This window comes from Primulina eburnea, chromosome 11, assembly GCF_022965805.1.
Source record: "Primulina eburnea isolate SZY01 chromosome 11, ASM2296580v1, whole genome shotgun sequence".
In the NCBI taxonomy this organism is placed as follows: domain Eukaryota; kingdom Viridiplantae; phylum Streptophyta; class Magnoliopsida; order Lamiales; family Gesneriaceae; genus Primulina; species Primulina eburnea.
The window spans coordinates 36,419,234-36,491,322 of NC_133111.1; the positions used below are offsets into that span (position 1 = coordinate 36,419,234).

The 72,089-nt window shown below is 35.8% G+C and overlaps 5 protein-coding genes across 10 annotated transcripts; 1 reads left to right on the forward strand and 4 right to left on the reverse strand.

Moving 5' to 3' along the window:
• Positions 1–5,328: 5,328 nt before the first annotated feature.
• On the reverse strand, positions 5,329–8,739 carry LOC140805678 (uncharacterized). 2 transcript variants are annotated; one of them, XM_073161935.1, is made up of 2 exons: positions 5,946–8,739; positions 5,329–5,861 (listed from the first exon to the last, which is right to left on the reverse strand). In XM_073161935.1, exons 1-2 carry the CDS (start codon positions 8,512–8,514, stop codon positions 5,440–5,442), a joined length of 2,991 nt encoding a protein of 996 aa, XP_073018036.1. In that variant the 5' UTR covers positions 8,515–8,739; the 3' UTR covers positions 5,329–5,439. The 2 variants fall into 2 exon arrangements, with proteins under 2 accessions (XP_073018036.1, XP_073018037.1); XM_073161936.1 differs by having other exon boundaries at positions 5,640–5,815.
• Positions 8,740–33,306: 24,567 nt separating this feature from the next.
• On the reverse strand, positions 33,307–36,796 carry LOC140805683 (uncharacterized). Its single transcript, XM_073161940.1, has 2 exons — positions 34,009–36,796; positions 33,307–33,924 (listed from the first exon to the last, which is right to left on the reverse strand). The coding sequence occupies exons 1-2, from the start codon at positions 36,578–36,580 to the stop codon at positions 33,503–33,505; spliced, it is 2,994 nt and encodes a 997-aa protein (XP_073018041.1). The 5' UTR covers positions 36,581–36,796; the 3' UTR covers positions 33,307–33,502.
• A 13,453-nt stretch (positions 36,797–50,249) lies between these two features.
• On the reverse strand, positions 50,250–53,899 carry LOC140805588 (uncharacterized). Its single transcript, XM_073161850.1, has 4 exons — positions 53,155–53,899; positions 52,212–53,010; positions 51,110–51,686; positions 50,250–50,846 (listed from the first exon to the last, which is right to left on the reverse strand). Exons 1-4 carry the CDS (start codon positions 53,897–53,899, stop codon positions 50,250–50,252), a joined length of 2,718 nt encoding a protein of 905 aa, XP_073017951.1.
• Positions 53,900–61,514: 7,615 nt separating this feature from the next.
• LOC140805687 (pentatricopeptide repeat-containing protein At1g80880, mitochondrial) lies at positions 61,515–64,192 on the forward strand. The gene is given in 7 exon segments (XM_073161945.1): positions 61,515–61,795; positions 61,798–61,940; positions 61,942–62,186; positions 62,652–62,946; positions 62,948–63,031; positions 63,033–63,278; positions 63,280–64,192. Coding segments are annotated over 7 exon segments (1,662 nt in total). The 5' UTR covers positions 61,515–61,575; the 3' UTR covers positions 63,709–64,192.
• Positions 64,193–64,871: 679 nt separating this feature from the next.
• LOC140805688 (magnesium transporter MRS2-1-like) lies at positions 64,872–69,392 on the reverse strand. 5 transcript variants are annotated; one of them, XM_073161947.1, is made up of 6 exons: positions 69,277–69,392; positions 67,746–68,349; positions 66,450–66,578; positions 66,028–66,366; positions 65,893–65,940; positions 64,872–65,531 (listed from the first exon to the last, which is right to left on the reverse strand). In XM_073161947.1, exons 1-6 carry the CDS (start codon positions 69,372–69,374, stop codon positions 65,301–65,303), a joined length of 1,449 nt encoding a protein of 482 aa, XP_073018048.1. In that variant the 5' UTR covers positions 69,375–69,392; the 3' UTR covers positions 64,872–65,300. The 5 variants fall into 5 exon arrangements, with proteins under 5 accessions (XP_073018048.1, XP_073018050.1, XP_073018051.1 ...); XM_073161949.1 differs by having other exon boundaries at positions 69,170–69,305; XM_073161950.1 differs by having other exon boundaries at positions 69,151–69,287.
• Between the last annotated feature and the right edge of the window lie 2,697 nt (positions 69,393–72,089).

Below are 72,089 nucleotides of genomic sequence, written 5' to 3' on the forward strand. Positions count from 1 at the left end.
AAAAGAAACATGTTAAAAAGTTTTGTGAAACTTTTAAGATGGAGAAATGCAATTCTACAATTACTCTCGTAGAGTGTGGTTTGAAGTTAACCAAATATTGTGAAGGAAAGAAGATTGACAACAAACTTCACAAAAAAAAATTTAGAAGCTTAATATATTTGACAGTAACAAGACCATATATTATGTAACCATTTGTCTCATAAGAATATACACAGAGAATCCTACATAAACGCATCTTTTAGCTGCCAAAAGGATTTCACGATACTTGCAATGAACACCCGAACTTGGTCTCTGCTATAAGAAAGGAGAACAAACAAATTTGATGGCTTTTTTGATAATGACTATGCAGGATATCGAAATGATAGAAAAAGAACTTAAGGATATGTTTTTCTCTTAGATTCAGTGGTTGTTCCATGGGCTTCGAAGAAACAATCAATTGTTACTTTATCAACAATTGAAGATGAATTTGTTGCAGCAATTTCATGTGCATGTCAAACTAAAAATTCTTGAAGAGTTTATATTCAAGAATCATGATCCTATTGTAATTTATTGTGATAATAGTTCCACCATAAAACATAGAAGAAGCAAGCACATTGATGTGAAATATCATTTTTAAGAGACCTTACAAAGAATAAAACAATTGATCTCATATATTGAAGATGCGAAAACCAAGTAGCTGACATATTTACCAAGTCTCTCAAACTCCCTGCATTTCAGAAACCAAGGAAGCTACTTGGTATTAGCACACCATAAACAAGTTTGAGCGATTATGCTCTTATTAAACCTATGTTGACCTTATCGGTTTATGGGAGGGATTATTGAATTGTTAAATATTTGTCCAACCCTTTAGTTATCTGCCTTGTAAAATGAAATATGTTTGTCATTTACATGAAATTGTTTCTTTGCATACTTGTTGTAATGCCCGGAAATTTAATCCTAGTAATCGGTAATTATTGAGTTATAATTTGATATGATTACGAAAGGATTAATCGGGACACGAAATAAGAGTTCATATGAATTGTGCAAGGCTTCGGGCAGAAGATGCGGCGCCCGGGCGGTAGTTTTTGACCGCCCGAGCGCCAAAGAATACTTGGAGGGCAGAACCCTTCGCGCTCGGGCGGTAATAATTAACCGCCCGAGCGCGAGACATGCAGAAAGGAAACGTGCCACTTGGTTCATCGTGGGCCGTGAGTAAATATATATATATATATTTATATATATATATATATATATATATATATATACACACACACACACACATTGTAATTCTCTCTTAAACGAGAAATTAGATTTGAGGGAAATCTTTGAATTTGATTTTAGATTTCAATCGTTCGAGCAATCCGTCCGTCTGAATTGTAATCCGACTTCAGTACTGTAATCCTATCGACGTAGACTACACTTTGACGTAAGTTTTGCTACGTTTTGACATGCTTTGAAATTATGCTATTGTCAGAATTTAATAGGATTCATATATGATGTTCTTGACATGTTAGACATCGTAGAATCGAAGTCAGATTGAGAAACGGACTGATTATGGAATGATTATGGATTTTTAGGGTATATTGAGTTATACCGGACAGATTTGAATTATGACGGGATTACGGATTGTATTGGATATGAGTTATAGATTGTAACTGTTATCTGGTAAATTGGTATTGACGGGGATATTGAAATTATACCGTTATACCGTTAATTTGAATTAAATCCAGATTGATCAGATTGTTATGATATTGACTGGTATATTGATATGGGATTATTGCTATTGTCAATACCAGACAGGCTTTGAGTTCAAGACTTGGACTGAGCCAGGAACCGACGATAGAAAGGTATAAGTCGATGTGGTATTGGGAGATGGACTTGAGTCGGTTTAGACTTGGGTTTCCCTAAATCACATACTTTACTTTATTGCTTTGATATTTGCATTGAGTTGATTGATATACTTGTTCTCTTGATTTTAGACAGCGGGTATTAGACGTGTAGTCTTATGACAGAAGTGCCGTTAGTGGTGGGATCACCACGGGCACATTGCACGATGTCATAAGATTGTGTATTGGCGGTTGTGCCAAAGACTGTCACTGGATGTTTGGCTATCGATGTGGATAGGATGGTGGCTTTTTCTATTACTGTTAATCAGTATTGTATCGATGTGGATAGATTAGTAGCTCTTCTATTACTGTTAATCGATGTCATATCGATGTGGGTAGAATTAGAGTTGCTTCTATTACTGTTAATCGGTACTATATTGATGTGGATAGAATAATAGCTTCCTCTATTACTGGTAATCGATACCGTATCGATGTGAATAGAACTGGAGTCTTTTCTATTACTGTTGATCGATACCATATCGGCGTGGATAGAACTGGAGTCTTTTCTATTACTGCTAGTCAATATATGCATGCCAGCTTCTGGAATCGAGATCCCTAGACTAGGATTGAGTCTAGTCTGAAGGATGTAGCTACGAGTATTGTCGACAGTTTGATATTGATTATGTTTCAGACTTTGTTACATATATCTGTTACCGGATTACATGCTTTATATTGTTTATATGATTGCATGTTTCGTTGATTTATACTGGGAGTATATTCTCACCGGTTTATCCGGCTGTTGTCTTGTCTGTATGTGTACTTGACAACAGGTGGGACAGGATCAGGGTCCAGGAGATGAAGAGAGAGATCGTGATTAGAGTGGTGGCACCGGACTTGGACTAGAGATAGGGTTGAACACTTGATAGTAGTTGTCAAACCCTAGTTTGAATAAATGTGTTGTAATACAGGACTTGTATTTTATATACTGATATGTATATATGTTTTAATTTCACTACGTTCCGCATTTTAAAAAAAAAAATTTAGACCCTGTTTTTAATTGATTAATTAGTCCCAATTATGATTAAGAACTTGATTAGCGTCCGGATCCCCACCTTGTATTAGTGGTTTATTGGTGAAATATTGTTGTTATTTTTATGGTTCTTTCCGTTGGTGTATTTGCTTATAAAAAGTTCATTGCTCAATAAAAAAATATATAGCAGAAAACAAAATTATTCTCTTCGTTTGATTTATATTTTCTTCTCTTACTTTCTTAATTTTCTATCATCACAGAGTCAGAACAACTAACCAAAAATTTTATGTTCATTTAACTTGAAGTTTAAAAAATGAAGTTCGAATCATTTTTTTGTTATAAAACATATACATTTATTTAACTTGAAGTTTAAAAAATTAAATTCGGACATTTTTTTGTTATAAAACTTAGAATATATATTGTAGGTTTTAAAATTTTAATAGTAGTCCTCTTTTCATTCGAAATAATGCATAATACAAAATTTGTAAAAATATTAATAATATTCGATTTTTTTTATTTGAAATTAGAATGCATAGTTATGTATCAATTGAAAAATGCATAGTAAAAAAATATGCAAAAAAAATTAATATTATTCGACTTTTTATTTGAAAGAATGTATAGTTATGTATCAATTAAATTAATTAATTAAACTAAATTATAAAACTATCAATCATTAAGTAATAGTGGGAAAAAGAAAGCATATTAATGTATCGATTAAATAAATTAGTTAATTCATTAAGTTTAAAAATTAAGTCTGAACCATTAACCATAAATTTATATATTAATTTAACTTTAAATTTGAAAAATTAAGTCCGAACTTTATTATAAAACATATAAAAGATGTTGTAGGTTTAAAAAATATTAATATAGTCCATTTTTTCACGTGAAAGAATGCATTTGTGGAAAACTATGCAAAAAAATTAATAGTATTCGACTTTTTATTTGAAAATGTATAGTTATGTATCAATTAAATTAATTAGTTAATTAAACTAAATTATAAAACTATCAATTATTAAGTAATAGTGAGAAAAAATAAATCATAGTAATGTATCAATTAATAAATTAGTTAATTAATGAAGTTTAAAAAATTAAGTCTGAACCATTAACCACAAATTTATATGTTCATTTAACTTTAAGTTTAAAACATTAAGTCCAAACCATTTTTTGTTATAAAACTAGAAAAGATGTAGGTTATAAAAAAAATTAATAATAGTCCTTTTTTTTTTTTGTGAAATGGCATAATTGATGTCATAAAAGCTTTGTGTAGAAAATTTGTGTGGCCAACAAAGTATTCACCCATTGCTTGGGATGTGCTTTGTAAGTCTCTGAAGGATGGTGGCATGAGTTTAAAAAACTTAAAGGCTTGGAACATGCCATTACTAACGAAAACACTTCGGAAATTCATTTGAAGAAAGATAGTTTGTGGATTAGTTGGGTACTTGGGTTAATCTACTATAGATGTGCTTTGTAAGTATATGAAGGATGGTGGCATGAGTTTAAAAAAATTAAAAGCTTGGAACAAGGCATTACTAACGAAAACACTTTGGTAAATTCATTTGAAGAAAGATAGTTTGTGGATTCGTTGGGTTAATCTACTTATAGTAAATTTGGAGATGTATAGTATTGAGGCTGGCACAAAGATGAATCGCCGTTGATCAAGCAGATCCTCTCCATTTGTGATGAGTTAGTGCGACGTCATAATTCAGTGGAGGATGCCATAGTCAGTATAGATAGTTGGTTACTTGGTTTGGAGGCAACCAAGGTCTTTCCCAAGCATATAACTTCTTCGTGCAAGGTATAGGGGGTATGGCCATGGAAACCACTTCCGAAGAAAACTTGCATTTTACCTAAACACCGATTTGTATTTTGGTTTCTAGCTCATGGGAAATTAATCACTCGTGATAGACTTCATTTTGTGCTTGATAAATCTTGTGTGCTATGTAACACAGCGGATGAATTGGTCCTCCATCTATACTTTGATTGTGTTATATCTAAAAGTATTTGGAAGAGTGTTCGCGATTGGCTGCACATGAAGAAAATGATGGGAACACCGATAACAATATTGAAGGTTTTTCGGACTATGTATAAAGGTAATTCCACACTTACCAAAATGCGTGTTGCGACACTTTTAGCTACTATTTATCATCTATGAAATCTGAGGAACAAAGTGATGTTTGACAGCAAGAAGCCACATGTTCAAAAAATAATAAAGAAAATCAAGATTAAGATTTACACTTGTATTTTGAAACGCTACCGAACTTTTGTTATATTGATGTAACTGTTGGTACCTTGTTACTTTTATTTGCCCTCTGGGATACCTAGTGTATTTGTACAATAACTCTTTTTTACCTCTTTAGTTAATGGTTAGTTCATTAAAAAAAATGGGAAAAAAATCATAGTAATTAAATAAATTAGCTAATTAAGTAATTAAATCAGAAAATCAAGAATAATCTAAATAATAAATAAAACATTAATTTTAAGTAATACCGAGAATAATGATAACCAAAAAAATTCACAAATCAAACACATATATGGACAGGTAGATAGATAATAGATATTCACATTGGACAAAGCCATAATCAAATGAAACTAAAACTACAAGTTTCATACAATGCTGTAATCACTATATGAGGAAGATGTTATTCCAAGTGAAGAGGAAAATGTAGCCGTAGTGTCTCCATTCAGGTAATTCTTGAGGCGATCCAAGTCATCTGCACAATCGAGCATTGTAGGCCGAGTCGAGGGCGACTCCAGCGTGCAGAGGATTCCCAGTTCAATCAGTTCACCTATGGCTACTTCCCACATTCTCTTCACCTCCGAGGATTGATCTCTTAATGTTCTTAGCAACGAAGAGTCGACCACGTTTTCGGTGTTTCTGTGGTAGTGATTCTTAACATATCTGTGCAGGCTCATCCCTCCAATGAACATGTCATCGGTAGGTCTCTTTCGAGTCACCATCTCAAGAACCAAGATTCCGAAACTGTAAACATCACCCTTGGTTGATGTATTCGATCCAAACCCGTATTCTAGAATGCAAAAATTAATATTAAAACACATAGGACATACTCATGGAGAGAATAAACATAGAAGGCCAGAAAAACGAGCTGTACCTGGTGCAATGTATCCGATCGAGCCACGTAATATATTGGCAGTGGAATTGCCTGTGCTCTCAACGCCCCCACCATTCTCTGCTTCGATAGTCATTACCAACCTTGCAATCCCGAAGTCGGAGACTAATGCTGTCATGTCGTCGTTGAGAAGAACGTTGCTTGGCTTAAGGTCACAGTGTATGACTTTAACTGGAGAATGGTGGTGCAGATAAGCCATCCCTTCGGCAATATCACTGCAAATGTTCACCCTTTGGATCAGGTTCAAATCTGAGGATCCTGTTCGTAGGCTGTTCTCTGTTTGCGGATATAGACAGCTATCTAAGCTTCCATTCGCCATATAAGGCAGGACTAGTGCCTTAAAATCAGGCAGGCTACAGGCTGTTATGATTCTTATCAGATTCCGGTGGCGTATCCTCTTCAGTACCTGGCATTCTCGGTTAAAACTCTTCGTGGAATTTCTGGTTTGTACGTGTAGAACCTTGACCGCTATTAGTGTTCCGTCAGGCAGCGTTCCTCTGTAGACGTGACCGAAGCTGCCAGAACCAATGAGTCTTTGATTATCAAATTCCCCCGTGGCCTCCGAAAGTTCTTTGTAAGTCATTCTCGGAAAGTTTAGTAACGGATCAGCCGGCTGTCTTCTCTGGTTTCTTTCTCGACTTGATAAAATTATGACTCGTAGACGCTGACATCCGATCCAGCAACAGACTATCGAGAATAATCCTGATATAAATATGACTATGCCGAAGATGATCAGGAAGAGGCGTGAGTGCGGAAGCCGTGGCTTATGTTTGCATTTCGGAATGCCTGGAACCTGCCCACAGAGATGTTGGTTGCCTATGAAAGATAGATTTGTGAGGGAATGGAAGAAATCCCCAGAGGGAATCATTCCAGAAAAATCGTTAAATGAAAGATCAAGAAAGGTCAAAGTCTTGATGTTGTTCAAGCTATCCGGGATCGTTCCGTTCATCTTGTTTCTTGAAACATCAAAAGTTGTTAGGCTCTTGAGACCGCCCAACGAGTCCGGCAGATTCCCTTGAATAAAATTATTCGATAAATTCAACACGTTCAGTTCATAGCAACTTGAAATCTGAGAAAAGAGAATTCCGGAAAAGTTGTTAGATGACAAATCTATCTCCTCGACACTTGATAGCGTGCTCAGTTCAATGGGCAAAGGCCCATCAAGCTCATTATGTGACAGGTTAAGAAACCTTCTCATTTCATGCCATTGCGATATTTCCGAAGGAACCCTTCCGGTTAATCTGTTATGTGACAAGTCAACTTTGGACAGAGAAGTGCATTTGCCTAAGCTTCGAGGTATATTTCCTGAAAGAAGATTGTTGTCGAGGAATAGAAAATTTATCATCGACAAGTTTCCCAGTTCTTCTGGAATCTGATCAGACAAATTGTTATGTGACAGGTCCAACAAGCCAAGCTTGGTTAACCGACCAAAAGCAGCCGGGATCCTGGTGAAGAAGTTAAATGATAGAGAAAGCTGTTGCAACTTGGATAAATGACTGATTTCGTCCGGAATAATCCCCCTAAAATAGTTTGATGACAAATTCAGCAGCCATAGATTTGACAAATCCCCAACTTGGGGAGGAATTTGTCCAGTTATCTGGTTTTCTTGGAGTTGCAAGCTTTGCATATTTTTAAGCCCTGCAATAGAACTTGATAAATTCCCTCCAAGCTTCATGCTTGTCAATTGTAGCTCCTCGAAGTCGCTGCAGTTTGCTAGTGCACGAAAGAAGGGTTCAAGATTAGTATTATTATCGTGGCTTATCATTTTATTACCTGATAAGTGAAGACTTTTCAAGTTTCGAAGCTTTGAAAGAGACCTGGAAGGGAGTTCGCCGCGAATACTATTGTTCGAAATATCTAAACTGAACATCTCTGTGATGTTTCCCAACGAGGTGGGGATTTCTCCTGAGAGTAAATTGCTGTATAAATTCAAGTTCCATATGTTAGGACAGTTTCCAATTTCGAACGGTATGTATCCAGTTAGGCTATTCTGAGAAAAATCTACATTTTGCAGCCTAGTGCAGTTGGCGAAAAGCGCTGGTGGTATCGTTCCACTCAAATGGTTTTTGAACAAAAGGATCAACCTTAGGTGTGAGAGTAAAGAGAACGATGCGGGTATTTGGCCATGCAAATTGTTTTCATGGAGTGTGAGGTCTTTAAGTTTCCTGACATAGGAAAGTTCCCAAGGAATGCTGCCGAAGAATTGGTTGTTGTCGAGGTAGAGATATTGCAGTTGTGTTAGATTTGAAAGCACGGGTGAAAGCTTTCCCAGAAGGCCAAGATTAGTCATGTTGAGACCGATCACCCGATGCCTATCTTTCCTACTACTGCACATCACGTGTGTGAAGTTGCAGACATCGGTTCCCTCATCCCAATTCGACAGGTTTGAACCTGTGTCGGATAATAGACTGTTCTTGAATTTCAGTAGTGCGGCTTTATCGGTGTCTGGAGAGTGGTACTGGCGAAGACGTAGGCTCGGGATCGCTCTCTGCCCCAGCATCTGGACGGGGTGATGTAGCAGGAGAATAAGTATCAGTGTCTTCAACAACATGCTGCAAGAGATGATTTTGAATCTTGATATTGATTATTTCCTCCAACATTGGGAAGGCTACATATATTTCACTTGCCTAAGCAAATTGAGAGATCAAATTTCAAGAATTTGCGTGGTGCCCAGTTGGGTAAATGAGGCACTTTGAATTAGTGGTGGGAATGTTGAGGCTATAAAGGTATGATTTGGGGAGAGAATAAGCAATTTGTTGATCTTGGTTTAGTCATGGTGTGAGTGGACAACCAACTAGGTGTGTCATGCACATATGCATTAGAATTAAGCAAAAAGTAGAACTATTGCTCTTGCAAAAGTCAAAATTTGTTATGAAGCAGTGCATCAAAGCGACCGAGCGATGTTGATAATAGTATCTATCAACAGCGTGCACATATACACCGCAGATAATCTTCAACTTTCATAAAAACAGACAAGAATATCAATAGCGTACCTTGCACGCTGTGAATAATAGTATCAATAGCGTGCACATGTACGTCGCGGATAATTTTGAACTTCAACGGCTTGCATCACGTGCACTACGGAAAGAAAATTTGCGCGCTGCGAAAAACCATTTTTGTTGTAGTGAAGACAGAGAAAAAAACAGACAAGAAATTCTTGATGAATTTATTGTCTGTTTTTTTCTTGCGCGCTGCGAAAACTTATTTCTTGATGAATTTATTGTCTGTTTTTTTCGCGCAGTATTAAAATCATTAATAATATTAAAAGAATTTTTAAATTTTAAAAAAAATCATTAAAAATATTAAAATCATAGTCTGATTTTAATTTTTAAATTTATTGTTTGTTTTGTTCTCTGTATTCACTATAACAAAAATAGCTTTTCGCAGCGCGTAAATTCTCTTTCCGTAGCGCAAAGTGCACGCTGCAAAGATGCAAGCCGTTGAAAGTTCAAGAATCTGCAGCGTGGAAGGTACGCAGTTGATATTCATACCAAAATTTCGGAAACCGTCACAAAAAGTAGACCGTCGCAAAAAGTAGACTGTCGCAGATTATATCAGCGATGAGTGACGGTTATGATTCAATTGTAGCGACAGTTTTGGAACCGTCGTGGATTCAATTTTAGCGACAGTTTTATATATTCTGTCGCTAAAATATTCTGTCTTGACGTGGAATATCGTCCGTGCTTCGTAAGCGCGGATTAAGGTATTGTTGCATATCTTTTTTTTTAAAAAAAACCCCTCTGCTTCTTGTTCCTCAATCTCATCTTACTTTTAATAAATTGCGCTTAAACATTATAAAATACACTTATATGTTGCTAACATCAGTTACTAATAAAAAGACTAATTTGTGTTCTCTCTTCTTCTTACTCATCAATTTTGTTTTGATCTTTTAAATCGCACTTAAATGTATTTAATGACGTTTAATATGGTCAACCTATGTTTGACCACTTTTTACCAAACAAAGTATTTTAGAGAAAAATCAAGCTTTAACGCGATGAAACTGGGCTTAATTAGTATATTTAGAACACGGTTTTTGTTAAATATCCCGTTTTGAAAAATAAATGAGAGCACATGAATGATATTTCATTATATTTTTAGAAAAGATTTATTTCCGTATCATATCGTATAATATTAATTTAAGGCTATGTTTGGTAGCCATGATAAGGGAATGATTTATAGTCCATTGATTATGATTGAAAGTCCACATTATACATGTTATTTGTCTGATTAAATATCCCTCCTCAAAAAGTGTGATAATTAATAATTTTTGAATAGTAATCATGATAAGATTGTATATTGATCATAATACCCTTGAACTGTTTTCTTTAATATAATATAAAAATTAAAATTAGTGAAAATTTAATAATTAATGTAATATTTAAATTTTTATTATATATTTTTATAAATTAATTTTATATATTTTAATTATTTCAATCATTTTAAAGAAAATAAATTTTAATGTAAATCTATCTTAAATTAAATTTTTATAAATTTGTAATCTTGTTAATTAATTTTTTTATGAAAATAATATTTTTTCAATTCTAATTTATTTTTTAATGATTTAAATTAATTTTAATAAATGTAAATTATAATTATAAATATTTATTTATCTATCCAATTATTTTAAGAATATATACAAAATTAATCCATCATTTTAAAATCATACCAAACACCGTATTATTTATCCCATCATACTATTAATCCATATATCTCATTTTTTATCACTCTAATTATTAATCATTTACTTATCCTATCATACGTACCAAACGGAGCCTAAATGTTTATGATTATTTTTAAAGTTGAAAATATAATGTATTGTATTGAAGTGTAATACAATAATATAATTGTTTTTAAAACTCACGAAAAATCGAATATGAAATAATGGCTCTGTCATAAACGTGAACTTGAGTTAAAAATATATATTTTGTTGCAAAAATATGAAATAATTTAAATATATGATTAGTGTTCCCAGGGAACCAAAGGATCTTTGGAAAAGGATAGATATATAAACCTTAGTTATAAGGAAATTTACGACATACATACATACATACATACATACACACACACACACACACACAGATATATATATATATATATATATATATATATATATATATATATATATATATATATATATATATATTTAAAGGAAATTTTTAAGAGGATGGAATTAAAGACATTGTGTGTATTATTACATCATGCTTATATTTTGCTGATGCAACTAACATATGCTTCTCACGTATTAGAATTTTTGCTACATTTGACAATTGTAAAGTCAAAACAACGTTTGTGGAATCCCAATAGTTTTATCACAATATTGAGGCAGCTAGTTAGAGATTTAAAGCAAATTAATGAGTTGTGATATGTTGTAGAATTTTATAGAGATTCAGTACAACTGATATGTCGAGGAACGTATCCAAATTACTATCGGCGATTTGAATTTATTATATCATGTTGAAACTGTTCTATGTCTCTGTGTAATTGAAAAAGGTGTTCTAGATATCAAAGACGATTTAATATTTTATTTTTGCGGAAAAACTCGGAAGTTGTATTTCTAGAAGATAAGTCGTCGGAATAAGACGACAACCTTAGTCGGGTGTTCCGTACTTTGTTAAAATTAAAGTCGCGAACTAGTGATGAGTGGTAAGGCTAATTATTCCCAACACTTCAATTTGGAAATGGGACCATTGCTAACCGCAAACGATCCAATATAGCTATTTTTAGGCCCACCATCTCTATTATATTAATATGTAAATCATTGTCACTTTTTAGCCATATACACATAAATAAGATAAAAATATATGACAAAAATTTATGTGAAACGGTCTCACGGGTCGTGAGACAGACTCTTATTTCGATCATCCATAAAAAAATATTACTTTTTATGTAATATATAGTATTGTGAATATCGATAGGGTTGATCCGTTTCACAGATAAAGATTCGTGAGACCGTCTCACAAGATACCTACTCAATATATATATATATATATGTGTGTGTGTGTGTGTGTGTGTTTATAGTAGTATTCTTTATTTCACATTTAATGCTGAGAAACATATTAAATACATCATTTTGTAAAATATGCAAACCCTTTTACGTGTTTAATATCTACACTATTTAATAAATTGTTGGGAAAGATTATTTTTGAATTTACATAATTAACTCTTTGTTATTTTGGTTATTAATATTGTTAAAATTTAATATTAGTTCGCTATTTTTTTTTACAATTTTAAATTTATTTTGAAGTGGCAATGATATGGCACACGTGGACATGCAGTTACTTGTTTTCTTAAACCGATAGATGATTCCCTAATCCGAAGAAATCATAGTTCTTTGTTTTTTTTTTTTTTGGGAATAATTATATATATATATATATATATATATATATATATATATATATATATATATATATCATAGCAAATGATTTTGATTCATTATTTATTTTCACTTCATTGTTTATTAATGATTATATGAAAATAAATAAACTAATAATGTGTTGTATTTTATGAGATAAACATTTGTATTAAAATAGTCATGATTTTGAGGGTTCCTAATTTGATCATATAAAGCTCAATTACCATATTTTATTTTGTTTTGTTTTGCTTTTAACATGGTGCAGCAATGGAAATACAATTCTTAATTTCATGTCTTATTTTTTAGCAATATAACAAAGAACTAGATTTGATATACATCACAAATATAATATGTGATGTGATCTCGTTAAAATGGATGAGTTGGGTAAGGAGCTCCCACGGATCAAAAAATCAATAATTTATAGTGTTTAGGAATTTGAGTGAAGATGATGGCTGCAATAACACCTGCGAACAAGAAAAGTACTCGTGAATGGGTGCCGGAGGGGTATCCGGCGTAGCCACTCCGATCCTAAATTCGGCAAGTTTTCAGATGAACACAAGCAATATTCGAGACAAAATATGTAAGATGCTTGAGAGTTCAAATATTTCATAATCTATAAATGAAATTAATACCTGCTATTTATAGCAGGAAATGGGACAAGTACCTCGTTTTCAGTGTCACCTACTAAATATGTCAAGTTCGCTACCCATGCTTATAGCTTCTGATGGCTTTTAGAACACTCCAACTCCATGTTTTTCTGACAGATTAGACAGCCTGTACCAATCATACTCGAGTGTGGTGCAATTCTCGAGGTTGCCCGGGTAGTAAGGTATTCGGGTGCTTGTATGAGGGCTCGGGCTATTGATTAGTCGGGATAAAAAGTGCCCGGTTAGTTAAGAGAGTACCCAGTATCCTGCTCTATCCGAGCTATCCAATTAATAATCCAGGTCATTTATGACCCGGATCCTTATAGGGGAGGGGTATCAATACGTAAAGATCGATATACGAAAATATAAACATGAATTAGTTATACTTTTTAGCCATTGATGTTGAATTTGATATAGGAATGGCAAAGATCTCACGAACACGAGAAATAAAGATCTTTTAATACTTTATGCAATTGTATAGAAGATGTATTTCTGAATAAATGCATAGATTTAAGGACCTTGTATGCCCCTATTTATAGATGTTTAAGAGAAACTCAAGATTTGACAAATTTTGATAATATTTATCTGGTATATGATAAATAAAATATCAAGACATTAATATTCTTGATTTACTTTCTTTTAAATTATATGATGTCCCTAATATTTATCTTAATTAAATATGTTAACCATAATTAAATTATTTTATAGACTTAAATAAAATAATCTAATATTCTCTTACTTGATCTACATATTTCAAATAACTGAATAATCAAGAAATCAATTATCATCCAAAGTTAAGTAACAAATATATGAATTGTAGTAGCCCGAATTCCAAATTGGGTAATTAACGGATTAATGGTGATTAAGAAGGTTTAATGTGTAATTGTGACCGTGGTCATGATCGGACGGACCGAAGATGGTTCGGTAGCACCGAAGAAGTTCGGACGATCCGAAGTGAGTTCGGTGGATCCGATCATGAGGTGTCAAGAGCCGATGGACACGTGGGAGTTCGGACGTTCCGAAGTGTAGGTTCGGTGGATCCGATCATGAGGTGTCAAGAGCCGATGGACACGTGGGAGTTCGGACGTTCCGAAGTGTAGGTTCGGTGGATCCGATCGTGAGGTGTCAAGAGCTGATGGACACGTAGGAGTTCGGACGTTCCGAAGTGGGTTCGGTGGATCCGAACATAGCCTATAAATAGTGCTCGGAATTCCTCATTTTGGATGGCAAGTTCTTGAAGTTGTGTCTCATAGTTGAGAGGTTTGGAAGGTTTCTAGGGTTAGTTGTTGGTCGAGCGATAGCCAAGAGCTGCCAGGATTGGTAGTGTAGCGACGCCTGAGTTACGAGGCAATCGACATCAAAGGGCTGTCGACGGACGAAGGTAAACCCTAAACCTTTGGTAGTACTGGTTTTGCTAGTCTAGCATGGTAGTATTGTTCATTGGGTATGCTTTTGATGCGTAGGCTTGTTCTAGACCTGATTAGCGGTGTTGCGTAAGGCTAGGCTTGCTGTGATAGAGGTACGAAAGTACTATCCGAGATATCCTGGTTGAGTATACATTCTTATATGTGTTGCATGATTATATGATGCATTGATATATGTCATATGATGCATGCTATTATGTCACGTTTATTACTGCATGTTGCATTTCATGTTGAGCCGTATCTCCTTCGAGATAGCCTTTACTGTTGAGCTGTATCTCTTTCGAGATAAGCTATATCTTGTGGGGCCGCTCAGCCCTGTCTTGTCTTGTGGACGCATGGACACCGAGAGTACACAGTGGCCGACGGGTCGGGAGGCCTTCGGTGATCCGGGACATTTTAGGTCCACGTCTGTTCTTGTAGTGGATGCAGTGACCCAGAGGAGTACCGCGCGGCACTATCCACTTGGCGCCTCTAGACTGAGCATTTTGAGATCCTTTGTTACTCCTGTTTCTTGACTACCCTGGTATCATATCATAGCATGTGCATTTCATATAGGTTTGTATACTCATGCTTTTGTACTGGGCGTTCTTATCGCTCACGTCCTCGGTTTTGTTTATCTTGGACACCCCATTCCCACGGGGCAGGCCTCAGGTTGGATGGCTCAGGAGGAGGAGGAGGACGTTGAGTAGCCGGTGGAGTTATTTATTCAGTACTCTTTGATTCGATATGGTTGTACCGTATACTTTCTTTTCATTCTGAGTTGTTATGGATTTTCGATGGGATTGTATAACTATCATTTGTTGACCTTTTCCGCTATTATCTCTGATTGTTATTAATTAAGTTAAGTTGCATGCTTAGTTCTTGATTAGTAGGTGATTCTGGAACGGGTCACTACATTTATGGTATCAGAGCATGCTTACGATTTTGGGATATAGATTCTGTTTTGGGATTTTCGTTGACCATTTTACCATTTTCCCCATTCTATCTTGTAGCGATGGCTGACCACTTTGGTGATGAGAGTAGTCAGGGTAGTGTAGGTCGTTGGGGTGACCAGGACGATCGTAGGCGTCATCGTGAACATCGTCATCGTCGGGATGGTCCTAGGCGTTTTGATTTGCACCGTTTCATTCAGATGGGGCCTAAGCCTTTAGTCGGCGGTGAGACTCCCGATGATGCTGAGGATTGGATTGAGCGCATGGAGAGTTGTTTCCGTGCATTCCAGTGCACCGAGGAGCAGAAGATAGAGACCCTTAGTTTTCTTCTCGAGGGCCGTGCGCGCAAGTGGTGGCGATCGACTTCTGCGCCGATAGTTCAGTCCCAGGGTAGGGTGACTTGGGCCGATTTCCGTGCAGCCTTCATGCAGCTGTATTTTCCTCCAGCCCTTCGCCAGGCAAAGACGATTGAGCTCCTGAATCTTAAGCAGGGGAGTATGTCTGTTGATGAATATCAGCAGAAGTTCTTCGAGTTATTACCTTTTGCCCCTCATATCAGTGGCAGTTCTGAGGCCAAGTATGACCATTTCCTCCAGGGTCTTAACCAGGAGATTTTTGATCGAGTCACTGTCTGTGATAATCCTACTTCGTATGATGGATTAGTGAACCGGTGTCGCCAGGCAGAGATCAGTCTCCAGCGTGGTAGGGCTATTCTTTCTTCTAGACCTCCGAGTACTTTGAGCCCTCGATCTCAGTCTTTCAAGAAATCTGGTTCTTCTTCTTCTGGATCTGGATCACGGTCTAGCGGTGTTTTCCGCTTTGATAAGAATAAGGTTTCTTGTGTGCATTGTGGGAAGAACCATCCATCGGAGCAATGCCGATCAGCCGCGGGAGCTTGTTTTCAGTGCGGAGAGATGGGTCATCTCAAGAAGAATTGTCCTCAGTTGCGAGGTGGAGCAGGATCTGGTTCCGGATCTCAGACGACTGTTCAGCAGAGGAGGCAGGGTCAGGCAGTGGGTAGTTCAAATCTTCGACCTCGTGCCCAAGGTCAGGTTTTTGCGCTGAACCAGGATCAGGCTGCAGATGAGACAGAGAGAGAGTCATAGCAGGTACTTTTCATTTATGCGGTATTCCTGCTTTTGTTCTTATTGATACCGGAGCATCGCATTCATTCAGTTCTGCACAATTTGTTAAGCGTCATAAGTTACCGTATGTTTCTCTAGACGTCATTCTTTCCGTTTCTACCCCGATGGGTCATTCGGTGTTAGCAAAGCGTCTAGTGATGGGTTGTCCCTTAGATTTTGAGGGTAACGAATTGATTGCGAATCTTATGATCCTGGAGATGGAAGATTTTGATTGTATTCTAGGTATAGACCTATTGACTACCTACCGAGCTACTGTGGATTGTTACCAGAAGCTTGTTCAGTTTCGTACGACTGAGAGCTCTAGTTGGTTTTTCTATGGTGAGGGAGCGCGACCTCCGATGCCAGTGGTATCTGCTCTGAAAGCCTGTCGTGCTTTAGAGGCGGGCGGGGAAGGCTACCTCATCTATGCGATTGATTCTTCCACAGGTAGTGTTGGTATAGATGATATTCCAGTGGTTTGTGAATTTCCTGATGTTTTTTCCAGATAAGATTCCTGGTTTTCCTCCGGTTAGAGAGGTGGAATTTGGCATTGAGTTAATGCCAGGGACTGCACCGATTTCTCGTGCCCCCTATCGTCTTGCTCCATCAGAGATGAGAGAATTGAAGCAGCAATTACAGGATCTTCTTGATAAAGGTTATATTCGCCCGAGTGTTTCATCTTGGGGAGCTCCAGTCTTGTTTGTCAAGAAGAAAGATGGATCTATGCGACTGTGCATTGATTATCGCCAGCTGAATCGTGTGACGATCAAAAACAAGTATCCATTACCTCGTATCGATGATTTGTTCGATCAGCTTCAGGGTACCTCTGTTTACTCCAAGATTGACTTGCGATCGGGTTATCATCAGATGAGAGTTAGGGATGATGATATTTCCAAGACTGCATTTCGTACTCGATATGGGCATTACGAGTTTCTAGTTATGCCATTTGGATTGACGAATGCGCCAGCAGTGTTCATGGATCTGATGAATCGAGTCTTTCGGGATTTTCTAGATCAGTTGTGTTCAACAACAATTGAGATGTAATAACGATGTTGTTATTTCGTTTTGTTCATCCTCTAAGCCTGATTTCGAGGACGAAATCTTTTAAGGGGGGGAGAATGTAGTAGCCCGAATTCCAAATTGGGTAATTAACGGATTAATGGTGATTAAGAAGGTTTAATGTGTAATTGTGACCGTGGTCATGATCGGACGGACCGAAGATGGTTCGGTAGCACCGAAGAAGTTCGGACGATCCGAAGTGAGTTCGGTGGATCCGATCATGAGGTGTCAAGAGCCGATGGACACGTGGGAGTTCGGACGTTCCGAAGTGTAGGTTCGGTGGATCCGATCATGAGGTGTCAAGAGCCGATGGACACGTGGGAGTTCGGACGTTCCGAAGTGTAGGTTCGGTGGATCCGATCGTGAGGTGTCAAGAGCTGATGGACACGTAGGAGTTCGGACGTTCCGAAGTGGGTTCGGTGGATCCGAACATAGCCTATAAATAGTGCTCGGAATTCCTCATTTTGGATGGCAAGTTCTTGAAGTTGTGTCTCATAGTTGAGAGGTTTGGAAGGTTTCTAGGGTTAGTTGTTGGTTGAGCGATAGCCAAGAGCTGCCAGGATTGGTAGTGTAGCGACGCCTGAGTTACGAGGCAATCGACATCAAAGGGCTGTCGACGGACGAAGGTAAACCCTAAACCTTTGGTAGTACTGGTTTTGCTAGTCTAGCATGGTAGTATTGTTCATTGGGTATGCTTTTGATGCGTAGGCTTGTTCTAGACCTGATTAGCGGTGTTGCGTAAGGCTAGGCTTGCTGTGATAGAGGTACGAAAGTACTATCCGAGATATCCTGGTTGAGTATACATTCTTATATGTGTTGCATGATTATATGGTGCATTGATATATGTCATATGATGCATGCTATTATGTCACGTTTATTACTGCATGTTGCATTTCATGTTGAGCCGTATCTCCTTCGAGATAGCCTTTACTGTTGAGCTGTATCTCTTTCGAGATAAGCTATATCTTGTGGGGCCGCTCAGCCCTGTCTTGTCTTGTGGACGCATGGACACCGAGAGTACACAGTGGCCGACGGGTCGGGAGGGCTTCGGTGATCCGGGACATTTTAGGTCCACGTCTGTTCTTGTAGTGGATGCAGTGACCCAGAGGAGTACCGCGCGGCACTATCCACTTGGCGCCTCTAGACTGAGCATTTTGAGATCCTTTGTTACTCCTGTTTCTTGACTACCCTGGTATCATATCATAGCATGTGCATTTCATATAGGTTTGTATACTCATGCTTTTGTACTGGGCGTTCTTATCGCTCACGTCCTCGGTTTTGTTTATCTTGGACACCCCATTCCCACGGGGCAGGCCTCAGGTTGGATGGCTCAGGAGGAGGAGGAGGACGTTGAGTAGCCGGTGGAGTTATTTATTCAGTACTCTTTGATTCGATATGGTTGTACCGTATACTTTCTTTTCATTCTGAGTTGTTATGGATTTTCGATGGGATTGTATAACTATCATTTGTTGACCTTTTCCGCTATTATCTCTGATTGTTATTAATTAAGTTAAGTTGCATGCTTAGTTTTTGATTAGTAGGTGATTCTGGAACGGGTCACTACATGAATCATGGCGACATGTCATTTTATACTGATTATTATCTTTCATGTATCACATGTATCATATTTCTTAAGATAACTTAATGCATAAAAACCAATGTTTGTATTCAACGACCACTTTACTTTGTTTAACATGTTTTCCAACGGCTAAAATACTTAATATCGGCGTATTTTAATTTGACTGTCACTTTAGTCACAAAGGCTACAACTGAATTGTCGTAATATAATCTTAATGATTTAGACATAAGATTCACAATTCAAAGCCAAAAAATAAAACTCCTTAATAATATAATCTTAATGACTTAGACTGCATACTAAAACTAAGAAATTACTTCCAAATTAGTAATTCAGCTATTCATAAGCATGTAATATTTAGTATCATAAAGGTACCCCAAAAATATTTTGGGCCTTTGAACTGGTCAATCCTACTAACATTCTGATAAAATTGTTAGACGTCCTGACAGTGTCCTGAATGCTGTAAATAATGATAATATGCTTATTTTAAATGTTTATGGAATTTTATGATAAAACGATAATTTTAAAAGATATGTTGCATATTTGGTTTAAAAGAAAAATGATTATTATATGCTTGAATTTTTATAAGTGATGAAAATACGAATAATTGAAGGATGACAACTAATTGTGACTAATACGATGATACGATGATTATGATGATATGTGATACCCCAGGGATGGGTCTAGCCCAGATGGAAGACATGAATGAGCCCACTACCCTTGGCCCATCTCTAGCCCAAATGGAAGACAAGGTCATCAATGGCCCAGGTATCCTCCTATAAATATCAGGTTTGAATGTTCAGTTAATTCATTCACTATATTGTTTTCAGCAGCACCCTTAGCTGCTTCCTCCATATATCTTCAGTCTCTGACTTGAGCGTCGGAGGGGCTACGACAGGACACCCTCCTGGCCCCCTCCTAACGATCTTATTTGTGATTTCAGGCTCAAGATAATTTCAAAACCTGCGTCTAGAGTAGTGACACTTGCTAGAATCAGATCCCTAAATTTACCGTGAGTATCACTTGGCGCCGTGCTGTGGGAACATTTGAATTGAGACGTAGAGATGATAGGAAAGAGAGGGAGTAGAAGAGCTACCTCAGCAACTTCGCGTCCTCAGAGGGGACCCGAACAGTCTCATGCTGAGGCAAACCAGGAACAACCCTATCAGGAGGACGAGAACAGAACAACCTCGTCAAGAGAACAGGGACGAGCAACCCCGTCCTAATGAAAATGTGGGGAACTTGACCCTGGAGCAGTTGGGCCACTTTATCACTCGGACAGTGGATGAAGCTATGTAGAAGAATCAAGAATCTTTGTTTGCTGAAGAGCAAGCCACTCGCCAAGAGTAAGAGGAACATGCTGAGGGCCACCAGAGCAGGGTTGAAGAGACACAACCCCACCAAAGTGGGGAGATTGGTGAGATGAGAGAAATGTAGAAGGAAATACAGATGTTGAGGCAGCAGGTTGGGAAGCAGAGCGCCGGCACCCAAGAGAGGAAGTACCTTTTCACTAGCCATTTTAGAAGAAGGACTTCCTCCAAATTTTCGACAGTCGAATGTGGGAGAGTACGATTGACATACTGACCCCGAAGAACACTTGGGGAGATTTGAGAATGCGGTCCTATTACATCAATATTCAGATGGGGTCAGGTGCAGGGTGTTTCTGGGCACGTTGGTGAGGTTAGCCCAACAATGGTTTAACACTTTGCAGCCCAACTCTATACGATCTTTCGAGGATTTTTCAGCTGCTTTCTTGCACAGATTCGCTAGCAGCAAAAAACACCAAAAAAACTATTTGAGCCTGTTTGTGGTGAAACAACAAGAAGCTGAAATTTTGCGAGAGTTTTTTCAGCGTTTCAACAACGCAGCGTTAGAGATACCAGTGGCCACTCCTAACATCATGATAAGTGCCTTTACCCAGGGACTTAGAAGAGGAGAGTTCTTTAAATCGTTAGTGAAGAAACCTCCATCAAGTTATGATGATCAATTATCTCGGGCGGAAAAATATGTAAATCTCGAAGAGGCCCAGCGGCATAAGAGGATGGAGCAGCGACTTGGGGGAAGTAGAGTTGAGGGAGCGGAAAGATGAAGTAGGAAGAGAGGCGCAGGCGAGAGGGAGGATGATAAGGCTTGGGGCGAGCGTGCAGGGAGACTCGGCAGGGCGAGGTGGTGGCGTAGGGCGAGGTGGTGGCACCGGGCGAGCGTGGCACGGCGTGGGCGAGCACGCAGCGTAGGGCACTCGGGCGAGCGTGGACGGCGAGCATGGCAGAAGGCGTGGGCGAGGGCGAGGGCGAGCACTCGACGCTCGGGCGAGTGTGCGGCAGGAATGTTGGGCGAGCAGGCGTGCTGGAAGGTGTGTTGGGCGAGTGCGCTTGGGCGAGCAGGCGTGCGGTGGCAGGGGCGAACGGACGCGCTGGCAGAGGCGAGCGTGCACGCGGAGCTGCACAGGGGCGAGGCGCGGCGCTGGGCTGGGGTGAGGCGAGACGCGGTGCTGGCTTGTGCAGCTGGGCAATACTCGGGTGGCGGCTCAAGTTAGGTGATGTCTAGGGCGTTCGACGGTGATAGCGGGGTGATGATGAAGCTATGTAGGGGAGAAGTGAAATTTTTGTGGGAGAAATGAGAATGAAGGAGAAAAAAATTATGGGGGCGTTGCCCCCACACCCCCTACGACCTGACCGGGCAGGTCGATCCCCGTAATTTTCGCAGAGTTAAACATCGTTCGTTAACAACAAACGAAATAAATTTTTCTATTACGGTACGTCCTCGTCGCCGATAAATCAAGGACAACACAACTAATTGAACTTTGAACCTACGATTCAGTTCGACTCGGGAGGGGAGACTGGTGATACCGCAGAGATGGGCCTAGCCCAGATGGAAGGCATGGATGAGCCCACTACCCTTGGCCCATCCCTAGCCCAAATGGAAGACAAGCCCATCAAGGGCTTAGGTATCCTCCTATAAATATCAGGTTTGAATGTTCAGTTAATTCATTCACTATATTGTTTTCAGCAGCACCCTTAGCTACTCCCCCCATATATCCTCAGTCTCTGACTTGAGCGTCGGAGGGGCTACGCCTGGACACCCTCCTGGCCCCCTCCTAACGTTCTTATTTGTGATTTCAGGCTCAGGGTAATTTCAAAACCTTAGTCTGGAGTAGTGACACTTGCTGTAACCGGACCCTAAATTTTCCGTGAGTATCAATATGTAAGGCACATGCTTAGTTGACGGGTGAGAGTGTCCCTGATGTCTCCGCCGCTCAGTACTGTGGTTACATGTAGATGGATCCATATCGACCCTCAGCTGATAGGAAAATCATAATTAATGATCTGAATTCAATAAAAAAAACGTATACGCATATAATGAAAAGGAAAATGTTTATGATGAAAAGGAAAATGTATTGATTAAAGGAAAATATTTAAGTTTATGAATGTTCATGAAAAGTTATTTTTAGTAAAAGTATTTTCACTGTTGCAATGTGATTGTATATCTATTACTTGTTATCATGGTTGAGGTTTGCTGAGTCAATAGACTCGCTATGTTGGACGATGCATTGAAGCATGATATTAATGTTAAGAGAGGCCTTGATGGTTGATCTTAATGGATTAAAGGTGTAAATAACCCGAGCATCAGCGCTAGTTTTCCACATTTATGATGTAAAGTTTATGTTAAAGATTTTAAAATTTTTATTATGTTTTTTACTGGTTTTGAGAGGATGTTAGAGTTAACTTTATTTTGAGTATTGCTAAGTTAAATTTGGTAAACGAGTGACGATTTTATGTTTGAATTATTTTCTTTTGAATTTTCAAATATAGTTGGTGATTTTATTTTTAAAATTATACAAAATTATTTTAAAATATATAGGTATTAGTACTTTCGGCTGAAATTATTAGATAGAATTTTTTTTTTTATTTTTAAGAAAAATGAGTAAGGCACGTTTCACAAAATATCCATAATTTTTTAAACATAATAATTTAAAAGATCAAAATTTCAAAAATTTGAAATATTGCACGAGTCAAAAGTGCCTCAAATTTAAAAAAACCTCAAATTGCAAAAACCCACAATTTTTCAATCCCAATATTCGAAGTTGAACCCTAACCCTAGCCCTAAATCCGGTTGACATCTCCACCACCTTCTCCTACCAAATCACGGACCGCCAACTATCACCCATAGATGGCCGACCGATTCAGACACTTCGCCGATCCCTTTTCGCCGCTATATTGGCCGGAAAATGAATAATTGCACAACTGCGAACGTTTTGCGAAATTCCGGCCAAACGACAACGGTGGATGATAAGATATTACCAACAATGCGTCGGGCTTACTTGAACGACCCTTCGCCTAAGTCGCCGCCTCCAGAATGGCCTGAGCCAAAAAAGATATAAAATCGTGGAAGCTGCAGGTGCGATTTTCCTGCCGAAACGCCGACTTCGCTCTCCGGCCAGCGGCGTATAATGGTCATCCCGACGTGGGCTACCAGTCAGTGAACTCAATCGCTAGAGTTGGATCTCGTATGGTGGCGTATTTGTTTGATTTCAAAACTAGGGTTCTCTGTTCAATTCTTTCGATTTTTGAAAATAGCACAAAATTAAGAATTTTTTTTTTTTTTTAGAATCTGAACAAATGATACAAGAAAAGTTGTATCAATAAAAATTTCATAATTGTTTGACTGGGTTGAAAATAAAAAAAAAAACCTCTCTACCAATTACTAACAACATAACATACCGAAGAACTAGATTTGATCTACATACACATAAACATAAAACATAAAAATCGATACGCAGAAATATAAAAAAGAACGAATTCTAACATCTAGTCATTGATGTTGAATTTGAAACATGAAACGTAGAGCTCCCACGGATACAGAAAACAAAGATCTTCTAAATCTTTAAACAATTATATAAATGATGTATTTCTTATTAACTGCATAAATTTACCATGTGTGCCACTATTTAAGAAGTTCTCTAATCATCCTCAATATTTGACAAATCTTGGTGGTTTTTATGTATATAGCAAATCAAATCTAAAAATATTTAATAGCTTAATATAGAGAATATTCTTAATTTATTTTTCTTTAAATATGAGACATATCTCATATTTATTTAAATATATTGATCATAATTAAATTATTTTATGGATTTAAATAAAATAATATAACATTAATTAGTTAGTTTCTTTTATTAACTTAATTTTGGTAAAAAATTATTTCCCTACTCTAATTTGATTTTTTTATTTTTTTATCACAAATTAATTTTAATGACCATAAGATAAAATATTGCTATTATTTCAATTGGATTAATTGTAATCGCCACATGAAATTGTTTTGTCGTCGAATAACTGATTCAATGAATATATAACATTTCTTCCTGAAATCCTATTTCTACCCAATTATTATACTTTGATATACATATTATTTCAATCATATTCGGGATTAAACAAATGATTTTTTTTTTTTTTTGAAAAATTTGTAAACCGTCTATATTCGGTAAACTCCTTTAATCTTATTGGGTTAATTCAATTAAAACTTGATTTTTAAAAATTGAAATCCATGCCCGAGCCATACTTTTATAATAAGTTTTAGAGAAAAATAATAATTTTTAAATAAAATAAAACCAAAGATAATGCATGTAAATTGAATTTTCGATTTTTTTTACCCAGTCAAAATGTTTAATCAAATATAAATAATTAACATAATTTCAATTTTAAACACAAATATTCATTTGATTGTGTGGGATCATAAATTGTAGTAATAAGTGACAAACCTTCATAGAGAGTTCTCAATTTTTCAAATATATGTGGTGAAAATAAAGATTAATTTCATACAATATATTTTTAAAATCTCAAAAATTATAAAAAAAAAATCGAAAAAAATAATCCGTTAACTATCCGTTTTTTCAAATATTAATATTGAGCATATGTGTGCTCGATATTTGAAAACATGGAGAGAATTAATAGATTATTTTTTATTAAATATTTTAGCAATTTCAAGATTTTAGATGGATTATTTATGCAATTATCAAATCAATAAGCATAAAATTGATGATTGTTATTGACGAGTTTGCCCCCGTGATTTCCATGAGCCAAAATATATTCTACACTTGCTATTAAGGGTGAGGGCAATAGATAGACCAATTACTACAATGATATAATCTATTTTATTCTTTATTTTTTTAACCATTTCTTTTCTTATTCAGTTTTTTTTTTTTTAAATCCCAAATATCTTTATTTACTATATTGGATTTTATTTTTCTATGTTTTTTTGTTATTTTTTCATTAAAAAAATACAATGTACAAACATGTAAAGCGTGTCTGAACGAACCAATACAATAAGGCGCGCGTGCAACTTTAGCTTATTAAATTAATAACACCCATCATTAAAATGTCATTTAATAGGATTAATTATTTTTATAATTTGCAAAACCTCATTGTTTTCCGACATTATAATAATAATTATCTGTTATTGGATTAATGAGTAGATTATATCGTTTTAAAAAGATGGCAGAAGTTGGAGTGATGATGACTTAGAAGCACTAGAACCATCAAGCCAAGTGGAGAGTGATCATTATAATCATTGTTGTTTTATACATTGTATTAAAAAGAAATGCTTTTGGTTTGGATTCCATCTATTTAATACTTAGCCAGTTAAATTTGCGCATAATACACAGTTATATATATATATATATATAATTAATTAATTTATTTTAATATTTTTAAAAATAAGTAATCGATATTTGATATGTCCACGCCAGTACATAACCACTGGGATGGCAATCGGGCATGAGTACGGGTTGGACCTAAAAACTCATGCACATTAAACACATTTCTAATTATAACAAATATGTTGGTGTCATGTGCGGGATATCTTGAGATAATAATATGAAAATAAAATATAAAATAAGACACAGAGATTTACGTAAAAAACTCTTAAAAATTATTGTGGTAAAAATCACGAGAAAGATTAAAAGAATTTCACTATAATATTTTATTGTGTACAACACTCATTGTATTTCCAAAGAGAACACATATTCTCTTAATACAGGAGGACAAACACCTTAAATTCTATTAGATGAAAGAGAACACATATTCTCTTAACACTAGATTCTATCTGATGGAAAATACCAGCTTCTGAAATCTTAATTGCTCTTGGAATTGTTAGCTACTGCTGAATTTTGCATTGCTAGCTTCTGTTGGAAATGCAGGTTCTCACATTTAGGGATGTAATCGAGCCGAGCCGAACTCTTGAATGTTTGAGCTTTGTTTGTTTATAATCGAGCCGAGCTCGAGCTTTATTTAACGAATATATGCATGGCTCACGAGCTTTTTCAAGCCTTTATCGAGCCTAAACAAGCTTAATAAATATGAATTATACATTTAAATTTTTATTAACAAGCTTAATAAATATGAATTATACATTTAAATTTTCATTAAATTAATTAAAAAATAAATTATATATTTAAAAAAAATATTATTCTTATTAAAATTTATAAATTTATTATAATAAATAAATTTAATAGATTTTTCTAAATATTTCATAAATAATATGCAAAATCAATAAATCAAATATCAAAACTATTATTTTTCATCTAAAAGATTACTCATGAACTTACCAACGAACATGTTCACGAACTAACGAGCCGAATACTGTAAAGCTTGAGTTTGGTTTGTTTATCTTAACGAGCCTCACTAAACGAGCTCAAATGAGCTTTTATCGAATCGAGTTTCGAATAGCTCACAAACGGTTTGGTTCGTTTACATCCCTACTCACATTAGTCCCTAGTCCTTCATATAATATTTTCTAGCTAACTGTATCTTCAATTCTTGGACCTAATCTTTTTGGGGACTTGCTACCAACATGTCGTTCACATATAACAGAAAAATTTTATAATCAATACAAAACCTCTTAAAAATATGTAAAAGGGTTTGCACTAAGTATGTTGTATCCGGGACTTCATATGTCATGTCGCTCTTGAATCCATAATTCTTGTGTCACAAAATTTGTTTAAACCTTCTGCAACTGTTGTTGTTTCGTGGAATAATATTTCACCACCGCCTGAAGTACTGATCACATTTCCTAGATAACCCTTCTCGATACTCGTACACTCTTTCTTGAAGTATACTTTACCGTAACATTTAAAGCAATAAATATTTTTATTTTTTTACTTCTTGACTTTGATCTACCTCTCCTTTGGATCCCATTGGATTCACAATGTATAACTTCTGCACTTACTGTTCCTTTATTTTATGCCTCATAAAGGTGAATTGGACAAATAGAGTATTTACATTGTTGATATGGTCGGTCATCGATGAGAATTCCGCAATTCGAAGAGTATAGAACCTTATTTCTAGGAAAATCTTGTTGTGTAGTGACTTGAATTCGAACATTTTTTGTCAGATTATACCTGATGTGTCCCACATAGGTTAGCAAGAGTAGTCTTGGGTAAAATAAATATGAATTCACAATCCTCTTCTCATGAGCTAGCTTTTGAGGTGGAGTTAGGTGGATTCATATCATTCGGTATCAGAGCCGTACTCTTGACTGGTCGTGTGGGTGCATGTTCCTGGAAGTGCCCTGGAGTGCGGGTTAACGAAGGAGTTGGCACGAGGACGTGCAGTCTAAAGGGGTCGGGAATGATGTGTCCCACATCGGTTAGCAAGAGTTGTCTTGGGTAAAATATATATGAATTCACAATCCTCCTCTCATGAACTAGCTTTTGAGGTGGAGTTAGGTGGATTCATATCAATCCCAAATGACTTTTTCCGTTTTTATCTCTTATATACTTGACGGTTCTTCGTCTGTTATGACCAAGTGTAAATTGAAAACAACATTATCATTTATCTTTATTTTACTTTCTATCGTCCGTTATTTGCCTCGGTCTATCTCCAATAGCCGTCAATCAATTATTCTTTCTTAAAAATGTTTTGTATATTTATTTTTTATAGCATAAAATTGCTCGTGTTGAACTTTGTTATCTCGTACTTTTCCGTCATTATATATACAAAAAATTAGTACACTTGACAAAATAATCCCGTCTTAATTTTTTTGATGTGGAAGATCATTTAAACTACAACCACAGAGTATACTCAAAATTTTAAAAAATTTAGAACATATATTTGATACCACTTTTTGGTCCTAGTTGCAGCATCTTTATATAATAATATGAAAATAAAATATAAAATTAGACACCGAGATTTACGCGGAAAACTCCTAAAAATTAGTATGATAAAACCATTTACAATATGAAAAAAATTTCACAATAATATTTTATGTTCCACTCACTGTGTTTTCTTTGGAAAACACATATTCTCTTAATACGGAAAAACAAACACCACATAACTATTATAAAATTAAACACTCAAGTGTGAACCCCTCGTCCGAACACAATTTCAATACTGCCTAACAAAATCATATAAAACGTGTTCTTTGATTACTTTTTTGTTCTTTGAACAATTCTCACACTACACACCTCATTTAATTCCACCATCCAGTTTTGCCGACAAAATATACACAATAAAAAGTCCAAAAAACAATATATTTATCAAAATTAAATTCAAACCATAACATTTTAATAATAAATTAACAACAAGAGACAAAAATATTGTGCATTAAGGTTAAGTATTAGAACATTCATTATTTAATATAATATACTATTAAAAAAATATATAATCGGACGGGTCCACTAAAACCCATTACCTGACCCGGACCTTGCTCTAGATTTGCTCGAACGGGGAGGTTAGTGCTATGTCAGGTCTATCCCTAAAGACCACACCGATTGGTAATTGTTAACATGAAGCCACCCGATACGATTCTCAAATATTGTTAGCACTCTGACTATAATACCAAAATTCCATTTAAATAAGAGATTACTGACTTTTAAATTTTAGGTTTGACTCACTAATTTTTTAATGTTTTGTTAATGAATTGATTTTGATTTTTTGATTTTCTATCCTACTTTGTTAAGTACTAAAGTGACACCAGAAAACACTGACATGACAGTAGAACATGTTGACATGATCATATTGAAAATTGCTTACTTGTCTAATGTCACATCAGTGGACTAAAATATCTAAAAATTAAAAGTTAGTGTACCAAATCACATATGAAAACTTATACAGTGGATCAAAACCCAAAGGCAAAAACTTGTGTGAGAGGTCTCATATGTCGTGTTTTATGTGACGGATTTCTTATTTGGGTTATCCATAAAAAATATTAATTCTTATGCTGAAAGTATTACTTTTCATTGTGAATATCGATAGGGTTGACTCGTTTCACAGATAAAGATTCGTGAGACTGTCTCACAAGAGACCAACTCAAACCCAAAATTAGACTGGTTTGTGAACCAATTTTTTTGCTTTAAATAAAATTTTGAGACCTTCGAAGTGTCTACAAGTCACGTCGTCTAGAGATTTAAGAATAACTCAAACCCTTAGTTACTTTGATAAAATTATATTTTTTTTAAAAAAGAATATAGTATTGAAACTTCAGAATACATATATTCGAGTTTGTCTCTCTCTTTGAGATACATGTACTTTTTTGTTATTTGTTGATTGGCCATACTAGAAACGTTCGAGCCTATTTTGTGGAAGAAAAGTTCGAAGCTCTTTCTTGTTTTAAAAATTTCAAAGTTCAAGTTGAAAAGTTTGACAATTTTCAAATAAATATTTGTGAAGTAATTGTGGTGTGAGTATTTTTATCTTCTTTATTTGAATTTTTTTTTTGTCAAAACAAGGATATTAGGCATAAATTGACAGCAAGATATGCATCACACCAAAATGGTGTTGTGAAGGAAGAGAATATATATTATGATAATCATGGACATGATTCGATGAATATTGAAGAACAAGAATTTCCTAGCTGAAATCATCTATATTAAATAAATTAAACATTGTGACGCATAGTTTCTTATTTTTTGTATAAGCAAAAACTTGTGTGAGACGGTCTCACGGGTGGGTGGAACATCCATGAAAAATTACTACTTTTTATGTTAAGAGTATTACTACTTTTTATTGTGAATATCGGTAAGGGTTGACTCGTCTCATAAATAAAGATTCGTGAGACTGTCACACAAGAGACCTGTTTTTTTTTATAATAGAGATAAACAATAAATAATAATGGAGAAAAAAAGTTCATACCAAGCTAGAAAGTTCAACACCATTAAAGAGTCGGCGAGGGCATTGCAGTTCTAAAAATCTCACTTGTCGTGCGTGTAAACTATAAATAAATCTGCAAGTTGAAGTGTGTATATATTTTTATATTGGTAGGTTTGAGCATTATAAGATGTAGGCATAATAAATAAGTCACCCTAAATATTTTGGCCTACCTCCACCTATACACTTGTGACATGGGCTAATATATGCACAATAACTCAGATATTCTATTCTTGAGAATTAAACTTGATAATAAAGTTGAAAAACACATTTTCGTTAAAGATTTACCATAATGAAACAAAGAATATTGTGATTAATTAGCAGGGATATTTGATTTGATGAAAAAGATTCTTATGATTTTTCAGATTCTTCGAGTTCATCAAATTCGCAGATTCTTGAAACAAGGAAATGAATATGCTCAAAACTCACCATTGACAGCGGGTAGAAGGATAAGAAACTTGAGAGATATTTATGATCAAACTGAAGAGGTTGATGCAATGAACCAAGTATTCTTTACAGGTAAATGTACGATTACTTTTGTTGAAGAAAGTATCAAATGAAGCAAAGTGGAATCAATCAAGCTATGAATAAAGAAATATTGTCTATTGAAAAGAATGTTACATCAGAGCTTATTATTTTGCCTCCTTAGAAATCTTCGATTGGTGGGAAATGAGTATTCAAGACAAAGACTAATCCAAACGGCTATATTCACAAATATAAAGCAAGAGAGACGAAAGCTAGGGGAGCGAATGGGATTAGGGATACAAGCCAAAAAAAGGGCATGAGGATTTCAATGAGGTATTTGTTCATGTTCCTGAACTTGATATATAATTCGGTTGATTATTTCATTTGCTGCCCAAAAGTGTTGGAAGTTGTTTCGAATGGATTTGAGATTAACTTTTTTGAATGGTTTTCTTCGAGAAGAAATTTATCTCAAGCAAAAACTTGGATTTCTAAGTAAAGTCAAGGAAGTGTACAAACTCAAAAAACCCTATGATATTCATTGGTATCTTTTTATGAGACAAAAAAGAGATAGACATCTATAACTCTTGTAATGGTAATGACATGCTAGGCTAGGGCACAGCAAAAGGTGTATCTAAGTTTTAGTGGCAAAGTAAAGATATTAAAGTTGTATTTTTCATATTCCATTCTTCAACAAAGGCCTTGTTAATGGAGATGACCAACAAAAAGCCTTCCTCCTTTGGGCCAGTTGGATTTTTCTCAGCAATGAACTTTATGCATCATGCAAATGGCCACTCACATTGAACTCCTTAGTTCAAGCACCATCCAAGCAACTTTATGTAATTCTCTTCTGCAAAATATTTCTTCATCATAAGATAGTCATCATTGCTAGAAGCTCGGTACATAAATTCAGAAGAGACATCAGATATATGCTTCCATCAACTAAGAATTACACCAATGATCAAGCTAGCTCAATGCCGTTTAGAGTTACATGTCAGGTGCAAAGCGGCGTTCTTGAAATCTGTCCACTTAAAATCATCCTAAATCAATCAAGCTGTTCACGTGGGCTTGTAAATGGCATGTTTTTGCTGGTTCTAAACTCAATCAACTGAACTTCTCTTGTTCTAACTTTATAAGCTACTATGCAACGCATCCGACGGTGTCAAGTACGCAAGGCCAACACCTCCCTAACTTTCGACCAACCAATGGGAGTTGATGATTTCATCTCTTGGCATAACTGCAGAACAAGTCTTTGAATATTTATGAAAAATAATTTTTTGCTGGAAATTTTTGGGAGTTTTGAATTCTTCTAGTCAGGTGACTCAGAGGATGAAGAAAAGAAAAACTGAGCAAATATCGGTTATAGTCTATGGGTGAACAAAATATATATTTCAATCAAAATAATAGATTAATTTGAAAAGTTGGTTCGGTTTATTCGAAAGTTTGGTTTAAATTTTTTAAAATATCGGTTTGATTTCAATTTTTAATATAAAACTTCAGTTAACCAAACAAACCGAACTTTTATTAAATTTTTTTAATATTATTCAATTTTCTAATAAAGTTTACAAGGACATAAATATTACAAATTTCTAATAAAATTTATTGGACAATAGAACTAGACTTAAAAATATTATTTTAATAAATAAAATAAAAATTTATTTTATCTAATTTTATATTACATTTTTTTATTTAAAACTTGATTTTTTTTAAAAAAAATGTCAGAAATTTCGGTTAATTGTGTTACCAACCGACATAACCGATTTTTTCTATTTGCTTTATTCGATTTTTGTAGTAATGTTTGATCGGTTCGCTTTGTCGAAAAAAGTTCGGTTAATTTGAATTTAGAAATCCAATTTGATTGTAAACAAAACTATTATTGTCTAACACGAGACGTAGCCAACCCCAGGTACTTATAAATCCTGGCTCTGTCTCTGCCTCTGCATATAACAAAAAATTAATACTTTTAGGTACCGTCTGGTTCGTGCTATGAGACAGATCATATGAAGATAAGTAATATTTTTAATAATAAAATATATAAAATTGATAGTTAATATAATGTTTGATTTATTTGATTAAATTTGAGAGAATGAGATATAACCGTTTTGTCATTTTGAAAATATTTTATAATATTATTTATTAAGGATGATATTGTAATTTTAATTCAATGATTTTATTGATGTGTGATAAATGATTGATGTAAGATAAATGATTGATAGATGAATAAATAATATGGTGCACCAAAAAATTATATTAGATTGGACAAAAATGTGGATAAAATAATATAGCGAACCAAACGATACCTTAATATAAAAAGAAATATTTTTCTACCAAAATCAAAATATATTGCGCAATATATTTGAGATAAAAGTAGTACTTTTTCATTCAAATAAGCAGTACACAATATTTTTTTATAAAATAACTAACAAAAAATACCTTTGCAGTGAAAAAAAAATTTGGATATAAAAAGTAATATTTTCATTAAGTCAAATATTTTTCGTTCAAATCAGCATATATTACAAAATATTTATTCATAACATAATTAGCAAAAAAAAAAAATTATGCAGTGAAAAATGATATTTTAGACACCAAAAATGATATTTTGGTCACAAAATATAATACATTTATGGGTCGAGTAATATCGGATATATGTAACACAAAATTGAGAACGGTCACACACAAGTTGTGTAATAATTATGCCGATCAGACTTCAAATATGAATGATATTCGGACTTAGTAAGCCTCTAACTAGTCATCAACTAGTGAATTTATCACATATCCACATTTGACAAAGCCATAATCAAATGAATGTAAAACTATAAGTTTCATACAATGCTGTAATCACTTTGTGTGGAAGATGTTATCGCAAGTGAGGAGGCAAATGTAGCTGTAGTGTCTCCATTTAGGTAACTCTTGAGGCGATCCAAGTCATCTGCACAGTCGAGCATCGTGGGCCGAGTCGAAGGCGACTCCAGCGTGCAGAGGATTCCCAGTTCAATCAGTTCACCTATGGCTACTTCCCACATTCTCTTCACCTCCGAGGATTGATCTCTTAGTGTTCTTAGCAAAGAAGGGTCGACCACGTTTTCGGTGTTTCTGTGGTAGTGATTCTTAACATATCTGTGCAGGCTCATCCCTCCAATGAACATGTCATCCGTAGGTCTCTTTCGAGTCACCATCTCAAGAACCAAGATTCCGAAGCTGTAAACATCACCCTTGGTTGACGTATTCGATCCAAACCCGTATTCTTGAATGCAAAAATTAATATTAACGCACATAGGACATACTCATGGAGAGAATAAACATAGAAGGCCAGAAAAACGAGCTGTACCTGGTGCTATGTATCCGATCGAGCCACGTAACATATTGGCAGTGGAATTGCCTGTGCTCTCAACGCCCCCACCGTTCTCTGCTTCGATAGTCATTACCAACCTTGCTATCCCGAAGTCGGAGACTAATGCTGTCATGTCGTCGTTGAGAAGAATGTTGCTTGGCTTAAGGTCACAGTGTATGACTTTAACTGGAGAATGGTGGTGTAGATAAGCCATCCCTTCAGCAATATCACTGCAAATGTTCACCCTTTGGATCAGGTTCAAATGCGAGGATCCTGTTCGTAGGCTGTTTGTTGTTTGCGGATATAGACAGCTATCTAAGCTTCCATTCGCCATATAAGGCAGGACTAGTGCCTTAAAATCAGGCAGGCTACAAGCTGTTATGATTCTTATCAGATTCCGGTGGCGTATCCTCTTCAGTACCTGGCATTCTCGGTTAAAACTCTTTGTGGAATTTCTGGTTTGTAAATGTAGAACCTTGACCGCTATTTGCATTCCGTCAGGCAGAGTTCCTCTGTAGACGTGACCGAAGCTGCCAGAACCGATGAGTCTCAGTTTATCGAATCCCCCGGTGGCCTCTGAAAGTTCTTTGTACGTCATTCTCGGAAAGTTTAGTGACAAGTCAGGCGGCTGTTTTCTCTGTTTTCTTTCTTGACTTGACAAAATAATGACTCGTAGACGCTGACATCCGATCCAGCAACAAACTGCCGAGGAGAATCCAGATATGAATATGACTGTACAGAAGATGATCAAGAAGAGGCGTGAGTGCAGAAGCCGTAGCTTTCGTTTGCATTTCGGAATGCCTGGAACCTGCCCACAGAGATGTCGGTTGCCTATGAAAGATAAATTTGTGAGGAAATTGAAGACACCCCCCGAGGGGATCGTTCCAGAAAAATCGTTAAATGAAAGATCGAGAAAAGTCAAAGTCTTGCTGTTGCTCAAGCTATTCGGGATCGTTCCGTTCATCTTGTTTCTTGAAACATCGAAAGTTGTAAGGCTCTTGAGATCGCCCAACGAGTCCTGAAGATTCCCTTGGATAAAATTATTCGATAATTTTAACACCTTAAGCTCATAGCAACTTGAAATCTGATAAAAGAGACTTCCGGAAAAGTTGTTAGATGACAAATCTATCTCCTCAACACTTGATAGCGTGCTCAGTTCAATGGGCAAAGGCCCATCAAGCTCATTATGTGACAGGTTAAGAAACCTTCTCATTTCATGCCATTTCGATATTTCCGAAGGAACCCTTCCGGTTAATCTGTTATGTGACAAATCAACTTTGGACAGAGAAGTGCATTTGCCTAAGCTTCGAGGTATATTTCCTGAAAGAAGATTGTTGTTGAGGAATAGATAATTTATCATCGACAAGTTTCCCAGTTCTTCTGGAATCTGATCAGACAGATTGTTATGTGACAGGTCCAACAAGCCAAGCTTAGTTAACCGGCCAAATGCAGCCGGGATCCTGGTGAAGAAGTTAAATGATAGAGAAAGCTGTTGCAACTTGGATAAATTACTGATTTCATCCGGAATAATCCCCTTTAAACAGTTTGACGACAAATTCAGCAGCCATAGATTTGACAAATCCCCAACTTGGGGAGGAATTTGTCCAGTTATCTGGTTTTCTTGTAGTTGCAAGCTTTGCACATTTTTAAGCCCTGCAATAGAACTTGACAAATTCCCTCCAAGCTTCATGCTGGTCAATTGTAGCTCCTCGAAGTCACTGCAGTTTGCTAGTGCACGGAAGAAGGGTTCAAGATTAGTATTATTATCGTGGCTAATCATTTGATTGCCTGATAAGTGAAGAAATATCAAGCCTTGAAGCTTTGAAACTGTCCCTGAAGGGAGTTCGCCAGTAATACTGTTGTTCTCAACGTCTAAACTGTACATTTCCGTGAGATTCCCTAATGAGGCGGGGATTTCTCCAGAGAGTAAATTGCTGTATAAATTCAAGTTCCATAGTTTACGGCAGTATCCAATTTCGAATGGGATGTTTCCGGTTAGGCCATTCTGAGAAAAATCTACATTTTGCAGCCTAGTGCAGTTTGCAAAAAACGCTGGTGGTATAGTCCCACTCAAGTTGTTTTTGTACAAATAGATCAACCTTAGGTGTGGGAGTAAAGAGAACGATGCGGGTATTTGGCCATGCAAATTGTTTTCACTGAGTTTGAGTTCTTTAAGTTTCCTGGGGTACGAAAGTTCCCAAGGAATGCTGCCGAAGAATTGGTTTTTGTCGAGGTAGAGATATTGTAGTTGTGTAAGATTTGAAAGCACGGATGAAAGCTTTCCCAGAAGGCCAAGATTTGTCAAGTTGAGCACGATCACATGACGGTGACGCTTACCCTTCCTACTACATATCACGTGTGTAAAGTTGCAGACATCGGTTCCCTCATCCCAATTCCACAGGTTTGAACTTGTGTCGGATAGGCCGTTCTTGAATTTCAGTAGTGCGGCTTTATCGGCGCTTGGAGAGTGGTACTGGCGACGACGACGAAGGCTCGGGATCGCTCTCTGTCCCAGCATCTGGATGGGGTGATGTAGCAGGAGGATAAGTATCAGTATCTTTAAGAACATGCTGCAAGAGAGGATTTTGAATCTTGATAATGATTCTTTCCTCCAACATGGGGAAGGCTACATATTATTGCACTCGCCAAAGCAAATTGAGAGATCAAATTTCAAGAATTTGAGTGGTGCCCAGTTGGGTAAATTAGGCACTTTGAATTAGTGGTGGGAATGTTGAGGTCTATAAAGGTATGATTTGGGGAGAGAATAAGAAATTTGTTGATCTTGGTTTAGTCATGGTGTGAGTGGACAACCAACCAAGTGTGTAATGCATATATGCATTAGAAAAAAGTAGAACGATTGCTCTTGCAAAAGTCAAACTTTGTTTTATTTTTAGGTGTTTCCGAGAAATATTTTTAAAAAGAAAAATGTTATAGGTACAAATTGGGTTACAAAATTTATTTGAAATTACAAAATTATATAATACGTTTTATTTAGAAAAACAAATTTGAGAACGTGGATAATATTTCGTCTGTTTTTTGGGAAAAAAATATTTTTTTCATATCATATCATAATATGTAGGATTATTTAATGTTTTAAATGTTTTGTGATTATTTTAAATTTATAAAGATAGTGTATTGTGTGTGAAGTGCAATACAATAAAATGGTTATTTTTACAACGTGAAGATGAGTTAAAAATATATTTTGTAGAAAATTATGAAATAGTATAAATATATGTATTAGTATTCCCAGGGAACTATATATATATATATAAATGAGAGAGATCATGTCATCAACTCGAGAGGTTTTTTGTGAAGGAGAAATGTCATGTCATCAAATCAATAGGTTTTTTGCAAGGTTCTAAAAAGCGTGAAGCGCCCCGAAGCGCGGATGTCGAGCTCCAAGCTTTTCAAGCTTAAGCGAGATTAGCACAAGCTTAAGCATAAAAAAATGTTTTTTATCTTTAGTATAATTGTAATTATCTCATACCAATAAATAGATAAAATAATACATAAATATGATAAATTTAAGTCTGATGCATTAATTATCATATTTATAAAAGCATACAAATCTCAAAATTACAATCTTTATTTGTTTTTGCAATTAAACCACATTAAAAAATGCTAAATATTTGTCAAATCATTATCAGACATGCTTAATTATAATTACAATTAAAAATAAACATATAAATTATAAACCTAATTTATTATTTTAAAATAAAAGACATACCTTCAAAATAAAAAATTTAAAAATAAATAGATGTGATTAATTGTGTTTAAGTACACTTAATTAAATAACTTAATTACGCTTAATTCGGTCAAACTACAGTTAAACCGTTTTTTCTGTTTTTCTCCAAAGCGGTGCATTTTTGTCGAGGTTCAAGCTTGTACTGGTTTTGTGTGGTTGTCATTTATGAGTTTGCCCATGTGATTTTCATGTGCCAATTACTGTAGAAATAAGACGCGCGTGCAACTTTTGCTTATTAAATTAATTACAATCATCATTAAAATGTAGTTTAATAGGATTAATTATTAATATAATTGCCCAAATCTCATGTTTTCTCTTTATTTAAAACATTATTGTTTGATATCGCATTAGTGAGTGGATTATATCGTTTAAAAAGATTTGCATAAGTTGGAGTGATGATGGCTTACAAGCACTAGATCCTTAATCATTGTTTTATGCACCTTATTGTTATACAAAATGTATGGAATAAACAGAAAGGTATACTAAAACCAACGAACTAGTAGTATGAACAAAACAGTAGCACAATGCTTAAAATAAAGCAAACCGAGGCCTGTATGAAAATACAGTGTCCTTAAAACAGATTCGTCCCCTCCGGGATGTGCTTCGAGGATGAACTTGGACGTCTGTTTCCCAGGATACAACGGAACAACCAGCAGTGACTTAGCACGAGACACTACTACGACGAACTGAAAGCGTACCTTTACTTTATCACCGAGATTTAACGGAGACCAAAAGAAAAGCTAACAATATGAAATGCAAGAGAATACTTGAAAGAGAAAAGATTTTCATGCACTTGAAATGATGAAATGAGCACACTATTTATAAGCCCCCAAAAAGCATACCAAGAGTCATGCAAGATTAATTAACTCAATTAATCTTCCCATTAACTCAAGAATATGAAGAGCCACAAGTTTTCAAGTAACTCAAGAATGTGGAAAGTCAAAAGACACTCCACAATAATGAGCCACAACCAACTCAAGAATGTGGAGAACCAAAAGGCACTCCCACATTCAAGACATGTAATTTTTATTCAAATTTCCAACAATCCCCCACATGAATGAAAATTGATATACATCTCGGTGACAAAGTTCTACAGTTGAATCCTGCATAGGATAGGTGAGTGTTTTCCTTTGAACCTTCCCTCATGAAATATATTTGCTTTACTAGCTGACCAGTAGACATGATGTCCTTGAACTGTTCTGCCATTTATGTAAATTAAGATATATTTCACACAAGACTCTCTCTGATACTATTCAGTTCTCATGATTGTGTTCGTTTTGGCCATGAACACACGCCTGGTTCTGCGAGAGGGTCTAGAATTGAGCCTTGCAATTCCTTCGAAGCGGCCCCACTTCTCTCTCACATAGGTGATTCTATATTCTTCTCATCAGAATCATTAAAAGCCGTAAGCTTATCCTCAACATTCACTGTTTCATAATAGGAATGGACTAGGGATAACCCCCACAGTGATTCTCCAAATTAATGCGATTAGGTTGTCCCATGGAACCTAGTTCTTGGGATCTCCAGTCAGCGTAGGTTGGGTTTTCCTTCGCACCAATGTATTCTATAGGCTTGAGCCCCATTTCCCTTGACATTTTCGCAACTAACTCTCTGTTTAACCCTTTAGTGAGCGGATCCGCTATATTATCTTTTGACTTTTCACATTCTTGAGTTACTTGAAAACTTGTGGCTCTTCATATTCTTGAGTTAATGGGAAGATTAATTGAGTTAATTAATCTTGCATGACTCTTGGTATGCTTTTTGGGGGCTTATAAATAGTGTGCTCATTTCATCATTTCAAGTGCATGAATATCTTTTCTCTTTCAAGTATTCTCTTGCATTTCATATTGTTAGCTTTTCTTTTGGCCTCCGTTAAATCTCGGTGATAAAGTAAAGGTACGCTTTCAGTTCGTCGTAGTAGTGTCTCGTGCTAAGTCACTGCTGGTTGTTCCGTTGTATCCTGGGAAACAGACGTCCATGTTCATCCTCGAAGCACATCCCGGAGGGGACGAATCTGTTTTAAGGACACTGTATTTTCATACAGGCCTCGGTTTGCTTTATTTTAAGCATTGTGCTACTGTTTTGTTCATACTACTAGTTCGTTGGTTTTAGTATACCTTTCTGTTTATTCCATACATTTTGTATAACAATCTTAAAACAGATTACTCATTACGTGTTGTTTCAGATATGACTACTGAAACCAACGTGCAAAGGGAAACTGGTCATGTTGTCCCTCCTCAAGTTGTCCCTCATGGTACCCCACGTGCTACTGCGGTTGCTGTTCCAGCAAGTCACGGTGAAAAACCCGAGAAGTTTACTGGTGTGGACTTCAAAAGGTGGCAGCAGAAGATGCTGTTTTATTTGACGATGCTGAACCTGGCTAGATTTCTCACGGAGGATGCTCCTAAACTCAACGAGGGTGAGGGAGATGTTGAATCTGTTAGTGCGGTTGAGGCATGGAATCATTCTGATTTCTTGTGCCGAAACTATGTACTAAACGGATTAGCAGATTCGCTCTACAACGTGTTTTGCGAAAAGAAAACGACGAACTGAAAGCGTACCTTACTTTATCACCGAGATTTAACGGAGGCCAAAAGAAAAGCTAACAATATGAAATGCAAGAGAATACTTGAAAGAGAAAATATTTTCATGCACTTGAAATGATGAAATGAGCACACTATTTATAAGCCCCCAAAAAGCATACCAAGAGTCATGCAAGATTAATTAACTCAATTAATCTTCCCATTAACTCAAGAATATGAAGAGCCACAAGTTTTCAAGTAACTCAAGAATGTGGAAAGTCAAAAGACACTCCACAATAATGAGCCACAACCATCTCAAGAATGTGGAGAACCAAAAGGCACTCCCACATTCAAGACATGTAATTTTTATTCAAATTTCCAACACTTATAAATTTGGTTTGTATTTAATAAATGATCATAAACTATTTGGAAAAAAAAAAGTCTATTAAAAGAGTAGGTCTCTTGTGAGACGGTCTCACGAATCTTTATCTGTGAGACGAGTCAACCCTACCGATATTCACAATAAAAAGTAGGCAAAAACTTGTGTGAGACAATTTCACGGGTCGTAATTTGTGAGACAGATATCTTATTTGGATCATCCATGAAAAAATATATTTTTTATGCTAAGAGTATTCCTTTTCATTGTGAATATCGGTAGGGTTGATCCGTCTCACAGATAAAGATTCGTGAGACCGTCTCACAAGAGACCTACTCTAAAAAGTAATACTCTTAGCATAAAAAATAATATTTTTTCATAGATGACTCAAATAAGAGGTTTGTCTCACAAAATACGACTCGTGAGACCGTCTCACACAAGTTTTTGCCTTAAAAGAAATATTTAATTATTTTGACTTGATCAACTTTTTTAAAAATATATAACTATGGCTAATTGTACTTTCCAAAGTATATTATCAATCAGTCGCTCACTTAAAAAATTTCGATTTTCAAGTTTAATCTTCATCGTTTTATCGATCTTTAATCTTTTCTATTTAATGGACAGAATGGTCATCAAAATTCATGATTTAATCCCTCGTTTCATTGAGGTTAATCAATCTTTTTCTATTGAATGGACAGAATGGTTATCCAAAAAAATGACAAAGAATAAGCGGAATGCACATGTTTGAGATTTCTGAAATGATTTGAAACACTCTTTTCTCTTTGTGTTGAATTGCTCGAAATTTAGATGCTCATATTGAACTTGGTCTCCTTTAATCATCAAGAATACTAAAAATTATATTCTCAATTGCTCATCTTAAAACAAAAAAATGATTTATTTGTGAATTGAGATCCATTTTTATCATCCATGATGTTACTGGTTTTTGGTCTGTAGGACCGAGCACTTGTCGTTTTACCAAAAGCTATAGCTAGTAGTAATGGTACAACTCAAATATTTTAAACCGCATAGCAGCTCAAGCACCACGGTTCAATCGTTCTACCAAGCAGGGATAATTATTGCATCCAACAATCTCCCTCCCAAAAATTGCACTCCTTACAATCAATGAGATCGAACCTTTGATCTTGAATCTGATATCAATTGTAGGACCGAACACTTGCCGCTTTACCAAAAGATATAACTAGTAGTAATGGTGCAACTCAAATCTTTTAAACCCAAGAGCAGCTCAAGCACCACTGTTTAATCGCTCTACTAAGCAGAGATAATTATTACAGCCAACATAGTCTTTGGATTCCAAATTGTTGTTGGTGTTTGGTCTCCAAACAAAAATAAATTGGATGCTCATATTGAAAAAGAAAAATGATGTTTCTTGTTTGTGTTGATATTTTTATCATCCAATTGTGTTTGATTTTTAAAAGATACATAACTTAATTTAATATTTTCTTCTTCATATGTTGGGTATTTTATAATAAGTTCTTATTTGTAATAAATAGTTATTTGAGAGCTTGGTTTGTTTATTTATCGGCAGAAAATTAGAATGCCTCCAACTAGGAAGTTTCTGTTAGGACATGAGAAGTGAAAAAAAAAAAGTTGAAGAATTTATTGAGTCTCAAAAGAGGCCACCAACAAATTTTTTGTCAAAGAATTGGGAAATTCATCTCTTGAAAATTTGGATAACGAAGAAAAAAATTGTAATGAATTACATGAAGGCTTAGCCGTTGAAAATGATGTAGATGATAACATAGATGAGATTGAAGTCAATGGAAATAGTGATGGCTAGGTCTTTCAAAATAATTATTCTGAAAGTGATGATGATGTTATTAATGTAGTAAATGGATAACCAACTTCATCAATTCCACTTGACATTTTTTTATCTTGGAAACTGGGAGCACAACTGGAAGGATCATTGAGTGAAAAAAGGTCCATAAGAGATGTATTAACAGGGAAAGGTTGCTAACATAGATCAGTAGACGACTCTCTTTGAATATCTACGATTGTATCACAAATTCCCGGATGTTTTTAAGCCATACAATGACCTTTTCAACTTTATTGTGTAGATGGTCCTGGGTTTGCGTCATTTGTTTCTGGTGGTTTAATTCTTTCAGGGATTTCATGTATATGTCACTATCAATTGAACCATATAAATATGCCGTGAGCACATCGATAAGTATCATATCTACTTTTTCTAATACAACTAAGCTAATCAAAAATCGAAAAGAGTTGGCATCCATCACATGTGAATGTGTTTCTTCTTAGTCGATTCTAGGTCTCTGAGAGAAAGCTAGGGCTACAAGTCTGGCTTTGTACAAACACTCATATGTATCCTACAAGGATAACACATTTAGGTGTTCGAACAAAGGGTTCAAACATTTTATGTTTCTCTAGAGAATCTAATTCGATCTATATAGCCTCATTTTATTTTGCCCAATCATAAATTTGTTGACAATATTCAAAAGGTTGTAGTTCAGGATCTCCAATACCTTTCATGATATCAAGTGCCACATTAAGGGCGAAAACATAACTATTGTATTACTTCAATCCCTTATTTTACGAGATATTGTTAATTTGAAATCTCAATATTTTCATGTGATTGTGATTCTTTAAGAATCACTTTATCCACATCTAATTCATTTATTTCTTTTACTAGGAATGCTCACGTGCGATGCATATAATTAAATTATCATAATGATGTTAATAAAATAAAATCCCTAAACTATATCAAGAGTTTTCGTATTTCTTATTAGTTATATAAAAATATCAAGAGTTTCACAAATTTATAGATATTAATTAGTAAAAATAACTTAAATTGAATATATAAAATTTATAAAAAAAATATATTATAACGTGTTTATAATAGTATGAAAAAATTGAAAAATTATAGTTGAAGAACTCACAAATTTTATTAGTTATATTCTAAAAATTAAAGCGACTTATATGGTACAAGGTTTTCTACCCCGCAATGAGATGTACAAGTAATAAAACCACAATTTAAAAATAATTCATTAAAAAATAATTTGAGAAAAGTATTGCAAAATTGCAATCACAGAATAATTTTACGTTAAAAAAATATTTTTACAACTAATCTTTAACATATTTCAATATCTACAAAATATACGATGCTTTCTAAGATTCATATTTTAAAATCAATTTGTTATAAAAGTGACTTATTTATATTGTAAACAAAAAAAAAAGATAATATAAGTTATAAATATTAAATATTCATTAGCAACCACGATGTAGGGATCGGGAAAGAGTTAAGAGGGGGGGTGAATGAACTCTTTCAAGTTTTCTTATTTAAAAAATATATTTTCAACCGTTTTCAGGCGGTTCGAAAAATTCTTTCTCAAACGGTCAAAAGAGGTGAACTACTGAAGTGTGCGGAAATAGTTCAAATTTTTCGACAGATATTCCTAGAGGTATGATGAACTAAGCAACAGGATTGAATAACACATGACAGTTTGTACGAAGTAAAAGACACAGAGTTTTTTATGGATGTTCGGAGATTGAATACTCCTACGTCACCCCTTCTTCCTTTGTTAGGAAGGATTCCACTAAAAGACTTTGACTTTACAAATTGTTTGTAACAGCCCAATCCAACCAGGACTTATTTCACTGCCTGCATTGGAACTCCTAGTGATCACTTTACACTTCTGGAATTTTAAGAACCCTCAGTTCACCAGACTTCCAATCTTTAATCAAATAACCACAGGTTATTGATAAAATAGTAGATTGTTTTTGGTAGCACGAAAAGATCCTTGAATGATCAAATTTGTGTCTGTGGAGCTGCGTGCAAATGAGCGATGATACAAATGTAGACTATGAAAGCGCTCTGAGATCTCTGTGAAGGCAAGCTGAGAAACTTTCTCGATAGATGTATGAGTTATGTGGCTTGCTTGAGTTTACTTGCATTCCTCCCAGATGATATAGCCGTATGATTTAACGGTCAGAAAGTACAGTTAACGTAAACCTGAGCTTCTGAATCAGATAAGTCACTTTCTCATTTATGAGCAATAAATGTTCGCATTTAATCTTCTTTTTGCTTGACATAAATTTGAAGCTCTTTACTTGAGGTTTACTCCTTTAGGCAACTGTGCTTATAGCATCAGGTCATGAAAACTGTCTCTGAACGTCCTTTCTGGGAAGGAGAGATAAATGCACATCTTCCTTGGAATTGATGTGAGATCGTTAACTTCGAGAATTTGAATGCATTCAATCCAGTCAGAGAATGTCGTTTAGCCATAAGTGAGTCTCTTAAATGAACCGGTTCACTCTCGCTGTAATCTAAAGAATAAGCGGTTGAGAATTTCCAGCCGCGGTTGATTACAACTTCATACACCAAAATTTGATTACAACTTCATACACCAAAATTTCATTTCTTAACAATTTCCCCCTTTTTGGTGATGATAAAACTGTGCTGAAATTCTGTTAATCAGAACAAGGATAAGATTACTTTTTCTTGAGTTCTGATCTTTGGCTTCCTTTTTCTTTAGAGCGGCCAATTCCTTTTGAATATGCTCTTCTTGCTCTCTTTTCCCCTTTTGACATCACCGTGAACCAGGAAGTCCATAATCTCGGTTAATTGGGCACCTTGGGCATCCATTCGTTGTTCAATGCGAGTGATTTGTGACGAAAGACCATGGCACATATTGACATTAATCAACTGATTGTTGGAAACTTTTGTAGTGATGGCAGCAAAGTCCTTAGATATAGTACTCTTGATAGACTGTAGATCTTTTTTTAGATCAAATTGTTTGCGGTTAAGAGCAAGGATAGACTGATCCATATTGGCAAGTCGGCTCAGAAGATCCTGATGGAAGTTTGCTTCGACAATTTCTTCTTCTGTAGGTGCTTCGGGATCAGCAAGTAGTTTGGTCTTGAAAGCAGTTAAGGCAGAGGAGGTTGCTTTGGCCGATGATGGCGAAGGATGAATGTCAAGAGGTTCTTCCGTGAGGCTCTCAACAAATTGATCAATGTCATCAGTGGAGACAAAGGTGGCTGAGCCAATGAGCTTGGATTCTTCGGTTTTGTCGATGATCATTGGGAGAGGAGGGCTTTGAGGAGATGGGTATCTTTGCTTGTAGTAACTCTGTCGGAGAAGATGAGGGCTGCGTTTGAGATTCTATCAGAGAAGCATCTGAATAGGAGCTGGTGAAGATATAAGCGACTCCTGATACGGTTGAGCAGCATCAAATTCAGAAAGAAAATGTTCTGCTTCATTGACTGAAAGAACGGAGGCTTTGTTTGACTTAACAAAAGGCTGTGAAACAAGGATGCCAGTATCAGAATGCGGTGAGGAAACACTTGGGACAACCAAAATATCTAGACCGCATTGTTGTTTGGCATAGGAAGAGTCGTCTTTCAGAAGTTTCTCAGAGGGTGTGGAAACGGTTTCTTCATGAGTTGGTTGATGGGTTTCAATAAGAGCTTTGGATTTATCACTTGTACCAGATAAAGTGTCGTGACCAGTGGGAGAGGTTAGCTGTTGTTCTGACCGCTGAGTGTCCTTCGGAGAGGCAATGGGTGGCACTGGTTCTTTGCCAAAATCATCATGAACATCCATCAAAGAGTCAAACTTACTTGGTGCTGCAGTAGCTGGAAGATGGAGCGTATTTCGCATTTGAGCGACTGACATAGCAAGAGACAGAGCGTCCATTTCCAGTTGAGATATGACAGCAGAGTCATCTTGAGCTGTAGGACAAGAAGGATCAAAATTTGCCTTTTTAACTGAAGGATGACTCGAAGAGTGATTTCTTTCATTTGAATTTCGATAAAATCGCGTCTTTGAAGAGCGATTTGAATGTCTGATGTTCCTGCCCATTCCAAAATGGATCGTTCAAGCTTTGCAGCAGATTTTATTTTCCCCGTCTCGAGGAGTGAATCAAAAGATACAGCAATGCGATATTTGACCCATTTATCAAACATTTTGATTTTTGACTCAACCGCTTCATTAACACGCTGACTTGTGAGGACGATTGCCGTATGAACTGCATGGTTTTTAGGTGGATTGGTACTCATAACCTGTTTGCCTTTGTCTGAGGAGAGAATAATCGGAACTCCTGAATAAGATGATTGGATATCTGTATCGGTAATTTGAATACCTTTTAACTTGGTAACCGATGATGATGGGATAGGTGCAGGAAGAAATGGTGCAGAAATATGCTTGATCAGCTTAATCTTCGTTGCTTTAGAAGGAACGGTCCGTTTCTTTTTGAACACTTGAGAAACAGGAATGTCATCCTTAGATTCTTCGTCAGAACTGGATTTCAGAACCAGCTTCCTTTTTGTTTCCTTGGGAGTGGAGACAATCGCTTTCCTCTGTTTCACAAATTCAACCCCAGTTTCTGTTTTGACCGGTACGAATTCTTCATCCGTAGGTTTGTTTTTCTTAATGAATTTGTCAACCGATACCCATGAGAACAGCTTGGTCTTACCAACTTCAATCATATCAACTGGTTGAGCACCGGCAGAAATTAGCATGTGGCAAATTGGAACTGCAAAGCCTTGAGATTGGTTGTCTTTCTTCACCATGGCTACCAGAATGTTGAAAAGGATATCAGACCAGTTGATTCCTAGTTGAGATGAGATGGTTGCCATAACAAGGAATTTTTCCAGAGTGATTTTATCATAAGCACCAGCTTTGGCAAGAATTCCTTTAGCCACAATATCAGCCAACAATCGATATTCGATCTTCAGATCTCGCTTCTGGCATGTTGGGTGAGAGATAGGAGAAGCAGTGAGTGAGAAGTTTTGACGCCAGATATCAGTATTACCATCTGGTAGTGTAGAGAAGTCAGTTACTCCAGCCGTAGGTAACTTGAACAATTCAGCAAACACCTTCTGGGTGAAAGTAAAGTGTTGATTCTGAACATAACAAAGAATTTCCCCATTTTGCATGTGAGCAGTTTCAAAGAACTCTTTTAGTAGTGTGTCGGAGTATGATTATCGACAGCCTAGAAAAGTTCGAAGCCCAGATTCTTCAATTGTACGGAACATGACCTTCATTGGTTTGTTGGGCATAGAGAAGACAGATGGAAAGTTGATAGCCACTGTATTCTGTGTAATGGAGGCAGCCGTTTGATGATTCAAACAAGAAATTTTGTGAGATGGTTTCTGTGTAGTGAGCTGCGATAAAGTAGCAAGGAGAACAATGAGGTAAGTGAGAGTATGTATGTCCGGTTCAAGAACGTAATAACAAGTCCATGTGGAGGACTTTTAGTGGAGAATTGTTTTTTTTTTAAAATATTTGAAAATTTTGGACGGCGGCAAAATGAGTGTGATATAGATTTCAAGAAGATAACCGTCACTTCATATCGGGGCAGTCGAAAAAGTTTTGGGTGTGTTTTTCGAAAATGACGTGGATGAATTACGTCCACACAATATGAACCGGATCATTGATGTTATTAGGTGGAACCGGTTAAAGAAAATGATAATCATTCTGAACCATGTTCCCCCTAAACACGTGCATGAATGACATTGAACCGTCGGTAGCGTATGATAAAACTCTTCACAGTTTCCCACCGCAGTCATGATGATATAAGCCCTTAACGCTTGACTTTCTTCTATAAATACCAGCCAAGAGTTATCAATACACTCTAGTTTAGAAATATGGATAAAGATGGTAGTCCAGACTTGGCTGAGGAGTTCATGAAAGATGTGGTGGCTTCTAGGAAGAAGACTATCATGGATAAAGTGATGGAGAAGCCGCGGGCCATTTGGTCAAGAGTTCAAAAACTCCAGTCCGTTCTTGAGAGCGGAGAGGCTCCTTCTTCCAGAGATATGGCGGCATTAAAAAGATATAGGCGACGTCTTCGCGTGGCTGATAATGCTGGAATCTTTTCTGATGACGGCGTTTATCTTCTTATGCTGCTTAAAGAGATGAGAGCTCTGAGAAAGGTAGCCATCTCAGAGGAGTTTGCACGTATTTCCGTCGGAGGGATGACCAGCTGGTTAGCCCTTTGGAGGTTGTACGTAGATAGGGAGATTAGGAGTGTCCGCCTCCGTCTTTGTTGATGTACCACTCTCTCCTTGCTTATGATGTATTATTCCCCTGCTAATGAAGATACTTATTTTATTTTACCTACTGGTGCTTGTCTTCTTCTTTTGTTTTCAAAATTAACCTGAACAAGCATAATAAATAAACACATCATGATAAGTCAATCAAACCAAGCATATTGCGAAAATGGGAGAACTTAGCCTCGGGTAGTGGTTTTGTAAAAATATCGGCTGTTTGTTGATCAGTGTGAACATATTCAAGCCGTATTTCTTTCTTCATCACATGCTCTCGAATGAAATGATGTCGGATATCGATATGCTTTGTCCGAGAGTGCATGACAGGGTTGTATGTTATAGCTATTGCACTTGTGTTGTCGCAAAATATGGGAGATTCAGCCGCTTGGATTCCATAGTCTTTTAACTGTTGCTGAATCCATAACATTTGAGCACAGCAGCTTCCAGCTACTAAATATTCTGCTTCAGCGGTTGATGTGGCAATAGACGTTTGCTTCTTGCTGGCCCATGAAATAAGTCTTTCCCCTAAAAATTGGCATGAACCGCTTGTGCTTTTTCGATCGATTTTGCATCCTGCATAATCTGCATCTGAGTAACCTACAAGGTTAAAACTTGAATCTTTGGGATACTAAAGACCCACATTTGCAGTTCCTTTCAAATATTTGAGTATGCATTTAGAGGCAATAAAGTGAGATTGCATGGGTTTAGCTTGAAACCGTGCACATAGGCATACAGCAAACATAATGTCCGGTCGACTTGCAGTTAGATACAGTAAAGACCCAATTAGTCCTCTGTACATTTTTGTATCCACCAAAATTCCCCCTTCGTCTTTATCCAATTTAATTGATGAACTCATTGGAGTGCTAGCCGGAGAGCAATTTTCCATGCCGAATTTCTTTAACATATCTCGAGTATATTTGGCTTGATTAATGAAGATACCATTTTCAGACTGCTTGACTTGCAGTCCTAAAAAATAGTTTAATTCGCCCATCATGCTCATTTCAAATTGTTCCTGCATCATCTTAGAAAATCTTTCACACAGCTTAGTATTAGTTGATCCAAAAATAATATCATCTACATATATCTGAACAAAAAGTAAATGATCATTCTTGGAAAATGTAAATAAGGTTTTATCGATTGTACCAATAGAAAATCCATGGTCGAGCAGAAATTTGGTTAGTGTGTCATACCATGCTCTTGGGGCTTGTTTTAGTCCGTATAAAGCTTTATCCAATTTGTAGACATAATCAGGAAAGATATGGTTAACAAAATCAGGTGGTTGTTCTACAAAAACTTCCTCATTTAATAGACCATTCAGAAAGGCAGATTTAACATCCATTTGATATACTTTGAAGTCCTTAAATGCTGCAAACGCTAGAAATATTCTAATGGCTTCTAATCTAGCAACAAGGGCAAAAGATTCATCAAAGTCTATTCCTTCCTCCTGTCTATATCCTTGAGCCACTAAACGAGCCTTATTTCTTATGATTAAACCACTTTCATTCATTTTGTTTCTATAAACCCATCTAGTTCCAATTATATTAGCATCATTAGGTCGAGATACTAAGTGTCATACACTGTTTCTTTCAAACTGATTAAGTTCTTCTTGCATGGCTTTTATCCAATTTGTATCTAGAAGAGCATCATCAATTTTCTTGGGTTCAATTTGAGAAACGAAAGCAGCCTGCATAAATTCACTTATCATTTGATTTCTAGTTCTAAGAGGAGCAGTAGGGTTACCAATGACCAGCTCGAGTGGGTGATCCTTTTTCCACCGGAGACATGGTCCATATTGATCTTCCTCGGTTGGTTGAATGATGTCATTCTCTTGTTCTGTTGCCTCTACTGCCAGTGGTGTGTTATGCGGTTGATAGTTGTTTTCTGGATCATTCAGTTGTTGATAGTTTTCTTGACCGGTTGGATTTTCTTTAGAAATAGTTTCACCTGTTCTTCGTAAGTCTATCTCATCATCATCATTGCTAGCTTCAAGGTTAGCAACTTCAAAATTATTTATCAGATCATGCATGTTGCTATTACTATTGTCATGACATATAGATGATTCATCAAATACAACATGGATGGATTCTTCGACAGTGAGAGTTTTTTGATTATAGACTCTATATTCTTTACTTACTGCTGAGTATCCCAAAAAGATGCCGTTCTCAGCCTTTACATCAAATGCAGTGAGATGTATTTTGCCATTTATGTGAATAAAACACTTACAACCAAAGATGCGAAAATATCCCACTTCTGGCACTTTGCCGGTCCATATTTCATATGGAGTTTTTTCATGACTTTTATTATCATAGATCGATTCTGAGTGTAACAAGCTGTGTTGATGGCTTCAGCCCAAAATATTTGCGAGATACCGGATTCAGCCAGCATGGTTCTAGCTGCTTCTTTCAGTGTGCGGTTTCTTCTTTCTGCTACTCCATTTTGTTGAGGCGATCTTGCTGCTGATAGCTCGTGTTTAATCCCATGATCTTCAAGGTAGGATGCCAGATGTTTGTGCAGAAATTCAGTTCCTCTATCACTTCTGATTCTGTTGATGTTTTCCCTTTTCTCATTGTGAAGTCTCTTGAGCAGCTTGATTAGATGGTCGGCAGTTTGATCTTTGGAACCAAGGAATAGTACCCATGTAAATCTAGAAAAGTCATCAATGACAACCAGAGTGTATTTCTTTCCCCCTAAGCTCATCACGAGGATTGGTCCAAATAGATCCATGTGAAGAAGTTCTAGACATCTTGCTGAAGAGTTTCTTCCCTTGCTTTTGAAAGTTGATCGAACCTGTTTTCCAAGCTGACAAGCATTGCATACTTTATCTTTGGCAAAGTCAACGTTAGGCAATCCAGATACTAGCTTAAGCTTACTAATAGTAGCAATGGATTTGAAATTTAGATGATTTAGCCTTTTATGCCATAGCCAATTTTTATTTCCATTTAGAGCGACGAAACAAGTAGATGCATTTAAATATTGATCATTCCATTCTACTCTATAGGTGTTTTGACTACGATAACCAGTCAACACAGTAGAACCAGTATTGGTTTTAACCATTCATTTTTCTTTATGAAATTCAACCGTGTACCCATTGTCACACAGTTGACTTATACTGATCAGATTGTAACATAAATTTTCTACTAGAAGAACATCTTTGATGATGATTTTGCCATGGGTAATCTTACCCTTTCCCATAGCTTTACCTTTAGAGTTGTCACCGAAAGTGATTGTTGGTCCTTTGAGATCTAAAACTTCTGATAAGAGATCTTTATTTCCTGTCATATGTCTTGAGCATCCGATGTCTAAGAACCATGATGACTTTTCTAAGTTTTTCTTCTTTAGTTCCTGAAAATGAAAAATTGGTACCCCTTTTTATTCGGGTCTAGGGTTAATTAGACCCTTAGGAATCCACACTTGAATTATCCTTGCGGATTTTTGGTGATGTGTTCCAGGGTGATCATGATTGAAAACATACTTTGGTGATGAATGCAGTATATGTTGTTTGGGCCTTTGATTATCATCATTCAATCTATACCTCTTTTGAACTGGTCGGCAATTGTAGTAATTGCTGGGTCTGTTCTTTGAGTGATATCTAGTTGATCCTCTGTATCCGGTTGGATTTGGCCTGGGTTTGCACCAATATTGTTTGGATTTATCATTCTGAACATAACCCAAACCACATCGCCTTCCATTATTCTCAAGATTCATATTTTGAATGCCTCTATCTTTAGGCTCATCATGTTCATATACCGAGCTAGATCTGACAAATTTAATTGATCTTAAACTGTCTTTTTCTAGCAACGGTTGAGTTGAAGCTTCTGAGGTATTGCAATCATTTATGCCGTAACCCAGCCCAGTTCTGTCTCCGGCTGGTTTCTGCATTTCATGCATCCTATCAAGAGAAGCAGAGGACTTGTTCCACTTGTTGATGGTACTCAATAACCGTTTGTTTTCTGTTAATGTAGCATGGAACAATCTTCGTAAATCATCATTCTCAGCTGCTATCAGACTTAGCTTGACTTTCAAACTTTCAACCTCTTTGTGCTGCGAACAGCTAGAGAGAGTTAATTTGTTTTTTAAGTCTTTCTTTTCTGCATCAGCTTCATTGAATTTCATAGATAGTCCTTTGAACTCATTTACCATATCGTGAAGTGCTGTAACAAGATCTTCTCGTGTAAATTCTTCAGAGTTAAAATCAAATACCGTTTCATCAGTGGCTTCTTGATCTTCCTTGGCCATAAGACACTCGACTTTTTCGTCTTCACTTTCACTCGAAGATTCTTCAGAAGAAGACTTTTCTGACTCTGTTTCAGCCCATTTGCCTTTGTCTTCTTCTGCAACTAGAACTCTCTGATTCTTTTTCTTGATGAATTTCTTGTCGTTTTTGAATCGTCTTCTATTCTCCTGTTTCTTTTCATCCTTCTTTGGCTTATTGCATTCTGCAACAAAGTGTCCCTTCTTTCCACAGTTAAAACAACCTTGACCATCCTCAGTATGGTCCTTTTTAAAATAAGGTTTATTTATTTGAGATTGATTTTTGCGCATAAATTTGCCAAATCTTTTAACAAAAAGAGACATGGCTTCATTGCTTAGTTGCTCAGCCGATTTCTTACTTGTGGACTCTTCGACCGGAAGAGTCACTGTAGCTGCTGCCAAGGCCTTTGTTTGTTGGGTTGTAGACGGCTCTTCTTCGGTTCGTATCCCAAGCTCAAATTCATATGCTTTAAGATCAGCAAATAGATCATGGAGTTCCAGTTTGTTCAGATCTTTTGATTCTCGCATGGCTATAGTTTTCACATCCCATTCTCTAGGAAGAGCTCTCATGACATTCAAGGCAATTTCTCTGTTGGAGTACTCTTTGCCAAGTGAGGTGAGTTCGACGACAATGCTGCTAAATCGCTCATCAAATTCTGCAAGAGTTTCTCCTGGCTTCATCTTTGCATTGTCGAATTTTTGAATAGCCACTGTCAGTTTGTTTTCTTTGGTCTGATCATTTCCTTCGCACTGTTGAGTGAGTTTTTCCCATATTTCTTTTGCAGTGGAGCAAGTCTTGATTTTGGCAAACATGTTTTTATCCAGAGTCTTATAGAGAATATCTTTTGCAACGTTGTCTAAGTTTGTTTTCTTTTTATCCTCAGCTGTCCATTCAGATCTGTGCTTCTCTACCATTTGAGGAGCACTTTCGGTTGTACCAACAGCTGTGTTTGCTTTCATGATCTTCATTGGTCCATCTGTGAGTCATCCTGTGCTGCTAGATGTGCCTGCATGCGAATTTTCCAATCATCATAGTCTTCTTTAGAGAACATAGAGATTTTATTGAAAGATGCCATATGATTCAAAAGATATCAGTGTTTGAAAAAGAGCTTGGCTCTGATACCAATTGTAGGGATCGGGAAAGAGTTAAGAGGGGTGGGGGGGGGGGGGGGGTGAATGAACTCTTTTAAGTTTTCTTATTTAAAAAATATATTTTCAACCGTTTTCAGGCGGTTCGAAAAATTCTTTCTCAAACGGTCGAAAGAGGTGAACTACTGAAGTGTGCGGAAACAGTTCAAATTTTTCGACAGATATTCCTAGAGGTATGATGAACTAAGCAACAGGATTGAATAACACATGACAGTTTGTACGAAGTAAAAGACACAAAGTTTTTTATGGATGTTCGGAGATTGAATACTCCTACGTCACCCCTTCTTCCTTTGTTAGGAAGGATTCCACTAAAAGACTTTGACTTTACAAATTGTTTGTAACAGCCCAATCCAACCAGGACTTATTTCACTGCCTGCATTGGAACTCCTAGTGATCACTTTACACTTCTGGAATTTTAAGAACCCTCAGTTCACCAGACTTCCAATCTTTAATCAAATAACCACAGGTTATTGATAAAATAGTAGATTGTTTTTGTAGTATCCCGATGCCTAATTTGAGTTAATTATTGGATTAATTGTATTTCGGTGGGATCGGAAGGACCGAACCGGGTTCGGATCGTCCGAAGTTGGTTCGGATCGTCCGAAGTGGGTTCGGATGGACCGTTCTGTTCGGAGTCAGACGAGTCATGTCATGTCAGGGTTCGGATCGTCCGATCGGGGTTCGGATCGTCCGAGACAGGTGGCTGGACACGTGGAAGACATGCAGAGTTCGGATCTTCCGAAGTGGATCGGATCTTCCGAAGTGCACCGGATCGGATCTTCCGAAGTGGATCGGATCTTCCGATCGTTGTCTATAAATAGAAGCGCGAGGCTTCACTTTTCACTCGCCAATTCCGAGAGTTCTAGAGCGTTTTAGTCGTTTCTGATGGGTTTCTAGTCTTTTCCCGAGGTTCGGGCACTAGCGGGGAGCTACTGGTTTTGTAGCGGAGCTGTGCTCTAGTTGGGGGCTAGCGGCATCAGTGGGCTGACTACGGACGCAGGTATAGTTCTGGGTTCCCTTTGAGATTTGGGAGTATCTATTAGTCTAGTTAAGGCTTTTAGATGTGGTTTAGTGATATGGTATCACTTGGATTGTAGGCTTGATTCTAGGGCTGATTGCTAGGATCTACTGGTTTGAGGTACGAAAGTACTATCCGAGATAGCAGGATTGAGTATGCTTTACTATGTGTTGCATGTTTATATGTTGCATTATTATCTGTCATATGATGCATGGTTTATTATGCGGCATTTGCATAATCATGTTGAGCCTGATTATCTTTGAGATAGCCTGTTGAGAGGGTGCTCAGCCCTCATTTGTTGTGGATGGTTGGACCCCGTTGGCCGACGGTGGTCAGGTCACCGGTATATCCACAGGTTCATTTGGTATGGGAGCCACCTCCTGGTGCGACGGCGCAGAGTGCTACATACCTTGACGTCATTTGTCTGAGCAGTATTTCGTTATACCCAGATCCTGGTATCCAGTACATTTTGCATACATGCATGTCATAGTCTTGTATACTCATGCTTTCGGTACTGAGCGTTTTATGCTCACGTCCTCGGTTTATCTCTGTTTTGGACACCCTATTCGATGGGGCAGGTCTCAGGTTAGACGGTCCAGGAGGGAGTGGACAGGGAGCTGGCAGAGGTTGACCTGTAGTTGTTGGTATTTGTTCTTGGAATTTAGTTCGATCTGGTTGTTTAAGTATTTTGTACTTACAGATTCGATTGGGTTGTATTATTGTTTTTCCGCTGTTTACCTGATTCAGTTTTAAGTGTTAATTTTGCATGCTTAAGTTCTGATTAGTAGGTGATTCTGGAACGGGTCACTACAGTTTTTGGTAGCACGAAAAGATCCTTGAATGATCAAATTTGTGTCTGTGGAGCTGCGTGCAAGTGAGCGATGATACAAATGTAGACTATGAAAGCGCTCTGAGATCTCTGTGAAGGCAAGCTGAGAAACTTTCTCGATAGATGTATGAGTTATGTGGCTTGCTTGAGTTTACTTGCATTCCTCCCAGATGATATAGCCGTATGATTTAACGGTCAGAAAGTACAGTTAACGTAAACCTGAGCTTCTGAATCAGATAAGTCACTTTCTCATTTATGAGCAATAAATGTTCGCATTTAATCTTCCTTTTGCTTGACATAAATTTGAAGCTCTTTACTCGAGGTTTACTCCTTTAGGCAACTGTGCTTATAGCATCAGGTCATGAAAACTGTCTCTGAACGTCCTTTCTGGGAAGGAGAGATAAATGCACATCTTCCTTGGAATTGATGTGAGATCGTTGACTTCGAGAATTTGAATGCATTCAATCCGGTCAGAGAATGTCGTTTAGCCATAAGTGAGTCTCTTAAATGAACCGGTTCACTCTCGTTGTAATCTAAAGAATAAGCGGTTGAGAATTTCCAGCCGCGGTTGATTACAACTTCATACACCAAAATTTCATTTCTTAACACACGAAGAAATACACTAATTTTAGTAGCAACAAAGAAAAATCATGGGTAAATTAATAAATTCAATATGCATTAATATCCAAAGGCATTTAAGATAGACAATAAATTATAAAAATCCATTTAAAAAATATTATTTTAAAATCAATTTGTTATAAAAGTGACTTATTTATATGAAAATTAATAAAAGAAAAGATAAGATATAAATATTAAATATTCATTAGCAACCATGAAGAAATATACTAATTTTATTTTAGCAGCAACAAAGAAAAATCATGGGTAAATTGATAAATTCAGTTCAATATGCATTAATATCCAAAGACATGTAAGATAGACAATAAATTATAAAAAAATCCATTAAAAAGTTATTGATTTAATTTTCTAAATTAAATGAATAAAGGTATATTAGAACATTCACAATTATTAGAAGTCGTATATTTATATTTATGTTAGATGTTAGATTTTACTAAAAAATGTAAATAAATAATTTTTTGGCATAAAATTTTAAAAAAAATAGGTATGTGTATTAATGTCCAAATCCATTTAAGATGGACAATAAATTAAAAAAAATCCTAAAAAACTCTATTAATTTATTTTGCTAACTTAAATTATCAAGAAAATTTGAATAAATATTTTTTTGACATAAAAGTTAGGAAAGAAAAAGGAATGTGTATTGATGTCCAAATTCATTTAAGATAGACAATGAATTACAAAAAAAACTTTAAGATAACCTATTAATTTGTTTGCTAACTTAAATTAAATTAAATAAATGAACAAGAACATATAAGGAAATTCACAAATGAAAGTGGTATATTTATATGTATGTTAGATTGTATAATGTAAAATAGCTTCTTCTAGAGATTTAAATTATTCATTCTCTTGTACCTTTCACTTTTGAGGTACAATATCCTTTGAACCAATTGGTCGACTACGCTTTCGGCATATTTTATATTTGTTTGCAGATAGAGTAATACATGGTCCTACAGGGTCATCAATTTCCAATGGAGTGTTCTCTATTTGCATGTGTGATTGTGTCACATTTTTCGTATTAACAAAATTATCGAGCAATTGATTTACAATTCTTAGCAAGTGAATGACTCTTTCAACTCCTTGCTTGAGTTGATTGTTTTGGGGGTTCATAATGAGATAATGTTTTCTTATCCGAATATTTTTTGTTGTTCTTCAAGACACAACTTTGCACTGCCTAACCTTGAATTAATTATTTCATCAAAGTGGCAATCTGCAAATCTCGCAGAAACAATTCCCCAGTTAAAGGTTCCAAATATCTAATAATAGATGATGAATCATATCCCATGTAAATTCCAAATCTATGTTGTGCACACATTTTTGTTCGTTTTGCAGGTGGGATAAGTACTTGTACTGCACAACCAAATACTCGAAGGTGAGAAACTTTAGGTCTCGACCATATACTAGCTACAAAGGTGAGTATTGGTGATAATTAGTTGGTATTACACAAATCAATGATACGTGTATTATGGCATGAACCCGAGAATAATATGCTAGTTTTTTCATGAGTAGTGATCTAGTAATTAATTGAAACCATTTAATAAATGCTTCTGCAAGTCAATTATGTGTATGAACATGAGAAACTGAATGCTTAACCAAAACCCCGATTGACATACGATAGTCATCAAATCCTTGTGATTTGAATTCAAAAGAATTATCAAGACGAATTGCCTTGATAGAGTAATTAGGACATTGAGCTCGTGATTTTAAAATTTGCCCAAGTAGACTAGGAAAACTTCTATTTCGATATGAATGCAAATTAACATGTGAACACCAAGTTAATGCAACAATCAATACAATGAAATATCAAAACGGTCTACATGGTGGGTTTATTAACCCACAAATATCTCCATTAATTCTCTCCTAGAAGGTTGGACTTTCAACATCAACTTTATTATGTGAAGATTTTATAATTATTTTCCCTTGTAAATAAGTAACACGTGGAAAATCATCATGCAAAAAAATCTTCTGATTCTTGAAATTATGTTCACATAAATTATTTATTATTATTCGTATCATTGAAGTCCCAGGATGACCAAGTCGATCGTGCCATAATATGAAAATTTTCTTGTCAACAAACATCTGGTTAGTGATAGTGTTTGTCTCTGGCTTTTACTATTGTGTAATACATTCCAGAAAGAAGTACACAAATTTTTATTTTATTTGCTTCTCGCATAATAAAATAAACGTAATGCAAAAGTGTTCAACATTGTTTCCATTCAATGTTTCAATATTATGTTCATTTCAGCGGATATTTTTTGTGTATCTTCAATATATAGAATGATGTCATTTGGCAAAATCATTTTTTATTTTCCATGACCTTCAAATTTTTTTGATGCATTTGAATTGTTATAACATTATTTTCAGCTAATGTTCCAAAATAATACCTTTTGTTTTGAAGGATGATGTGTGTTATCCCGTTATCAGCTAGACATTCATCTTAATATTCCATCATCGATCTAAAAAATAGATGCATATTTAATAAGTCATAACTCCAAGATGATTAAATTCAAGGTTTGTAAATAAAACCCTTTATTAAATAAAACTCAAAAGTAATAAATTCAACTATAATTGAAAAAAAAAAATTGAACCTTGAAAAGACACTAAAAAAAAGACTATTATTCCATACTTTTTAAAAAACATCAAAACAACTTAAATGTACATTGACTTAGAATTAGTGAATTATTCATTTTTCTTATGACTCTACCACCAATCAAGTTATCAATATTCTCATCTAGATTAGTAAAGAAATCAAAGACATCCAAGTGAGTTGTGTCAACCAGACCATCATCATCGGAAAAATTTATCTATATTTTACCTTTTTCTTTGACCGAATTTTTGTAGAGATCCACAATATGCTTTGGCGTACGAGACAAATTCCCCCCATTCCACATTTGAAAAGTTATCTTCATATTCTTTCGAGTTTTTATCTTTTGCTTCTTCGTTATTAGATTTCCACTACTGGTGGTTTATCTTATATCCTTTTGATGTTGTTGAAAATTTTTCCTTTGGTCGTGACTACAGCCACGCCCAAGACCTCTTCCATTTTTACGATTTTGAGCTGAGTTAACATTCACTTCAGGGAATGACATTTCATTTTCTTAAGGAATTGATGTAGAGTTAGTTGGGCGCAATTGATGATTTTTCATGAGTAGCTCATTATTTTGTTTAGCAACCAGCAGGTATGAGATAAGCTCAGAGTATTTTTTTGGATCTACGTTCAAGATTTTGTTGATGCATGAAAAGTGGAGAAAGTTTTTTCGAGAAAATCTTGATCAATAATATTTTCTCCACTAAGTTAGAGCTTGGAAGTGATCTTGAATAATGCAAGATTTGAAATCTTGAAGGCGAAGATGGATCCATTCATAATGGGATTTTGGTAAACTACAGTTCTCTTATGGTCAAACATTTCTTTCAAAGTTTTCCAAATTTCTTGTGGCTTTTTATAGTGTGATACTCAACTTACAATCCATCATCAAGATGGTGACGAAAAAAAGTAAGTTCGTTTGCACTATCCTGCAAGGATTCTTTATTTCTTTTTTTTTTCGTATCTCCCAAATTCTTAGAGACGATATGATTTCGACATCCAAATCCATGACAAGTAGTTTTTTCAGTTAAATCAAATGCTTCAAAATCAAGTTTGATGATATTTGCCACAACACGCTACATAAAACAAATAAGAAATAATTAGAATAATCATATTATATAATACAATTATATTATTAGTGTAAGAAGAATAAATAAGTTAAATGAGATAACAAAATATGTAGGACAATCAAGATCTAGTCACCATTTTACAAAATATCCAAGGACAATCAAGATCTAGTCATAAATAGGTTAAATGACATGATAAACATATTGCCCATTTTAATATGCAATTTTGAACTTTTGTAAATCTATGATCATAAATATTGAATTAATTGATCTAAAGTATAAATCTAATCATGATTTGTTCAAAGAGAATATAAATAAACATGGAAATATAAATAAACTTGTTATGTTTCCTTGGTTATTAATCAATCAAATGTTTGTGCGTTGACACAAAAATATTTTATCTATTAGTTTAACCAACAAAAATTAAAAGAATGTAAATACTAAACAAATCTTGAATCTTGGATCAATATTTTTCAAAAATATTAATATATGTCAAAAATTGAATCAATATTCTTCATTAATGTTTAAGTCTTATATCAATATTTTACATGAATATTGATAAAAGCTTCGATCACAATTTTTTTTTAAGAATTTTGACAAATTTAGTAATATATAAAGAATATTGATAAATTTTTAGACTTTTGATTAATATTTTTTGAAAATATTGGTAAATCTTATATCTTTATATTTTACTATTAGATATTTCAAGATTGTCAATATAAAATCGTGTTATGATACTTCATAATCAACAACATAAAATTAAAATATGTGTTTCTTAAAGAATATCAATATAAACCTAGATTTGTGTTACTTCGAGAGAATCAATATTAAATCTAGATATTGTGTCACTTCGGGAGCATTATTATAAAAAAACTTGTGTGAGACGGTCTCACGGGTCGTATTTTGTGAGAAGAATCTCTTATTTGGGTTATCATGAAAAAATATTATTTTTTATGCTAAGAGTATTACTTTCTATTGCGAATATCGGTAGAGTTGACTCGTCTCACAGATAAAGATTCGTGAGACTGTCTCACAAGAGACCTACTCAAAATAAATTTGTCATACTTCGATAACATCAATATTAAATTTAAATATTGTGTTACTTCGGGAGCATTAATATAAAAATAAAAGCATCAACATAAAATTAAAATTTATGTTATTTCAAGAATATCGATATAAAATTTAAATATGGTTCTTTTTCGAGAGAATCCGTTCAAAAACTAAAAATAAAATTATTTATAAGTTTATATTTTGAAGAACACTTGTGAGGATTACATGTTAGAATTATATATATATATATATATATATAAAACAACTTTTACAGTTACCAGACATTCATGGAGAAACGAAGCATCAAACAGACCAATGACATTTCTTACATCGCTTAGGAAGCTAAAACTGTACAGATTACAGCCAATTTTATGTTTCTCTTCACAAATTGCACATTCTTTTCGTCGCCGATTTGTTTCGTCTCAGCATATACTAGCTCCTGCTCTGCCTTTATTGTCTCAAGCATTTCGTCGAACAACGTTCAAACCATGTATACAGACACCTCCTTTGGGCAGTTTCCCCCAAGCCCAGAGCCAAGGTTTTACCAAATTATCAATTTCGACGAGGAAATCTACGAAGCTCATGGAAATATGCAATTGGAAGTCAATGTGATCCTCGAAAGAGTAAAAAAAACAAAGGAATTGCATTCTGGGGATGAAGCCATTGCTTTTCTTGATGCCTTCTAACGTAAAACCCAATGAGCATTTGATCATTTCAGTCATTTGGGCCTTGAGAGAAGAGTGGAAGCTTGCATTCTTGGCGTTCAAGTGGGGTGAGAAATTGGATTGTATAGTTGAGAAGACTTGGTGTTTGATGATATGGTTATTGGGTAACCATAAGAAATTCAGCACTTCTTGGGCTCTAATTCATGATCTTTATAAAGCTTCAAGGGATACTCAACAAGCATTGCTCGTCTTGATTGACCGGTGAACATAAACCTTTGCTTCAGCCCTGTTTTGTGTGAATCTGTATTTCTTGGACAACATTCACGTCTCCATTAAAATCTTCAAAAAAAGTATGTTTCTTAAAAATGGGATCTTTAGCACGAATCACTAACCTTTTATCTGCTTTAACGAGTCAATTTCTAACAGATTTGTTTATGTATTTTGTGCTGCGGAAGTTCATTTTTTTCCTTTTATTTAGAAGCCTACATTTTATGTTCATATTGTAGAAGCTATTAAATACTGTGCTTCCCGCTTGTGATGTAATCTAAGCATATATGACAGAAGAGAATCCAGCGATGTGTTTGTTTATTGCAAATTAGCTATCCCTAAGTCGTGAGTTCTCAGTATGGCCCAACTTAACCATTGGACCGATTATCTTCGTTCATTAATTTGATTCAACTTTATGCATGTGTCATTAATTTTTTTATTTTGTGTACGACTTGATAGTTATGCAGCTGCAAATCACGTGGACAAGGCTATAGAAACATTTCACATAATGCAGAAGTTCAAGTTCTCTCCTGATCAAAGGACATACTTCACATTCTTGAAAATTCTTTGCGAGCATGGTAATATTGAAGAAGCCGAAGAGTTTATGTTTGTCAATAAGAAGTTCTTCCCATTAGAAACAGCGAGCTTTAACATAATTCTCAACGGCTGGTGCAACAAATCCATTGATATCTATGAAGCCAAGAGGGTGTGGCGGGAAATGTCCAATTTTTGTATTTTGCCTGATGGGACTTCAGTATACACACTTGATTTCCTGCCATTCAAGTGTCAGTAATCTCTTTGATTCGTTAAGATTGTTCGATGAAATGAAGAAAAGGGGATTGGATCCCTGGGGTGACTGTCTATAATTCATTGCTTTACGTACTGACTCGTGAGAATTGCCTTGGTGAAGCTATCAAAATTTTAGATAAGATGAAAGAAATGGGTTTGCATCCCAATTGTACTAGCTATAACTCTATTATACGTCCTCTTTGTGAAGCTTCAAAGTTTGAAGAGGCGAGAAATATATTAGCTCGGATGTTAGAGGAAGACATCAACCCTACTATCGATACATACCATGCGTTGCTCTTGCTCGAGGGATGAAAGTATAGAAGGAACTTTGGAAGTTCTTAATCATCTGAGAAAATCCGGCTTAGGTCCAACCAGGGAGACCTTTCAGCTTATTCTTGGTAGGTCTTTTAAATTAAATCAAACTGAAAATGCATTAAACATTTGGTCCCAACTGAAGAGGTACACAGTTACACCAGATCATGCACTTTACAATATTATGGTGGAAGGATTGGCAAACTGTGGGCTTATTGTCAAAGCTAAAGAACTCTATGATGAGATGAAATCTGTTGGGCTCGCAATCGATTTATCGCTGAAGAAGCTCATAGAAGAACCCCAAAGGATCGACTCAAGAAAAGGAAAACGGCAGATGACCGTTGTGAGATGCATCAAAAAAGGGAAAGATTTCCGGCATGGGAAACGGAATCATTTCCCAAAGAAGAAGACGTAGTCACGTAGTAATCAATGTGAGAAGAAGTTAACAGATTGAACCTCATAGGCCTCATCTCTGATTCCAGACTCCGTCAATTGTCGCTAGTTCCCGGACTACTTACCTAATCTTGAGAGAATATGTTGATAGTTAGATCAAAGTACGGAGAGAACTAAATCTTGCTGCTGAAAGTTATCGTATGTTACGTTTAAAGTTTCTTTGGAAGATAGAGGAGAGAACCTTGATTGATTGCCTCGTTCATGCAGAGTATAGTGGCAATGAGGTTCGTATTTTCTGAAGCTAGTCAAGTCCAAGTTATATCGTTAATCACCAGTTCACATTTTATTTCTGATATTCGGGACCTTACTTCTTTCTTGAAAAATCCATTTCAATTCTGAATCCAAACCATAATGGTTGTCAAACTTTGGACTCATCGATCTATGAAACAGATCTATCCTATGCATAAATTATTCCCGATTGCCATTTTTTTTATTCAGCCTCTCAAATTTACTAGTGTGCTAATATAGTTCTTCAAATATATTCAATGGGAAAGTCAACTTCAGGAACATGATCGAGACAACTGCACATATGTGAGGAATAACACGAAGAAATTGAGGGATTGAACTTGAAAGAAGCCTAAACTATAGAGACGATTTTATGTATAATTCTACATGTAGAGTGTAAGCCCTGACTAGTCCTATTGCTGTAATACCAAATGAATTTTACAAAAATACCCATATCAACTTACAAATTTTTTATTTTTTCATTAAATCAAAAATATGTGGGTACCAATATTAAGAATTTTAAATTATATTACAAAAATCTCAAATATTTGCGGGCAGAAGAGAATAATAACGAATGCTTCTGTATGGATAATTGTGTTCATATATGCATTTTTTCCCTCATGATTCATATTGCATTGAATTCATTGAACAAGACAGTCAAATGCCACGAAGTCTAGTTGACTTGGCATGCATATCTTTCTGCTTAAATATCTAAATTTTGAGATATGAATTTTAGAAAGAAAATATTTTTTCAATATCAACATATCTGGCCTTTAAGTACCCATTATTAATTGGTATATTTTTGTTCTACCTTCATGTGTTTTCCGTCGAGAGAAAGATTGTTATAATTGATTCTCACGCTCGAAATTCATCTTAGATTGCCGAGTTGTGCTGTAAAAATAAACATCAAAGACAAAATGATATTATTTAACACAAGTCTTGTAATTTATAATGTAATAATAATTTACAAATTTCCAGAATGGAAAGTAACTTTTATGATCTGTTGTAATAAATGAAAATTACATCATGGTAACCTGAATCCTTTTATCTGCGACTCCAAAACTATTCCACACAAACATAATGCTTTGTTCCCTTTGAAGGAGCTGGATCCACCCTACTTGTAGAGAAATAATCGGCATCATTAATCTCAGTTGCAGAACAAGCAAACTAGTAAGAATATTATATCGTATAATTAGAAACAAAAAACAGGATACTCTCGACCGTTTTTCCATATCTTCTGTACATCCTGTTGTGATACAAAATATAAATATACATACACAGTAAATGACAACGTTACCGCAGAGGGGCTAAATTGTTAACATGCAGCTTCTACAGAGGCATCACTCTTTTATACTTGAAAAACCCCAAAAAACTACAAAAAATGACAACTCCGCAAACTCCAGTGATTATTAGGACCCACTGGAATGCACCCGAGTCGTCGAACATTGGTATTGCAAAATTCATACCAAATATCCCCGCGACCACACCAAATATAGCGACAACAAAAGTTGCAGTAGTCAGCAACAGCTCAAACTGTATAAGCTGGTTTCGAACGTTATCCTGCACCGAGATAACAAATTTATTTCTGCTTGATTTCCAGTTGAGATTGATATGCTAAATTTTATTGTTTTTCGAACTTTGCGTATTGTAGATGAATCTTGAAAGTTGAAACCAGAATCATATATTAACACCACAACGAATAAAGACGACAATATCGTCAAAAAATGCAGAGAGCATTGACTATAACAAGAGGAATTGCTAAACCACAGCGATATCTCACTTTAGCATCGTCTCTGTGGCGCATCCAGGTAAAAATATGGCTTACAAAACATATATTTTGCATTTACACCAAGAGGTTACGTATCTTCATCTCAGATAGAAGAACAAAAGCACAGGAAAGGTATGAAAAAGAGAGACGGACCAGCTGAATGTTTATGAAGTCTTCAGTATCATCTATGTACTCCTTCAGCTGAAATTAGATAAATACTACTCACTAAGTGGTTTTTACAGAATAGCAATATAAAAAAAGAAATTGTCAAGGTCACAAAAATGATACCGAAGTTAATTTGTTGAGGGTGCTATCAATAACAACGAAGTATGCCTCCAACAGCATTTCAAGCTCAGCTATACTATCTGTGATACTTTCTGAGCTCCTCACACTCTCATATCTGCTCCTCGCTACGCTCAGGCATTTCTCAAGCTTCTTATTATTGTCAGGGGGTGACGAAACAGGAGAAACGGGAGCAGAGACAGATGATGGGCCATCATTTGATCTGTACCCCATCAAAGATTGCTCACCATAAAATGATGATTCCATGCGACTTTTCTTCTCAGTAAGATACATTTCAGCCATATCTCCATCATCATCCATTAGCTGCTCTATTTCATCCCTAACCTAGATGATGACAGTACAAACCTTGTTGAAAGCAGTTATTTTGTGGAAGATAAGATGATGAAGTTAACTGGCTAGCTACATACCTTCTGAACTCTCCGAGTCAATGCAACTAGTCTGCTTTTCAATCGACGAACCCTTTCCAAATTCAGAGTACTGATCTTGGATGTTAGCTCATCCAACAGTGGATAAGCTTCAATCTCTAACTCTGCTGCCTGATCAATTCAATGAAATATAAATCCATGTTCAATTATTGAAGCACTTTGTAAATAAATATTGAACAGATACACACATGCATATGTAAACCAATATCAGGCTTAAGTTAGGCATATCAAATATGTTCGACCAAAAGCTTGAGTTTATGTATCAATGGCCTATGTCGGACAAAGCTGAAAAGAGCATTTCGAGCAGGGTCTTTGACATGGTCTCTCAAACCACCTATCTAATCTGTAATGTTATATAAGCACTCTTTTAGTTTTAATACTATGGTTCTTGGTCTTTTTTTTTTTTCGCTTTGTCTCCAATTCCAGAAAATTTGATTACACAAACAAAATTTTCAAGTGTTTGGACCAGTTGCAAAAGTGTAATTGCTACAACAATAGTTGATGTTTATATTTTTAGGTTTTCGATTTAAGAGATAGAAGATTATTAAAGAAACGGCTTTTTCTGAAACTTTTTGGCCATCCTAATTCCAACCCTTAACAAATAATGAAAGTTATGAGTTGCCCAAAGTGATACCTTCGACAACTGGTTGAATACTGGCAACCAGGTAAACCTTTACTTCTTTTACCTGGTTCCCTTACCAGCAGTGCACATGTTAGCAGTGACATCAGAATTCAGATCAAACTCGAAAATCTAGCAAACCTAGTATTGTATCATATTGTGTAGAATATTGCAGGTAATTATTTATCAGCAGATGCTACTATAGATTCTTTATCACAAACTGACCCAATAGGCTGCTTTAGCTTTCAGATTCAACTTTAACGCAACTAAGTAAAAGCATTTACTTACATGAAAGGCAGAGTACCTTGTTTCTTCATTCAATTCAACGTTTTTATCCTCGTCTTTCCACAATTGCGAGATTATAAATTTATTGAATGTTAACATTTCAGAAGGTCCGTAGTCAATGAACAACACATTCGGAGTCATAGATTAATCTGATAGCTTGCGGCCTTGCACTTTCTAGCATTTATGCTCACTCGATATTACTAAGTGGATTGGTTCCCATAAAATGAAAATAAGAAGTAAAAAGATGACCACAATTCTAGAGAAATATTCAACCTGCAATGCTAACAAGTTTCTACAACTTACCAAATGTCATAATATCCAAAAATAGAAAATATCAAGCGAAGACAGCAAGGAACAAGTTTCAAGGTTTGTACCTGAGAATCCAAAAAAGTGCAGGCCGCCTCCAATGCAACTTCTAGAGCTCTGAATTCAAAGGGCAAATAATCAGGAGATGTGTTTTCAAATGTATTATCAAAATTTCTATTTCCTCTCCTTCTGCTTGATTCATGACCTTCAGATTGCCAAACTCCTCCAACTCCAGAAGCTTGCAATCGTCTCTGCAACTCCACCACATATTGCAGAACATAACTGTCGAGAGAATTTAAGAGAAAAACCTCATCTGCTGTGATGATACACCGAATCTGCTCGAGATTTACAACAATCGCCTTCTCTCTACCAAGAATAGTTGAGGGGTAAACAAATAAGGGATCTAGTAGTCTAAGGTCACGTGCTGGAAGATCACAACGGCGCATCATACCAAATTTGTCAATCTCAATCACTTGAGAATTCCCAGATACATCTACTCGTATCCATGATCGAAGGCCTTGCCCACGCTTTTTCAGGCCAGAGACATCAACTCCCTGAAATGGCAACCGGCCAGGATGCCTAGATGAAGAATCTCTGAGGTTTATAGCTGATGCAGGTTTAGGAGGTAGCAAACGTTGTTTGAGGTCTGACATTGCCAAAGGGATTTCACGTCTGCAAAGAAAAGATGATGCATATGAAACACATGTCAGAGCATAAATGAACATAGAATAGTTTCTCAAATAAGGACAAATTATTATATCTTTCAACATAAAAAAAAAATTTATTCTTCATGTATATACATATACCTAGAAATATTGTTCCAAAAGTTGATAAGGTGAGGTAAGTTACATTCAGCAAACAATAAGAATCTGATCCCCAACTTTGACAGGAATTATCATACATTGACATTAAGGACACCAAACAAATCGAGAGTGTTCTTATCTAAAAATAGCAATTGATCCACACAGATAATAAGCACCATTGATTAAGATACAAAAAAAAGGGGGGAAGGAGCAGTAAATATTAAGGGGTTCCATAATGTCAAGACAAGGAGCAGCGCTTCTGTCCGAGAATTATTTTTTCCCTGCACCACCAGCTGAATACCTCCATTTCCATGAACCCATTCAAGCAGTCCGACCAAGAACCTCAGACCAAATAATAATGCTCCAAGCCCTAAATTTAATCATCATACACCAGAAATCCACAACTGAAGATTCAAAAACAAAATAGATTCCAGTAACACGTCCAACATGTAATTCAACTAAAACCACAAAATCTTCGATGAAACAGCCATAAATACTCTTACCAGAACATCTACAACATAAGTTATAAGACACAGCTTGATAATACAACCAAGTAGACACATAATGCAGTAATCCCAAAAACAATTGAAAAAACAAACTTGCACACGAAATAATAATGATCCCAACACTGGACCACAAATCAATCAATAAATTACAAAATACATCGTACAGCTAGGGTTTTCACTCACGACATTCACCACTAAGATCGAGAATTTCCATACGATGCAGACAAATACAGCCATAAACATGTAGGTGCGTGCATTTGCAAGTCCAGAGGTTGGGAAGAAGAAGGTACCTGAAGTGTCGAGCAAAGGTTGTCTGGCTGATGGGGTCGCTGCTGCTGTGGCAAGAGAAACGGCGGCGTTTTGTGCGAATCAGCAAACAACCAATCATAAGCTGTTGATTGTTATACAAATAAATTGACTGCATTTTGGGGTACAAAATCATATATTGACGTGTCGCCCTCTGAATTTGCAGGTTATTATTGGCTTTTTTATTATTAATTTTTTTTTAAAAAAAAATATTTTAAAAATATTGTGTAAGGTAATTAATACTCGCCACCATGGCGGACCCTACAAAATTTTACAAGTATTATTTTATTTCGTGAAGATTGAATTTTTATTTTATACATATATTAAATATTATATTATTTTTATATTTATGGTTAATATCTTATTAAGTTCAATTTTATATGTATTTTCTTTTCTTATTAGAATATTTCGTATTAACTTATTGTTTTGACAATTTTTTTACTATTACTCTTGTTGAACGATGGCGACTCGAGAGACGCATTTCATTTTAGATGTGGTGAAGCAACTGTGACATTACAAGATGTTTCGATAATTCGGGGTTTAACAATTGATGATGATCAGGTGACTATAATAGATGTTTCACACACAGATGGTCAATGATAACATATATGTCTTGATTTGTTGGGATTTGTGTCATCATCATCGCATTTTAAATGTGGTCATTTGTGTATGATTGCATTACATGATCAATGCATTTCTTCCCTTACTGATGATAATAGTTCAGAAGTAGATGCATGTCGTGAAATACACCTATTGTGTAGCATTGATGATTGTTGGAGAAATATTGTTCCTGGATTATCAAGGAGGGTCGTCTAGAATCATGTTTTTGCAAGTACTTGCATGATATTCATCGTGTAAAATCTTATAGTTGGAAAAATACAGTTTAAGCATTCTTATACCTCGAGCTGTGCAATGCAACGCATATAGAAAAATCTACAACATCTGAACTTTTATATATCATACATGTATCATTATTGAATACAACATATGTCGTTTTAACTGTTTCTATTATTATTAATAGATACTAACATACATTTCCCTCTGCCAAACCTTGATGGTTCTATTGGCGGATCTCGTAAAAGCCAGCCTATTGAACTCGGCATGCAACCTTCGCCAGGAACCTCGTAGCATTCTCAGATGGAGATCAATCGCAGTCCATCTCCAACAAATATTTCTACTTGTAGCTTCCCGCGGCAAGGTAGTAGTAGGGTGAGCCATGATGCAAAAAAATAAAATAAATTAATAAATAGCTGCCTAAGTTCTCGATTAAATTCATAAATCAATATAAATAACATATTGGTGTAAATTGAAATTTTAAAAAATATAACTTGATCCAGACAACATTATTCTATATAGGTTACTGACCGACGATTCGGTTGGGAAAAATTCTAGCAAGCGGACTAGGTCAAATTATAGTAATTGGACGAAAAGTCCAAGTATCGATCCCACAGTGACTATTATTTAAATACTAAGATTTAAATTATTCGAATTAATCTAGGCAAACAATAATGAGTGATTTGATGATAATTTAACTTAATTCAATTAAACTAACTTATGCTAAATTAATGATTAAGATCGAATTTGCATAACACTGAGGAATTTGGGGATTTTTCAAATTTAAATAAAATGACCGAGAACACACAACGGTACCAAACCTTGATTATTTTCACGCATTGGATTTAAATAACCACGTATTATTGATGCCACGACGAAATTCTCTAATTTAACTATAAATCTATTTCTATAATTTATAATCTTATTTTCATTTAATAGTCCAATTATGTCTAATTGAATTTAATTAAACAAAAACACATTATTCAAAGATAGAATCACAGCTGTCGCCTAAAATCGCACATTGAAACCGAGTACTATTTTTAGTCGATTTAACCGTGTGTTGATTAATATTTTTGAAACTAAATTCAATCTATTCTCTTTCGAGTCCAGATGGAACAACAGATATGCAAATAATTGGCCAAATTATAAGCACGAAAATTACGCAAACATTAATCAATAACATAGAATAAATTCGTAAATCAAATAATCCGTTGAATGAACAAGATCAAAGGTTTGTCCCTATCGTGGTCCCGATCACAAGAAAAACTATTTCATAAATTCAAACCAGAAGAAAAACTAATATTCGAATTCATGACTAAAAATAAGAAAACAAGAGAGGAGAAAATCTCAGCGATGGTGCGTGAATCTTGCGTGTAAAGCACGTTTTCCCTCTCGTTTCTCCTAAGCCGTCACCGTCTTCAAAAGTCTAAAAATTCTCCTTTTTCTTCTTTTTCCTGAATGAAAAACATTGCCAAAAAAATTCCATGGTCATGATCTAGGTTTTCTCATTTTATATCTTTTTTAAATCTTTCCCCAGATCTCCATAAAATATTCGGCACAATATGATGTTGATATCAAGTACACGGGCCCCGTGTACTCATCAGGGTAAGGGTCCATGTACATTCTGTGCAAAATCCTTTCCTTGAAATACTGGACACAGACCCCGTGTAGGGGCCCGGATAGAGGTCCGTGTAGCCACTGTAAATCTCATTCTCGGAGGTTAATTGACACGGACCCCGGTGTAGAGGTCTGTCTGGGGTCCGTGTAGTCTCTGTCAAAAGTCTTCCTTCAACTTCTGAGGCACGGACCCTTACACGGGGTCCGTATATGGGTCCGGGTGCTCTCCTTTTGCTATTTTCCTAATTTTCTGGGTATTTCTGAAATGGAATTGAGACGCTTGACTTTTCTTTGGCTTTTATCATCTTTTGGTCAATCCTGCAAATAACAATAATAACACGAATAA

Coding starts and splice junctions, on each gene's coding strand:
- LOC140805688 (XM_073161947.1), bottom strand. CDS start 69,374: ATGATTGGTTGTTTGCTGATTCGCACAAAACGCCGCCGTTTCTCTTGC. Junction 66,579..67,745: donor GCACTTTTTTGGATTCTCAG/GTACAAACCTTG, acceptor TGAATTGATCAG/GCAGCAGAGTTAGAGATTGA. Junction 65,532..65,892: donor ACTTCATAAACATTCAGCTG/GTCCGTCTCTCT, acceptor ATCTCGGTGCAG/GATAACGTTCGAAACCAGCT.
- LOC140805683 (XM_073161940.1), bottom strand. CDS start 36,580: ATGTTCTTAAAGATACTGATACTTATCCTCCTGCTACATCACCCCATC. Junction 33,925..34,008: donor GATCGGATACATAGCACCAG/GTACAGCTCGTT, acceptor TTTGCATTCAAG/AATACGGGTTTGGATCGAAT.
- LOC140805678 (XM_073161935.1), bottom strand. CDS start 8,514: ATGTTGTTGAAGACACTGATACTTATTCTCCTGCTACATCACCCCGTC. Junction 5,862..5,945: donor GATCGGATACATTGCACCAG/GTACAGCTCGTT, acceptor TTTGCATTCTAG/AATACGGGTTTGGATCGAAT.
- LOC140805588 (XM_073161850.1), bottom strand. CDS start 53,899: ATGAAGATCATGAAAGCAAACACAGCTGTTGGTACAACCGAAAGTGCT. Junction 51,687..52,211: donor TGCCGACCAGTTCAAAAGAG/GTATAGATTGAA, acceptor TGGTTATCGTAG/TCAAAACACCTATAGAGTAG. Junction 50,847..51,109: donor GATCGCCTCAACAAAATGGA/GTAGCAGAAAGA, acceptor TTTGATGTAAAG/GCTGAGAACGGCATCTTTTT.